The sequence below is a fragment of the Pinus tabuliformis genome, chromosome 6, assembly GCF_031772625.1.
Source record: "Pinus tabuliformis cultivar Carrire ecotype Pingquan chromosome 6, CPIR1, whole genome shotgun sequence".
NCBI lineage: Eukaryota > Viridiplantae > Streptophyta > Pinopsida > Pinales > Pinaceae > Pinus > Pinus tabuliformis.
In genome coordinates, this window is record NC_142292.1 from 635,433,332 (window position 1) to 635,497,910 (window position 64,579).

The 64,579-nt window shown below is 36.7% G+C and overlaps 1 long non-coding RNA gene and 1 pseudogene across 5 annotated transcripts; one reads left to right on the forward strand and one right to left on the reverse strand.

The window, feature by feature from the left end:
- The first annotated feature begins 42,497 nt into the window (after positions 1 to 42,497).
- Positions 42,498 to 43,285, forward strand: LOC149260255 (glyoxylase I 4-like; annotated as a pseudogene).
- Positions 43,286 to 59,121: 15,836 nt separating this feature from the next.
- On the reverse strand, positions 59,122 to 60,589 carry LOC149260256 (uncharacterized). Of its 5 annotated transcripts, none has more exons than XR_016258062.1 (4): positions 60,379 to 60,588; positions 59,950 to 60,012; positions 59,692 to 59,776; positions 59,122 to 59,309 (listed from the first exon to the last, which is right to left on the reverse strand). It is a non-coding gene; the product is annotated as an uncharacterized LOC149260256 (long non-coding RNA). The 5 variants fall into 5 exon arrangements; XR_016258061.1 differs by having other exon boundaries at positions 59,122 to 59,573; positions 60,379 to 60,587; XR_016258063.1 differs by having other exon boundaries at positions 59,122 to 59,573; positions 60,187 to 60,586.
- Between the last annotated feature and the right edge of the window lie 3,990 nt (positions 60,590 to 64,579).

Sequence of the window (64,579 nt, forward strand, 5' to 3'; positions counted from 1 at the left end):
AGGTTTGAATACTAGGCTGGATAGGTTGCTAGGTTGAACCAGAAACTAAAGGTTGTCCAGATTGAGATGACAACTGCACATTTGGTTGCAAGATTTGTTCAGATTGAGATGGATCCCACACCATGTTCATTCTGGGGTATGGACCCATATAAGGTTGAGCATATTGAGGACCATAACCGGGTTGAGAGTCGGGTTGATAATTCAAAGGTACATTTCCAGCTCCTTGGACAAATGATTGACCTGAAGGTGGTTGGAAACCTTGGGTTGGGTACTGACCTTGAGGTTGATAACCTTGAGGCACGTACTGAAACTGAGGTTGACCTTGAGGTACATATTGATACTGGGGTTGACCTTGAGGTACGTACTGAGTCTGGGGTTGACCTTGAGGAATGTACTATCCCGAAGGTATGTATTGTCCTTGAGGTTGCCCCCCAGGTGGTAACTGGGTACCTTGAGGTTGCCCCCTAGGTGATAATTGAGTACTTTGAGGTTGCCCCCAGGCGATAACTAACTACCTTGAGGTTGCGGATTTGGAATGGTACCTGACATCATAAGAATATCTTCTGCACTCAATGGTTTAGTTCCGTTATTACGAGTTGATAACCCATGTTCAACAGGTTGAGGAGATGCTCCTGAAAAATTACCAGCGAATGGCTGATACCCAGAAGGAACAGAAAGACGCCACAAAAATGTTTCCGGTGATTGGGAAAACATGGATGACTATCTCGACATATTCAAAGGAGGATAATAACCTCTAGGTGTTGGATGAAAAGGAACTCGAGGTGGTGAAAAACTGAGACCCGGATTTTCTAAAATGTTGGTCAATGGAAGGTACCAAGCGTCCCTCCTAGGTGGACTGTAAAAGATCGATTCACTCTTCCTAAGTTCTATAGTTGGTTGATTTTCAGGGATAGTTATACCTTCTTCCGGATTAACAAGTTCTTCAATAGCAATAAGTCCAGAAGGAAGATTTTGGGTAATGATCCTTCTAACCCTAGGTGAACTAGGACCAATAGAAGTTGGAGAAGCAAATCCTGACGATGGAGTAGCAACAGGTTCAGTTTCAGGCTCAGAAATTTCAGGTTCTTCAGCTAATTCACTAGTAGAAGAAAAACTACCAGTAACTTCAGAAAATGAAATTGGTTCAGAAATATACTCTGTTGCTTGAACTTGATAATCAGGATGAACAACTAAAGAAGATTCTCTTTCTTTCGGTGACCCAACTCTACTGTCACTAGGAGTTACAAGAGCTCGTAGCCCTTCAAGCTGGCTTGGTGAATACTCGGGAGGTTGCCCCCGAAGTCTACGGGATTGTCTCGGTAATTCAACCACGATTAAATATTTTAATTACTTCACATGCAAACAAAGAAAAATCTCAATAAAACCACCTAAAGTCTCTAAAGAACCAAACAATTTGAATCACACGCCTAAAAAATCTAGGAGTTCAAACCACACACAAACAGTAACTTTCCGTACCGAAAACACTAGTTGGTGATGAAATCCAACGTCGCAAAATTCAATACAGAAATAGCGGTTGGAACAATTACCCCGACAACCTGCTTAATGAAACAGACTGGCACAAGTTTCTTCACTAAACCGTCTCGAGTGAAGAGAATCCCCCAGAGAGTCCAAGTGAGTCTAGTCGACGTCTGCTCCAGGTACAGTGGGGTCTTCCCTCCACCCTCACCTTAGGAAAGAATCCTATAGATTATGGTCACTATGGTTACCAACAGAAACAAATATACCTGGGGGAACAGTCTGTGATCCGATACACACGCAAGGGCAGAGTAGCAAAGCTCAATCCCCTTGAAGGCTCCTTGACATAATCCAAGGTTTACCAACAAGTGACCCCAGGTTCCTCGACAATGGTCAATCTGAGGTTTGTCGTTTTTAATACGTGTATATATTCTATCGTTCCCAATGAGGAAGGATTGATTACCCCACTGGTTCAGATATGATCTCGTGCTTGACTCCTTTAAGAGGAGCTTCCCAGAGCATAGATGCAACAATTGGAATTTATCTCCTACCGCAAGATATAGCTACTTGTTTGTTTTAACTATCTTGGAGAGTTAATTACTCCCTACTCCAAGATACTAGCCTAAGCTATGTTGGTGATAAAGAGCCCTAGAAATAAAAAGATTGCTAGATAAGTTTTACTTTAAGCGTTATTTTTATGGTTGTTTCTTAAGTCAAAAGGTATGGAGATGAAATTTTATGGTGTGAAGACTCGACTCCAAAACACTAAAAATGCACCTAAGATGATAAACAATCATTTTTCTTCAATGAATTTCTAGTTAAAGAAAGAGTTGAGAATGCACTTGCTTGAAAACAAATCTTTCTTCAACATAAATGAAAAGAAAAGACTTTTTGTCTTTTCCAACAAACTCAAAATGAGACTACTAATTATGCTCATGAAAAATATCCCTTTCTTTTCAACACTCAAAAACTACAAAAAACAATTTCTTTTCAAAAGAGATTTTAAAATTTCTAGAAAACACTCAAAACTATAAAAATCTAATCTTGAGATCTACAAGTTCTAAAAACCTAATTGAAGTAAAAGCTTACAAAATTTCTCTTCGAGGATGTTTTACTTAGTTATTTAGCAAACTAAGGACTAATTCGTTCAGAATAACAAATTAATCAAAAAACACCCATCTTATGTTTTCTTTTTAAAAAAATGAAATTCAAAACTTTCAAACAAGTTCTTTCAAAGCTTTGCAAAGAGAAAACGAGATCTATTTCTCACCAAAGGCAGATTTCAAAAATCGGTCAGACTCATTAAGAATACCACAAAGACTAGGGTAATCTGAGGTATCGTAGGCTTCTAACCTCTGAGTTACTACAAAGACCAAACGAAAATCAAACCAGGCACGCAAAGCTTCTAGAAAATCACCTAAAACCAAAATGCCAATGGAATTCACCTACAAGAAGTTTCTGACAAGACACATGCAGATCTGGGTAGAGGCTAAAAAACATAAACAAATCCTAAGTTAATCTGGATGAAAAGATTTTAGGTTTTTCAAAAAATTGACAGGGTCTGCAGGCCTCCGGTATAACCAGGTGCGGTACCGCTCTGTGTAGTAAAGCAACAGTGCGGGGATGTCCGCACTGTGTTACAAACAGAACGTGCGGTCCTCTTTCAAAAGCGTGAAAAACAAAAAACAATTCAGAATCTAAATAACTACCCAATCCCACACACATCAAGAAAAAACCAGAAACAGAGAAAAAGTTTCTCAAGTCAAAGTAAAAGTAAAGGCAAAAAACCAAAATTCAAGTCCCCAGTGGAGTCGCCATTTTGTCGGCCGAATAAATCGTTCTTGTGGACAAGACCGATCTCCCTAGTATCAACTGATATCTAGCGACAAGCAGAACAAGCAAATCTATCTTTCTCTAAATATTGTGATTTATAAATAAAAACCAAGAGGTGTTTTAGACCCTACCTTAAGTCCAACGCTAGTTTGTGGCAGCCACGCTTCGACCGCCCGAACAAGTTTCCTTTTAAGAACCTGCAAACACAAACAAGCACACATCAAATAACACCTGCATAGCCAATATAATAAATCATATTCATCATGGTGATCAAGGAATCCATGAAATAAACCATAAGGGACAACTTATTGAGAAAAATAAACTTGATTGTATTAACTTTAAACAAAGAAGAACTTTACAACCTTGGTGCCTTGATGTTGTACAAGCTCCTCCCAAGGTCCAAGCAAGAATCTCCTCTACTTTAACAAGCTTCACACTCTTCCCAATGAGATCAAAAGGTATGTAATCTCTCCTCTCAAGCTCAATTAGGAAGTCTAAATTCCAACAACATTTACCCTAAAAAATATTCAGCTTTCAACCTCTTTAGTAACCAATCCAATGCCTCATTTTATAGTGCAGAGGAAGGAAGTTACCAGGTCCACCTATGAAGGGATAGAGTCCTCCTTCAAAGGGATAAGCTCCTCACATCAAGGGGTTAGCTCCTTTAGTTATGGGGTGCATGAACATCAAAGGAGCGAACTCGCCACGTCAAGATTCCCTCTAGAAGCTTCTAGAAATAACCCAAAGTGAGTTTTTAAGAATGTACTTGTTCCTTTTTTAATTTTATAGGGGTCCGCACCCTTTACACAGAAACAGAGCGGGCAGGTCCGCAGGGGACATGACCAGGGGGTGCAAAACTGCAGGTAATGCTAAGAGAAAGTGCGGAACCAGAGTTTTATAGATTTTCAAGGACTTTCTCTCATTTTCAAGGCTTGACATGAAGAGTTGAGGTTTAAGACTTGCATAGGAGGAAAGTATGAGTGGTTATAGACTCACACTGACTGCAGAATGTCATCGTGACAATATTTTGTGTAACACATCTCATAGGATGACTGTGGTTCATAGAAATGTGAAGTTCAATGAAGAGAAGGCCATGAGATGTTCCCTTGAGAGAGAGCTTCAATTACATGTAGATGAGGAGATTTTAGCTCCAAAGGAAGAACCTCAGGATGATGTGGAGCAACTACATGCAGAGGAGCAGAGAGTGGAAGCACCCACTCATGAAGAGACTTTCATAGATGGAAGAAAGTGCACTAGAGAGGATGCAATATTGATACATGATGTTAGAGAGAATGTGGGAGCACCCACATCACAGGGTAGGCAAAGGAGGTCACCAGATTGGTACACTGGATACATGGCTCTAATGAGTGAGAGGGTAAATATTGAGCCATCCTCATTCAAGGAAGAAATGTAGCAACCAATAGGGGTTGATTCCATGTTAGAGGAGCATGAATCCATTATCAGAAACAATGTTTGGGAAGTGGTCCCAAGACTAGCAGACAAGTCAGTAGTGAGTTCTAGATGGCTTTACAAGGTAAAGCAATAAACATATGGGAGTGTGGAGAAACACAATGCTAGATTTGTGGCTAGAGGGTTGTCTCAAGTTGAGGGAATTGATTACGAGGATACCTTTGCTCGAGTAGCAAGGTACTCTTCAATCAGATCTATTCTAGCACGTAGATGGGATGGAAGATACATTAGATGGATGTGAAGACAACATTCCTCAACATAGTGATTGAGGAAGATGTGTACATTGAGCAACCAGAAGGATTTGAGACCTTCAACATAGAGTCACATGTGTGCAGACTCAAGCGAGGATTGTATGGATTGAAACAAGCACCCCGTGCTTGGTACACCATGATTGACAACTATTTGACCAGGTTGGGCTTCACCAAAAGTGAAGTAGATGCAAACGTTTACCATATTGTGGTTGAAGTTAAATTGTTGATTATAGTATTATATGTCGATGATTTAATTCTAACAGGTGATGAGAAGTTGGTAAAATATTGCAAAGAGGATCTTGCAAAAGAATTCAAGATGAAGGACCTAGGGCTCATGCATTATTTCCTTGGTATGGAATTATGGCAAGGAGATGAGGAACTGTTTGTCTCTCAGGGAAAGTATGCCAAGGATATATTGAAGATGTTCCACATGGAGAGCAACAAACTCATGGAGACTCCTCTAGCAGGGAATTAGAGGAAGGAAGATGTTACTTCAGGTGAAGTAGTGGAGACTACTCTTTACAGGTAGCTTTTGGGTTCACCTAGGTATTTGGTGAACACATGACCAAACATATGTTTTGCTATTAACAAATTTAGTCAAGCAATGGTTAAGCCAACCAAACTCTATTGGAAGGTAGCTAAACATGTGTTGAGATACCTCAGAGGTACCACTCAATTTAGACAGACATAGGGAGTGAAGCTACAAGGATTCACAGATGTAGATTGGGTAGAAATTCCATCTGATACGAAGAGAACATCAGGGGGAATCTTAAGTAGTGGGTCAACGGTGGTTTCTTGGTACAACAGGAAGTAGAGATCAATTGCACTCAGTTCGGCAGAAGAAAAGTACATGGATTCTAGTCAAGCAACTTGTGAGGCTATTTGAATGAGGAAGATCCTTGTTGGGTTATTTGATTAGCTGATGGATCCTACAGTGATTTAATGTGACAATAAGAGTTGTATCAAACTTTCTGAGAATCCAGTTTTTCATGATCATTCCAAGCATATCGACATCCGATATCACCATATACAAGATTGTGTGTAGAGGAGAATCGTGTTGTAGGATTACATTCCTACAAAGGAATATGATGCATATATTTTGATAAGACATTATCAAGATGAAAATTTGAGTTTCATAGAGGCAGGATTTGATCCAGGTCTGGGTGTGACAAAGGACCCTTCCAAGACCTTTTACTTTCGTAATGTGTTAAATTTAATTTTTAAAAGAACATAAATGAATACATCTGCATGCTATAAAGAAGAGGAACATGACAATCATTAGTACATGAAAACATAAGCTGTTGATAATGGAGTTCGTCCAGGAGGGACTACGTCTCTGAGCCCCGGTGTTAAGATGGTGTAGGCCGTTGCATTAAGTGTTGTCAATAGTGATGATGTACATAAGAGGTGATGTTGCTATCATACAAGGAAAATTCCCTCACGTAGGAGTGGCACCAGGAGATGTTCCGCTACAGGAACTCTCAGTCAAAAAGGACTCCTATCAGTATGACATAAACTCATGCATGATGAGCATCCTGCCAACATGGCATAAAAGGGATCTCAATGCAACATACATGACGACAAAGGGATCTCGAATAAAACATGATGAATCATGACAACAAGTACATCACATAGATGATTCCGCATCACATCAAACAGGAATCATGAAAACAAGTAAGAAACAAGATCCCACATCAAACATCAAACAGGGATTTGTACAACACAATACATAGCAAAACAAGTACATGAACACATTGTATATGCCTCACATCCAGGGACCATCTGAAGCAAAGGATGTCAAGCTGCTGAAGCTATTCGGACCATCGATCTCACGACATCGAATCGCATAGAAATGGCTTCTCACACATGAATGCTAACACCTGCACTCCACTTAGAAAAGTGGCCGAAAAATAGAATGAGCAAATGGAAAATCTGAATGCACCATTAGATTTTTGGCATCGAATAGTGCAAAATTGACTGTCAAATTTCCGAATTATGAGAAAGTGGAAATCTGGGGCTCAAGGAGTCTTTTAGATTCCCCCTAGATTCCTCAGAGATTCCCTCCTCCTTGTCCACTGCAAATCGACTGCTCAGATCAGGAAACTGACTGCGCCATCGGGTTCGTGTCACTGAGAGGTGTAAGATTGACATAAGATTTGTCCAATTTGGACATTGCAAAAATTTCACACTCCTAGAAATTTTGCTTAGTCATGGTTCCACCTGCGTTAAAAATTAATTAAAAAAATATTGCCTTGAATTCCGTGCCCACTCTTGGTTCCCCCATGCTACCTGGGCACACTATGCAAATGAGGTTTATATAAACTCTCGGGCAGATTAAGCAAGAAGTTGGTTTGGCACATTGGTTAGTAAGGAAATTTGTTGAGGAGGGGTCGAGTGGTCAAACCCTGCCCCTCCCATTTTAATACCTTATTGTTTTAAACATAACAAACCCACATGTTTGGGGGGGTTGGGTCCACATTGGGTGGCCTACACCATAACTCCCGCAACAAAGTTGGCACGTTTTTTACCGTTTTGGTGGCACATTTAATATTGAATTAAGTGGGGTCATGCGTTGTTTGGGATGGAACATGGTACGTTATATGAGGCCTGACATGGGGCCGCCGCATGGTGGCGGGCTAGCCCACGTGGCTGGCGCGGGCTCGGTACCTGCCGACCTCCTTATTTATCATGGCATATGGTGTGGTTTTGGGGGGGTGTGGGCCGGGTTCACCGGAGGTGGCCCGTGCCCACCGCATATATATATGTATATTGTTATGTTTAATGGGGTTTGGAGGAGGGTCCGACGGGGTCATGGCCACCAACCCATTTAAAACATTAATATATTTTTTTTGGTTGTGGTTTGGGGGCCGACGGGGGTCATGGTCTGTCGGCCAAATTTGAATATAGTTTTGGTATTTTGGTTGGGGGGGTGGCGGGGGTAGTGGCCCGCCACCTCATAATAATTTTATTTTTAATAATAGGACATTTTTTAAAAATTTGTCTAACATAAGGGTTATTAGACAAATTAGAGAGGCAACAATTTCACCCATTTTCGGGAGCTAGGTTTCATGCCTTGGGGTCAGTCAAATTGTAGGATACTTAAACCTGGCCCATAACCCAACTTTGACCAAAACTTTGACTGGCTCGTTCTCCCTCATACGAGCTCAGATTGATGAACTATTGGAACCGCTGCAATTAGGACGATGAGATCTACGCTCTGGTCCTGGTTCAAAAGCATTCTGATCACTTTGATTTTCGAGCTTCCATAAGCCCTCTTTGTCCTGTGTCTGTCTCTATGTCACCTGGATCAATCCTCCCCACTGAGGAGCTTTTGGTCCTCCAAAGTGTTAGCGCTTGAAATTTCACCTCAGGCTGAGAAAGGTAAACTTCAAGGCAACATCAAACCACTTAGCCTCGTAGCTAGCCCTACGGGGCAGGAGAGGGCTCTCTCCGGTCTATCTCGGCAAAGATCTTCAACGGGCAGAGATAACCAATAAAGAACACTGATTTTAGGCTAGTAAACTGATAAAAAGGTTTGATTTGGGATTTTTAGGGTTTTGGTGGAAAATTGGGGAAAGGCAATTTTGGGTGCGGGGATTGGACACAGTTTTTGCAGGGGGTTCTTTGGGGCAAGGTAGGAGACTGTACTGATGCCTTTGAATTAAGTGAATGGATAGGAATGACTGGTGAGGAGCTAAAGAGAGCAAGAAACCTTCAAGAGTTCTCTTTAGACAGATGAAAACATAAATATTAAGCAAACTTAAAAGCAGAGCATGGCAATCATGAATTCTACTTTAACACTTCATTTGCCTAATTTGCAGAAGGAAAAATGAGAAGATGATTCACATAAAAAACTTACAAGTACAAAGAGAAACACACCATCAATACATGTAACCACAGGAATCCCAAAAAGGACTGCAAAACCCTGGTATTTCTTCATTTGCCAAAACTGCAGAGATACAATGAATAATACAATAGTAGCTTCTCCCTCAAGAGTCCAACCTCTCCAACCTCTGAAAACGACTAAGAAAATACATAATCTAGGCAAGCTAACACCTTTCCTTGCCTCTAGGGGTCGAGCTCATCCTTCTAGGAGCTGTTTCAACCAATTCTAAACTGAGCACTAAAATCTAGGCAGTCAAAACAACTTGCCTCTATAAGCTAGGAAACCAATTCATTCATTAAATGTTTGCTATTTCATGAATGAATCTTCTAGAATAGGTAAATAAGTGTCATGTCAACGTGAAAATACATTAATTACATCAAAGAGGGTGAAAAATCCCATCACAAGTCAAAACTGGTCAAAGCTGGGCGAATTCCTGAGCTGTAGATGAAAAATTGGCAAACTTTCCCAACAGGTCGCGCCCTGATCCTGAACAGGTCGCGCGCCTTTGGAGCTGCTTTTGAGGCACTTCCAGGTGTCCAAATGAGGCAAAAGTGGGCTTGTTGGAAAGTTCTGGATGTCTACTTTCCAACCCAAGTGTAATTTCTGAATTTGGTGGCCATTTTCCCCTCCAAAATTGCAATCTCCCACGACTGCTTCCTGTGTGTCAAAAAGGTGGCAGAAAGTCATTTTTTGCTTGTTTTTTGACCTTCTGGAGGCTCAAAATTTGATGAAATCTCTTGGTAATTGCTGAGAAGGTGTATCTTTCCATGACAAATCCAAAAATGCTGAGTTTTCCCGAAATTGAGTTTCCCATCGAACAGGTCGCGCGTGGCGCGCGACGTGTTGGGGAGAAAAACCTGTTTTTTGCCCAAAAATTCACAAGTGACCAAAAATGCTCAAATTTTTTTGAAATTTGTGCTGGAGTTAAGTCATTTAGCATCATGCTCCTTCAAGGAAGCCTCAGCCAAGATGTGGAGGGGATCGGTCCTTTTCCTTCGTTTTAGTGCTTTGGCCAGCAACCTCTCCAAATGAGCATTGACCTGGAGAAGCATAGCCTCTCAAGAGATAAAATCCTCCCATGGGATACCTGCTGTTTTGACTGTTTAAATGCTGCTCCAAGGGGACAAAAACACAAGGGAGATGTTAGGGAGGGGGACTTTTGAAGGGATTTATGGAAAATACATATGAAAGGGGAATTTAGGGAAGCAATTATGAAACATATACCATCACATAATCATATTTTGTAGGGGTTTCATAGGAGGTAGGGTTTAGGGACTTTGATATTTTTGGTAAGGAGATTAGGTGAAAATGACAAGGGAGATGGTTGGGATGTGGGGAAAAAATGGGAGTGAAAGGGATGACCTTGAGAGCAGCAAAACAAAACCCTAGCTTTACTTGCACTTTGACATTTTTAAACAAAATACACATGAACTTCTCCTTTCAAATTGATGGCATTAAAACACATTTTCATGCTCATGCAAGCTTTAGCAAGCAATAAACCTTGATGATTAGAGGCCTACCTGCAACCTTGAAGAGATTTGGGGTCAATTTGTAGTTCACAGGCAATTTTTTGTGGATGATTTCCCAACAGGTCGCACGCACCCAACACGTCGCGCCAGTGTTATTTCCCAACTGCTAGGACCCCCCTGACACGTCGCGCCTGCCCAACACGTCGCGCGCTTTTTCAGGAGGCGTTTGGAGGCCTTCCCGGTGTCGGAATTGGGTGCAGGATAGCCCCTTGGAAAGGTCTTTGAATATAATTTCCAACCCAACTGGAATTTTTCAATTTGGAGTTCATTTGGCCTATCAAGAATCAAATCTCCCAAGACTAGTCAAAAAGTGCCAAATGAGGCTGCCTCAAGGAAGAGTGCTGTTGCAGTCAACTTTTGAATACCTTCCTCAACCCCAAATTGAGCTCATGATAGCTCATTGGAAAGCTCTTTGTATCGAGTTATCATGTTACCCATCAAGAAAATCATTTGGCCAACCAAGCTAGGAGAAAACTTGATTTTCCCAAGTTCACTTCAGAGGTGTCTTTGATTCTCCTGAGGCAACGGTATTCTTGATATTTCTCACAAACCATGACACCTGTGAAAAAAGTGAAGGAGTTTTTTCTTCTTTGGAATGTTGTGGACAAAAACCTCTCTCCGTTTCCCAAAATTCATCTTTTATTTCTCTAAAACATCTTTTGAGTGAAACTTATCCCGATGTGTGAAACAAGGAATTTTGTCAAAATGAAGCGAAATGAAGGGGATAAGGGGCTTCTAAATTCTTGGGGAAATTTTTGGAAGTAGGGAGGGATGTTAGGAAGCAAGGGAAAGTGGAATCGTGGAGATCGAGTGAAGGGAAGGGGTCCAAAAGGGCAAAACACAGGTCAAACCTAGAAAATTGCCAAGTTGTGGCAAGAAACTAGGGTTTGTGCAAAAATGAGGATTTTGGGGGATCTCAGTGATGGGAAGCATTTGATAAGGTAATTTAAGGATAGGGGAAGGTGTATGAACATCAGGATACAAGTTTTGCTAATTATTTGACCGTCCAAGAGAAATTGCCTTCAAAACCCTAGGAGAGGGAAATGACCTTACCTAGGCGCAACTGAAGCATGAACAAGATGTAAAATGACTCATTAGACATTGACATGATAGTGACAACCCTATGAATGATGATAGACTCATTTGAATAGTGACATAGATTGACGTTTGGGCAATTTTGAAAGGAGTGAAAGCAAACCCTAGACCTAATGCCTAGTGACCAAATTTGCTTGAAAACTCTTTGAAATGACAAAATTTGACCTTGACACTCTGAGACCACTTTGTAAGAGCATATTTGATCATTGGAGGAAGGCTGGAAAGACTGACACTAACATTGGCTCCAATGGGGATGGTAGCTCCTTGGAGGTGCCAAGAACCACAGACCTCTGGGAGAGCAGACCAGTGCTTTCAACCATTGGGCGATGGAGTCATTATTTTGAACGGATAACACAAAACCTTTGACACATTTATTGAATGAAACTTGACTAAAAACTGACTGAAACTTAACTGAAACTTGACAATAATCACTTTCACTGCTGACTGTAACAAATCTGACATTGGATCTTGGAAAACATGAAGACTTGACATTGCCACCTCCTGCTGAAAGAACAAGGTATCCTTTGCTTCAATTTCTGATCTGCCTTCCTCATGTGCTTCGGTGAAAGTATGCTCATGGGCTTCAAAAAACTCTGAAAAAATGGATGGGCAGATCTCTTCTTGGAAAAGCATTTCAGCACATGAAACATATGAAGAGGATTCTGAAAGGAAATCCTGAATGTTTTGTTCTTCTATGGTGTGAATGTGCTGTAGGTCATCTTCATATGATATCACAACCAAATTATCAAGTTCCTTATTACATTCTTCAATATTATCAAGCACAGTATTATCATTTACATCGTCTGCCACAAATTCACTCAAAGAAACTTTTTCACTTGCTTGAGCAAAGATCTCACCTTGCTGTTCATGAGCTGACTGAATGACCTCCTCATGAAGACTCGGTTCTAATGACAGACTGGCAGCACGACTGAGAACATTTGAATCCATACCGCTGTCTATGATCTCAACAACAAAATTCTCCTTTTCAGGATTCAACACAAGGTATTCTTGGTCATCATGATCTGAATGTTGATCTGAAATAGCTGACTTGACTGCATCACATTCTGAAATTGAATCTTGACTACCCTGCACGCTGTCTTCTTCTGTGGGCAGATCTGAAATAGAACCCTCTCTTTCATCATTTTCAGCCATATGGCCATCTTCAACCTGCTGATCTTGATTCTGCTGCAAAATTTCCTGATCATCTTGATGGGTATCCACTAGGTTCTCTTCATGTTGCTGAAATGGATTCTCATACAGAGCCTCCATGATCTCAGCATCCATGAAATTATCATCTTCATAAAACTTCTCAAGGCTTTCAATAAAACTATATGCATGCTGGAAACAATCTTGAACTAGCTTTAATGATGGATAAGAGTCCTTATATCGTTCAATGAACATAGCATGAAAATCCTTTAAACAGTAAATACAAGCAGGTGGCAAACTTTCATACCATGATTGAGCTGTACCTTCCAGAGTGGCCAAGAATATCTTCATCAAGCAATCTTCAGGAAAATCCACCTTCAACTTGCGAATATGCATATGAAATCTAACTAGATGTAAAGCAGCATCCTTCTTACCATCATCATTAAATATAGGCAGATTCCTTGACCAATCTACCTTCGGAATTTTATTTGGAAAACCAAGGATGTGATCTCGGCTCAGGGGAGCGTATCTTCTTTCAATCTGATCCATCTTGAAAAGCTCAAAGCTACTGATCTCTCTGCAGTGAAGTCACCATGAAGCACAGGTTGCTGGATTCTTCAATGAAAAGAGTCGCCAGGTGAATGATTTCAGCCTTGTCAGCGTCTGATCGTTGTCCACCATCAACAATCAGATCTGAACTGGATACATGTACTGGGGCAATTAACAAGTTGGATGTCACGTTTACAAGCTAGACCGGAGATTGACTGAAGCAGCGTTTATCTACTTCCGCTAATGCAAAGAAAAAGCGTTTCGAAGGCTACTTGGCATAACTTCAGGCTCCGTCTGTAGCTTATAAAACAAATGACATCAACAAGTAAACCATTTGTTCTTCCCCAGTATGGTCGCCAATATGTTAGCACTTGAAATTTCACCTCAGGCTGAGAAAGGTAAACTTCAAGGAACAATCAAACCACTTAGCCTCGTAGCTAGCCCTACGGGGCAGGAGAGGGCTCTCTCCGGTCTATCTCGGCAAAGATCTTCAACGGGCAGAGATAACCAATAAAGAACACTGATTTTAGGCTAGTAAACTGATAAAAAGGTTTGATTTGGGATTTTTAGGGTTTTGGTGGAAAATTGGGGAAAGGCAATTTTGGGTGCGGGGATTGGACACAGTTTCTGCAGGGGGTTCTTTGGGGCAAGGTAGGAGACTGTACTGATGCCTTTGAATTAAGTGAATGGATAGGAATTACCGGTGAGGAGCTAAAGAGAGCAAGAAACCTTCAAGAGTTCTCTCTAGACAGATGAAAACATAAATATTAAGCAAACTTAAAAGCAGAGCATGGCAATCATGAATTCTACTTTAACACTTCATTTGCCTAATTTGCAGAAGGAAAAATTAGAAGATGATTCACATAACAAACTTACAAGTACAAAGAGAAACACACCATCAATACATGTAACCACAGGAATCCCAAAAAGGACTGCAAAACCCTGGTCTTTCTTCCTTTGCCAAAACTGCAAAGATACAATGAATAATACAATAGTAGCTTCTCCCTCAAGAGTCCAACCTCTCCAACCTCTGAAAATGACTAAGAAAATACATAATATAGGCAAGATAACACCTTTCCTTGCCTCTAGGGGTCGAGCTCATCCTTCTAGGTGCTATTTCAACCAATCCTAAACTGAGCACTAAAATCTAGGCAGTCAAAACAACTTGCCTCTATAAGCTAGGAAACCAATTTATTCATTAAATGTTTGCTATTTCATGAATGAATCTTCTAGAATAGGTAAATAAGTGTCATGTAAACATGAAAATACATTAATTACATCAAAGAGGGTGAAAAATCCCATCACAAGTCAAAATTGGTCAAAGTTGGGCGAATTCCTGAGCTGTAGATGAAAAATTGGCAAACTTTCCTAACAGGTCGCGCCCTGATCCTGAACAGGTCGCGCACATTTGGAGCTGCTTTTGAGGCACTTCCAGGTGTCCAAATGAGGCAAAAGTGGGCTTGTTGGAAAGGTCTAGATGTCTACTTTCCAACCCAAGTGGAATTTCTGAATTTGGTGGCTATTTGCCCCTCCAAAATTGCAATCTCCCACGACTACTTTCTGTGTGTCAAAAAGGTGGCAAAAAGTCATTTTTTGCTTGTTTTTTGACCTTCTGGAGGCTCAAAATTTGATGAAATCTCTTGGTAATTGTTGAGCAGGTGTACCTTTGCATGAAAAATACAAAAATGCTGAGTTTTCCCGAAATGGAGTTTCCCATCGAACAGGTCACGTGCGGCGCGCGATGTGTTGGGGAGGAAAACCTGTTTTTTGCCCAAAAATTCACAAGTGACCAAAAATGCTCAATTTTTTTTGAAATTTGTGCTGGAGTTAAGTAATTTAGCATCATGCTCCTTCAAGGAAGCCTCAGCCAAGATGTGGAGGGGATCGGGCCTTTTCCTTCGTTTTAGTGCTTTGGCCAGCAACCTCTCCAAATGAGCATTGACCTGGAGAAGCATAGCCTCTCGAGAGATAAAATCCTCCCATGGGATACCCTGCTGTTTTGACTGTTTAAATGCTGCTCCAAGGGGAAAAAAACACAAGGGAGATGTTAGGGAGGGGGACTTTTGAAGGGATTTAGGGAAAATACATATGAAAGGGGAATTTAGGGAAGCAATTATGAAACATATACCATCACATAATCATATTTTGTAGGGGTTTCATAGGAGGTATGGTTTAGGGACTTTGATATTTTTGGTAAGGAGATTAGGTGAAAATGACAAGGGAGATGGTTGGGATGTGGGGAAAAAATGGGAGTGAAAGGGATGACCTTGAGAGCAGCAAAACAAAACCCTAGCTTTACTTGCACTTTGACATTTTTAAACAAAATACACATGAACTTCTCCTTTCAAATTGATGGCATTAAAACACATTTTCATGCTCATGCAAGATTTAGCAAGCAATAAACCTTGATGATTAGAGGCCTACCTGCAACCTTGAAGAGATTTGGGGTCAATTTGCAGTTCACAGGAAATTTTTTGTGGATGATTTCCCAACAGGTCGCACGCACCCAACACGTCGCGCCAGTGTTATTTCCCAACTGCTAGGACCCCCCTGACACGTCGCGCCTGCCCAACACGTCGCGCGCTTTTTCAGGAGGCTTTTGGAGGCCTTCCCGGTGTCGGAATGAGGTGCAGGATAGCTCATTGGAAAGGTATTTGAATCTACTTTCCAACTCAACTATAATTTTTCAATTTGGAGTTCATTTGACCTGTCAAAAATCAAATCTCCCAAGACTGGTCAAAAAGTTCCAAATGAGGCTGCCTCAAGGAAGAGTGCTGTTGCAGTCAACTTTTGAATGCCTTCCTCAACCCCAAATTGAGCTCATGATAGCTCATTGGAAATAAATTTGTATCTAGTTATCATTTTACCCATCAAACAAATCATTTGGCCAACCAAGCTAGGAGAAAACTTGATTTTCCCAAGGTCACTTCAGAGGTGTCTTTGGTTCTCTTGAGGCAACAATATTCTTGATATTTCTCTCAAACCATGACACCTGTGCAAAACTTGAAGGAGGTTTTTCATATTTGTTATGTTGTGGACAAAAACCTCTCTCCGTTTCCCAAAATTCATCTTTTATTTCTCTAAAACATCTTTTGAGTGAAACTTATCCCGATGTGTGAAACAAGGAATTTTGTCGAAATGAAGCGAAATGAAGGGGATAAGGGGATTCTAAATTCTTGGGGAAATTTTTGGAAGTAGGGAGGGATGTTAGGAAGTAAGGTAAAGTGGAATAGTGGAGATCGAGTGAAGGGAAGGGGTCCAAAAGGGCAAAACACGGGTCAAACCTAGAAAATTGACAAGTTGTGGCAAGAAACTAGGGTTTGTGAAAAATGAGGATTTTGGGGGATATCAGTGATGGGAAGCATTTGATAAGGTACTTTAAGGATAGGGGAAGGTGTATGAACATCAGGATACAAGTTTCGCTAATGATTTGACTGTCCAAGAGAAATTTCCTTCAAAACCCTAGGAGAGGGAAATGACCTTACCTAGGCGCAACTGAAGCATGAACAAGATGTAAAATGACTCATTAGACATTGACATGATAGTGACAACCCTATGAATGATGATAGACTCAGCTGAATAGTGACATAGATTGGCGTTTGGGCAATTTTGAAAGGAGTGAAAGCAAACCCTAGACCTAATGCCTAGTGACCAAATTTTGCTTGAAAACTCTTTGAAATGACAAAATTTGACCTTGACACTCTGAGACCACTTTGTAAGAGCATATTTGATCACTGGAGGAAGGCTGGAAAGACTGACACTAACACAAAGCATGAAAAATAATCTGCAACTTCTCTGTACCTTGTCTGCACCACAAGCACCCTGAAAGGTCTCGCTTCCATCTCCTTCACCTTTGTTCTTCAGAGCCTTAAGCAATGAGCTGACACCTGCCACCTTTGAAACCTGTAGTACATTGTTTTGCAAATTCCATGCTTGACTTTCATGACCAAATAATGACCCAAGCGTCCCACACTTGCCACGAGTTCATAATACATACTCGGTGATCAAGTTTACATCAAGATGGACACAATACCCTGGCTACGAAAACAAGGCCAACAAATCATTGTTGCTTCAACAAGTGATGGAAAACACATCATCACTGCAACACATGATTTACAAGAATAAGGCCAAACACTATTGTTTCTTTACCTGCTGTTGAGAGGGGCTTTCACACCTCATCCTTTTGTGTGCTACCATTCTTTTCCAACACTTAGAAAATGTATGGTTATGTAATCCACAAAAGGTACATGTTTTTGGTTCATTGTTAAAAACATGAGTATAATCGAAATGAACATTCAAATATTGAGAGTGGTTATACCTTTCCTTGCTATTTTTGCTGTCATTACGGTGATAAGAGCTTGCCTTAGCCCTCTCCCTACAATGGGAACTACCATGGGATGATGGGGATGTGTTCCCATCATTCTCTTTCCTCGATGATTTCGATGATGTCTCGAAAGAATCTAACACCTTCGAGCATTCTCCTTTGGTGTATCTCAAGCCTGCAAATCAATGTTTATGCACAACCTCCAAAGGTTGAGTTATGCCTTGGTTATTAACACCAAGTTCTTTTTCCTCCTCGTGCCCCATCCTTGTAAGGAGCCTCATGTTTGTCCCCATAATTGGGATCTCCACATCTCCAACAGAAATCATACTATGTGAAGACAAAACTGAAAGGAAATCAACATCTTTTACCTCCTTTGTCGATTTGGAAAGAACTGATGAGGGCTCCTCATCATTTGTTGTTGGTGGTTCGCTAGCTATCTCGGTGCACTCCCCAACTTCCTTTCTGACATACCCAAGTCCTGCCTCATGGGGTAATTCTTCTACTTTGAAGGTGTTGATAATGCCTTGGCCATTAATGCCCAAGCATTTTCCTTCATACCCCATTTCTTCAACAGTTTGGAGCCAATTCCTATGGTATGATTTTCAAAAACAGCGAAATCTGTTGAAAATGCAACAAGATGATGGAGCTTAGTGGAAAGGAGTCACCTTCACTAAGTGGGCTCGCAGGCTATTTTTGGTGCAAAGTCTATTTTTAGACTATGTCTATTTTTTAGACATATGGATCATGGTCTATGAGTTGCAGGATGTTATTTGTGGATGATTGATCATGTTGGTAAAAATAGATGGACTTCTATTTTTAGACATATGGGCGGAGTCTATTTTTAGACTACTAGGCTAAAAATAGAACAATCGAGTATTATTAGCTCTTAATAATATTTGGACTATAAACATTATCTTATCCTCTTGGAGCACTTCAGTTCGAGCTACAGATGTGGCACATGCAACCGTCAGAAGGAAATACGCTTTTCTTATGAGTCAGTTGAGCTATTGCATGATGGACTTCAGTTAGAACTCAAGTGATTGAGTTTGGTGGAGTTGATTGAGGAGTTGATGGAGTTGTGTTCAGTTTGACTTAGTTGAACTAGTTGTATTTAGTTTAACTGAAAATACACTAGTGATGAGTGATGTGAATTAATTGTTAATTAATTCACTAATTATTAACTCATAAAGCAACTAAAGAATACATCAGTTAACTCAGTGCATGGACAGTTCAGTGGAGACAGGTGTTAGAGGTTGAGATTGCTATCAGTTGTGACTATAGTTGTGCATGAGATTTGCACAATCAATGGATTGAGTATTGCCAATGAGTATTGCGTGGTTCAGCCAAGGGAAATACAAGTTCGGATCAGCCATTCTCATGTAGGATTGCACAGTGGAGGCAGGCAAGCAACTGAGGAGATTTGAACCTATGATTGATTCAGATCTGAGCTAGTTTGTGTGTAACAGGTGGAGATAGTACTGAGTACTTGTGAGGAGTATTGTACTATGTATTGTTACATGTTCTCAATCAATATAATATATAGATAGTTGGGGGTTTTCAGCTGTATGATTTCCCCGTGATATACTGTGTTGATATGTGTGATTGATGCTTCAATGTGCGCATGCGATTGTTTCTGAATACTGCAAAATTGATGATCAATGTAGAGGAGGTTATGTATTATGCATGCATTCTGCAATAGTGTATAATCAGGATAATCTCTGTGAATAAGTGTTATATTATTCAAAATTTCTACAAAATCATCATTAGGACACATACTCGAATTCAGAGAATTACTTTTGACCTCAAATGGGTCACGCTGCAACTTTTCCAAGGCCTTGTCCTTTGCTTGCAACTCTCATAGCAAACTTTGTTTCTCCTCTTTCTCTTCATGTATAAACATCTTCAATTCAACATTCTCTGTTTGAAGATTTTGGTTGTTCTGCTTCAGTTCTTCTAGGGCCTCTTCCGTGGCTCGCAACTGAAGCTGCAATCACTCCTTTTCCTCTGTCTCTTTTTGTAGAGTTTCATACATTATTTCCACCCTTTTGGAAATTTTGAGCATGGTCCTGTACATCGCTTTTTCATCCTTTGTTGTTGCACATTCCATTGTTCATGCTTGCAATTCACATCCATGAAAAGACCGCTCTAATACCACTTGATCCAGGTCCGGGTGTGACAAAGGACCCTTCTGAGACCTTTTACTTTTGTGATGTGTTAAATTGAATTTTTAAAAGAACATAAATGAATACATCTGCATGATGTAAAGAAGAGGAACATGACAATCATCAGCACATGAAAACATAAGCTGTTGATAACGAAGTTCGTCTAGGAGGGACTACGTCTCCAGGCCCCAGTGTCAAGATGGTGTAGGCTGCTGCATTAAGTGCTGCCAATAGTGATGATGTACATAAGATGTGATGTCGCTATCATACAAGGAAAATTCCCTCACATAAGAGTGGCGCCAGGAGATGTTCTGCTACAGGAACTCTCGGTCAAAAAGGACTCCTATCAGTGTGGCATAAACTCATGCATGATGAGCATCCCACCAACATGGCATAAAAGGGATCTCAATGCAACATACATGATGACAACATGAGTATCCCATCAACATGATGACAAAGGGATCTCCAAATAAAACATGACGAATCATGACAAAAAGTACATCACACAGATGATTCCGCGTCACATCAAGCAGGAATCATGAAAACAAGTAAGAAACAAAATCCCACATCAAACATCAAACAAGGATCTGTACAACACAATACATAGCAAAAGAAGTACATGAACATACTGTATATACCTCACATCCAGGGACCATCTGAAGCAAAGGATGTCAAGCTGTTGAAGCTGTTCAGACCATCGATCTCACGACATCGAATCGCATGGAAATGGCTGCTCACACATGAATGCTGACACCTGCACTCCACTTAGAAAAGTGGCCAAAAAATAAAATGAGCAAATGGAAAATCTGAACGTACCATCAAATTTGTGGCGTCAAATAGTGCAAAATTGACTGTCAAATTTCTGAATTCTGAGAAAGTGGAAATTTGGGGCTCAAGGAATCTTTTAGATTCCCCCTAGATTCCTCAAAGATTCCCTCCTCCGGGTCCTCTGCAAATTGGCTGCTCAGATCAGGAAACTGACTGCGCCTTTTGATTCGTGTCGCTGAGAGGTGTAAGATCGACATAAGATTTGTCCAATTTGGACACTGCAAAAATTTCACCCTCCTGGAAATTTTGCTTAGTCATGGTTCCACCTGCATTAAAAATTAATTAAAAAAAATATTGACTCGAATTTCGTGCCCTCTCCTGGTTCCCCCATGCTTCATGGGCACATTGTGCAAATGAGGTGTATATAAACTCTCGAGCGGATTAACCAAGAAGTTGGTTTGGCACATTGGTTAATAAGGAAATTTGTTGAGGAGGGGTCGGGTGGTCAAACCCCGCCCCTCCCATTTTAATACCTTATTGTTTTAAACAAAACAAACTCACATGTTTGGGGGGGTAAGGTTCGCATTGGGTGGCTCGCCCCATAACTCCCGCAACAAAGTTGGCGCGTTGTTTATCGTTTTGGTAGCGCATTTAATATTGAATTAAGTGGGGCCGTACGTTGTTTGGGATGGAACATGGTACGTTATATGAGGCCTGACATGGGGCCGCCGCATGGTGGCGGCCAGCCCACGTGGCTGGCGCGGACTCGGTACCCTCCGGCCTCCTTATTTATCATGACATACGGTGTGGTTTTGGGGGGTGTGGGTCGGGTCCACCGGAGGTGGCCCGTGCCCACCCCATATATATGTATATTGTTATGTTTAATGGTGTTTGGAGGAGGGTCCGATGGGGTCATGGCCGCCAGCCCATTTAAAACATTAATATTTTTTTTTTGGTTATGGTTTTGGGGTCGATGGGGGTCATGGCCCGTCGGCCAAATTTGAATATAGTTTTGGTATTTTGTTTGGGGGGGGGGGGGGCGGGAGTGGTGGCCTGCCACCTCATAATTATTATTTTTTAATTTTATTTTTAATAATAGGACATTTTTTTTAAATTTGTCTAACATAAGGGTTATTAGACAAATTAAAGAGGCAACAATTTCTCCCGTTTTCGGGAGCTAGGTTTCATGCCTCAGGGTCGGTCAAATTGTAGGATACTTAAACATGGCCCATAGCCCAACTTTGACCAAAACTTTGACTGGCTCGTTCTCCCTCATACAAGCTCGGATTGACAAACCGTTCACACTGCTGTGATCAGGAGAATGAGATCTACACTCTGGTCCTAGTTCAAAAACATTCTGATCACTTTGATTTTTGAGCTTCCATAAGCCCTCTTTGTCCTTTGTGTGTCTCTGGAGCCACCTGGATCAAGATCAGGGTTGCAAATAATCCATTTCTTGTTGAGAGGGAGTGTTGAAAATGAAATAAGAAAATTCTAATTTAATTTTGTCCTTAAATTAAATTAGGAATAAAATTGTAATTCCACATCACATGACAACTTCTATTAGTTAACTAAGTTAATTTGACATACTTGGCTTAGTTAATTCGAGTTGAGGGTCTAAATTGAGTCATGTGGAGTGTCTCCTACTTTATAGGATCCCTGATTGAGTTTATTTTGAGTTGTAATTAATTAATTCAGTTTAACTGAGTTAAAGTCAGTTAAACTAGTTCCAACTATTGGAGGAACTAGTGGGAGGTCTAGTAGTGTGGTGTTGCTTGCAACGATCAACTAGTTAACTGATGATTCACTCATAAATAACTCATGCATGTCAGATATGAGATTTACCTAGTTGATATTGGAGTTTAGGGAAAATGTACAGGTGATGCATGCAGTCAGAAGAAGGCCTATGAGGATTGTGCAATTCCAATTGAGGAATTTCCCTAATTAATAGGGGCTAATTCCCAAGGAAACAACGCAAGGAAATAAGGACTTGGAAAAGTATAAAATTGGTTAAGTATTTTCCTAGGCTTGTCTAAGAAGGTGTGAGACAAGTGGAGATAGTGCGAAGGTTGCTCGGGCTTGAGCAAAGCATTGTAATCTTCTCATATTTTCTTACTAATGCAATATATAGATAGTAGCGGATTTTAGCTGTGGCTTTCCCCAGGAATTCATTGTGTAATGTGTTGATTGAATTGTTTCTCTTGTATGCTTTGTGATTTCTCGATCGATTATTATTTCCACGAATTAGTAGAGTAGATTCAAGTCTATTGTTTTAGTAAATTACAATTAGCAGCTTGAGTCTACAAGGAATTTCTACATAGAACTTCACAACATCTTGGGCCTTGCTAACTTTTACCAACGATTCATGTTGGGCTTCTCTTATATTGCTTGGCCCTTAATTCAAGCGACCTAGGGTGGAGTAAAATATATTTTTTTGGTCTAAGCATAATAGAAGGAATTTAATGAATTGAAACACCGCATTTGCTCTGCACCTATTCCCACCCTACTAGACCTAGAACAACCATTTGAGATTGAGACAAATGCCTCCAACTATGCTATTGGTGCAATCCTCATTCAACAAGGAAATATGCACGCTTATCATAGTGAAACATTCTATGATATTGTCCTAAGGTACCCCACTTATGATAAGGAGATATATTCCATCGTGTAGGTCTACCGACAATGAAAACATTATATTCTAGGAAGGAGACAATCATCCACATCAATCACATACCTCTTCAATTTATGGAGACATGTAATGCCATGTGATAATAATAATAATAACAATGAATTATATTAATAATAAAGAATCATAATAATAAAGAAAATAAAATAATATTAATATATAAATAGAATAACGATTAACGAAGTAAAGATAAAATAACAACTAATGAAAAAAGAAATAAAATAACAAATAACAAAGAAAATATAATAATAAATAAATAAAATAAAAATCGCCATGGACACATGGATGGCGTACATGGAGATCCCTTTCCAATCCCCTTACGATTTTTAGAAAAAAATTGTTCTATTTAATGACAGAGAAGGGGGGAGAAAATGCATGCATTCATTTACTCATTCTTGAGGAAGGAAACGCTGGAGGGAGTAGATCATTGGTAGTAGTAAGTTGGTTGAGGGCTCAATGGTGACAACTGCAAGAAATATTAGTTGCAACTCGTTTAAGGATGGGTGGAGAGTCGTCCCCAACACTTTGTTGCGGGTAGTGGTCCTAGATCAACAAAATTCTAGCAACGTCAAAACATCGTAAACATCAGTAAGAAATATTTACTCCTTAGGTACAAGACACTGTTTAAATTTTTATTGGATATGTTAATAATTTGGTTGTTGTATTTTGTTGTATGCTTAACTGCCATCATAAATGGTCCACATACCTGCAACAATTCCATTTGAACATCAAATACAAGAAGGGTAGCACCAATCATGTTGCAGATGGCCTAGTTAGCCCTTGGTTGTGGCACTCACCACAATTCTCAACTCTTGTGGGCACAAGACCTCTTGATGGATACAACTATACAACAATGACTCAAAATTCACTACCACATGCTAGATGTTGATGGAAGGAAAGAAAGTTCCAAAATTCTACCTCCAGGATGCATTGTTGTGCTATCTAGGACACCTTTTTGTTCATTCAAGTGAGCGTGCCAAGCTGATCTGGGAGGCACATTATAGTCGAGTAGCAGGGAACTCTGGGGTGGAGAAGATAGTGGCAGTATTGCAAAATTATTTTATTAGCCAAAACTTTGACAGGATGTTGGAAAGTATATCAGGTCCTACACTGCTTGTGCCATGGATTGTACACCCCTTTTCCTAATAATAATAATAATAATATCTATTTTTAAGGTCACAGCCAAGCCAGATACCAAATTGGTGTATGAGACCCCTTGTTTGTGGGACAAGCGACCCACCTCCGCGCAACGATTTGACTGCTAAGTCTACGAAGGCATACATACTCTACCCCCCTCTGGTTTTGAACCTGTGACCTCTTAGGAGGAAACACATGCTCTTAACCATAAGGCCTACTCCTAATTGGCCTTGGTAATCTATCTTGGTGAATTTTATGTCTAGCATTCCTTCTACCAAGCATGGTAATGATTTTGTATTTGTGGTTGTTGATATAGTTTCTAAGAGGGTCATTCTGGCTACCTACAAGAAGAGTATCATAACAAAAACCAATACTAAGCTCTTCCTCAAATGGGTTTGGGTACATTTTGGGATCCCATAGACCATCATATGAGATCAGGACAGTAGGTTCCTAAGCACATTCAGGTCGACCCTTTTGTCATTGTTGGACACCAAGCTCACCAAATCAATTTCCTTCCAACCCCAGACTAATGGCCAGACAAAGGGTCGTTAATAAGATGATGATGCACATTTTGTGCATGTACAAGTCTAAGCATCCACAAACATGGGATGAGAATCTCTCCTATGTGCAACACAACTACAACAAAGCTCTCCATAACTCAACTGGCCATAACCCCTTTTCGGTGGGCCTGAGATTTCAACCATTGGGTCCCATTGATGTCACAATGCCCCTTGCAACTACACATGAATAATCTGCACATGTTCAATATGAAGCCAATAAAGCTACCATTTTTATTGAAACAATTCAACACATCTGCCAACAGGTCCATGATATCTTACAAAAAATCCAATGCTAAGTACAAACAAGGGCATGATCAACACTAGGTTCTGCACAAATTTCAAGTGGGAGACAAGGTTTCATTGCATTTGTAGAAGGAATGCCTTATAGGGTCCCATCAGAATATTTGACCACTCTGTTATGGACCTTACACCATCACCAATATTGTGGGTGAAAATGCTTTCGATCTAAGTATCTCTCCCTTCCTTGACCTACACCTAATGTTCAACATGGATTGCTTTCAACCATACTTTAGGTCATTGTTTAACACATAAAATATCATAGAGAAGCTAACAATAACATAGCTCAACCCAAATTGCATTAAATAGGCCACAATTGATCATATCGTGTACACATAAATTATGAGAACTTTCTAATAGAGGATCTAGCTATATCGGGTTGTCAAAATAGACCAACTCCTGCACTAAGGCAAGTGACTCACCAGGGACCAAGTTCAACAAATGACTCCCCATCTCATGGGGGCACCCAATGTAACTGAGACCATTTCTTCATAAGGGGGGAGGAATGATCCAAGTGGATATCGATGGCCACCTACCTATTCCACTAACTCACAACACAAATTTCCTATTTTGGCAGTTTTCTATTCTTGGCAATTTTTAGGTCCTAAACTTCTAGAGCTATGTTGAGGACCTAAATGACATTTTTGGGGGAAATAGATCATCAACAATCATAAAATATTGTCGACAGTAAAAAAATATACTTCTCAAATAGAACTTTCCAATGGGGCTATTATAGGCGCAATGTACTTCTTGAATAGAACTTTCCAACGGGCTACCGTGTGTGCAAAAAAAGATCCTATGGAAAAGTTACGACCTTGAGAAGTTGAATTTCCAACTTACTCCATCTGCTAGGGTTATGCTATTGGATATCTAGGGTTTCTCATTACTTCTTTATGACAAAAAGGACTTTAAGCCTCGTTGTAATAGAGTTCATGAAGCCATGTAGCCATCACATCTCTTCTCAGAGAAAAGCTACCACTGTTCGAGTTAGTTTTCTTTCATTATGTAGGTATACATTTTCAACATTTTTCGTTTATTAATTGAAGTTAGGTTTCATTGTATCTCTATTTTTTGGTTATAAATCTATATATCATTTCGTTACCTTCATAAATTCGGATCGCTCATCCTCATAAGTTTTCTCCAACATTCTTTCCCACCCCACCCAAACCATATATATGATGGTGAGGGTGGGGATTGAGGGAAAATTTAGAGACAACTTAATATTCCCCATTTCAACCCTAACACTCACCCTCATAAGGTTTATCCAATATCTCCATTGCCACCTTCTTATACAATGGTTAGAGAGGTAGAATGAGTTATTGGAGGAAAATGTTGTCTTGTCTAAAATTTGTGGAAAATGTTATATTGAAAATAACTATTTTAATTAGATATAGAACAATAAAAATGGATGAAGGGAGATATTAGAGAAAAAAGTTATATTGTGTAAGATTTGGAAAATTTTTGTATAAAAAATGACTATTGTAATTATATATAAATCAAATTAAAAAAAATAATAATTTTAAGTGACTTGGATTGTAATTAATAATGAATTTTCTGTCACTTGTTACATATGTCAACTGAGATAATTTCCAACTGGGTTTAGCTCAGGTGGTTGATAGAAATGATTATTATCCTCCCCACACAGGTTTAATTCCCACAAGTGATATGTTGAACTTTTTGTGAGTATATCATTGTAGTGACGTCAAGCCTCGTTGTTGACCGACCTTGTGTCCTGATGATTCTAGGGTTTACATTGGATATGATCCTTGAAATGTGGGGAAACACTCAATGATTTTATCTAATCATGTAAGTTTGGGAAAAAATGTCTTATTATAAGGAAAAGAGAAATTTAACTTATTTAATATGTATGTTAACTTTTTTTTTACTTTTTTGAAAAATCTATACTTCTAAGATATATTGAGAAGTGTTGTATGTGGTAGGGTTTACATTGGATATGATCCTTGAAATGAGAGGAAGCAGTGAGGGATTTTCCCTAATCATGTAACTTTGAGAAAAAAATGTCTTATTATAAGGAAAAAAGATATTTAACTTGTTTAATATGTATGTTAACTTTTTATTACTTTTTTGCAAAAATCTATACTTCTAAGGTATATTGAGAAATGTTGTATGTGGTAGTGTATAGCTATAACGATAAGATTGTGGACATTTTCTCTTTTGATTTTTGTTTCAAAGTTTCTGCAAAAAATCATGATGTACTTTCATTATAAGCTATGCTACAACTTTTACTTAATATAAATATCTCTTTTTTTTTTTAAATTAAATATCATAATTTAAAATAATACGTTGTATTACTTATATAATACATGTCTATTTAATTTAGATATTAATTTCCTTAAAAAATAACTAACAATATGGCATGAAATAGATCCATGAAAAGAGCCATTTCAGTAGTTTGTCGTTTACTAAGAAAATGAATATATCACAAAGTGGCTTAGTTTCTCTTAAATGCACATGTTAAGAATTAAACAAATACTAAATTGAATATTGAATTTATAAAGGTAAACCAAAAAATGATAGGACTCGCTAGCTACAATAATATTATTTATTTTTTTAATAAACAAAAAATAAACAAAAGTTAATAATATTATATGATAAGATTATTTATTTTTTTAATAAACAAAAGTTAATAATAATATATGACAAGCTAAAATATTTTTTTTCCCTTCCTTTTTAAACAAAATTTACATGGTAGCAATGTCATTACTTTTTTTGTACAATTGTATAAGAGCCATGCTCTTATCAACCTAGCAAACATGACACTTGGCATTAAAAAATATGTGCTATATATTGTTTTAAATATAAATATCTCTTATTTATTTATTTATTTTTAAATTAAATATTATAATTTAAAACAATACGGTGTATTACTTATATAATACATGTCTATTTAATTTAGATATTAATTTACGTTGCAATATGTGGTTTTAATCATTTAAGTGTAAACTATTATTTAAAGAAATAAAGTTGTTATTCAAAATATTTCACATTATTGAAGATCAAATTAACAATTCTTTTAAGAAACAAGGGAGCCACTGCCATGGCGGTAGTCCCTGCCGACCTCTACAGGGACAACACAAATGGATTGTTGTAATTGCACTCAATAGGAACTATATCGATAGATGCTAACCCGCCCCAAGCTTAGTAGGTTGACGAGCCCATGAGCAGGGCGAAGTAGGATTTCAGCGGAATGGAATAGCAAGACCAGATCTGGTTTCTTGCGGCAGTATTCGAAGTGAATGTGTTAAGATATGGGTATTCATTAAAAAACAGTGTTACATTAAAAATGTAAAATTTTAAAGAAGATATATGCTAAAAACAGTAAAACAGAAAATGTAGAAAGACATTATTATGGTTATCATTAATCAAATGTTTTTTTTATTTATTAAGTAAAATATCAAGATCACATATTCAAGGTATAGATAGAGTTGCTCCTGTTGTGTGTAACATACCCCGGTAACCTCGCGGGTAAAAGTAGGGAGTTAGAATTAATTTATACAATTACCACAAGTAATTAATCGATTCACAACTCCACAAATCATCACTAACCATTAGATATAACATTCACTAATACATCAAGTAAATTGCAGTGAAAAACAATAAGTTATATATCCATTTTCATAACCATTAACCATCCATGTGGCAGTGTTCTGACATAAGCTATCTCGTGAATCCCTGCATCCATTACTTGATATCCTTAACCATATTAAATAATCATGCACTAAGACATTATGCTTGTCACAAAAAATAAAGAACCATCATCATCAAGGACCTATCATCAACAACGGACACATAAGGCAATCACATCAATCACACCATTGAACACGGATATACCCTGGAAACCCCGTAGGGTGAAAACCAGCAAACGTTTAATCTTCTTATTAAATGCTCGTGAGGGTTTTCACCCCTCACTCAATGGTTTATAAGGGATTTCATCCCTTAACCATTGTCTTAAAATTCTTACAATAAATTATCATTAAGCTGTCACACAACTAGCTAAAAGCTAATACCATTTACATGTAATCTTTTATTTACATACCGCCACATGCAAAGTTCCTTGTGGCATAATTGTTCTAGCAATGGCAATACTACAGCTTGACTTCATCTGCATGGACGAATAATCCTTTTTCCTGTCATAATGTTAAACATCACTTTCCTTGGCACCATCTGCCATCGTTTCCTGTCAATGCAGTCATCAACAATCTTGACAACAAGATTAGTTACAATAATATTCAAACAATAAACAACATCTACTGTCAATGCAGTCATCAACAATCTTGGCAACAAGATTAGTTACATTATTAAAGAATCAATAAACAATGTCTGAAATAGATTCTTTAGCATCGTCTCATATGCATAAGCAAGCATGACTTACTATTAAACTAGCATATATACCCACAATGTTTACTAATGTATAACTCTTTTCAAGAGAGTTATAACTCATTAGCTCATGTAAAACCGAGAATAGAATCAAAACCAGATTCAGATTTTCCAAAATAAATCTTCGTAAATAGCAGCCATAATAATAATTCCTTCCGTGCATGCATTATCATAGATTTTCCCCACCAAGAAAATATATCAAATAATATTTTCTATCTGCATGCAACAACCAATTTTCTACTAAGAAAACATGTAATTTAAACATTCTCTAGCTGCACATAAACAAGAATATCTCACAAGGTCAACTTATCTTTCTATCCTTCGACATCCTCATCGCCATAGTGCAAGCAGAGGTCCTATACGGATTCATGAAGCTGTTTGACAGCTTTCATGTTCCCCAAACTTCATACCGATCTTCAATAATTGCTTTCAGAGAAATGCAGGAGCCTAGGCACGTTGGAGCCATAACACGAGGAAGTAGACACCAGCATTGATGACTATACATGTGCGGTTGGAACTATGGTCGGGCACCGCATCTACAGCAGTCTGCACAGTCGTATAATTGCCACAGCCATCCTGATCCACGATCACAACCTGGCAGCAATCTCCATCCAACATATGAAGGTTGGGTGGAATTTTATCCTCGCATATGATTTTATGTCTCTTCCTATGGTGTCTTCTGAATATTATCCTCGCAAATGGCACAGAACTAATTGTTGTGTCCAAGACCTGTAAAGCTTTACCGCCAATATAGCTGATTGAACTGGTAAGGCTTCTACCCTCATTGGATCGAGGCGCCAGCTGAATTGAGATCAAAACTATGGCAATGGCAGAAACACCAACCAGTAAATTTGTTTTGAAGCTATGATCCATAATACCCAAACAGATATTTTTGTCTATGGTATCATAACTCAATACAAAGACAGCATCCTCCAGTGTATATCCACCGAATACAAACAAAATAGCTTTTATTCATCAGGAGAGGTATCGGTTTCTCCATCCAAGAATCAGTTCCGAGTTCAAGAACCGTTCCGAATCCAAGAATCAATTCCCATTCCAAGCCACCATTGGCGCCACCTCTGCCGTTCTGTTCGGCTGACACTCGCTATAGATTTGATGTATCACTCACCATCATCTCCAAAAAAAACGGATCTTAGGATCCTAGGCAGGAGTCGCCATTAAAACCCATTAAGTTAACGCTTGGCTAACTAAACGAGTGGCACCGCTAAAGGCTCTCCCGTCCGTCTTATTAATATGGACCTCCTTACAGCCACACATTCTCTAATATTGATCTGAACCCATTTGCACGATCTCCTTACAGCGACACATTCTCTAAAATACGGTGTCGGAAAATAATATATATAAAAATAACGAAATTACATCAATTTAATGAAACTCTGCCCTTTGATTATAAACTCGCCAATATATTTCCTTAGTGTCACCAATATCCTTCATCAGCCTGTGGAAAATGCACCAACATCATCCGATTCAAAAAAGACAAATCCTACATGCGCTATCGCTGCCTCCACCACAGACAGCTCATAGCTCATCGCTTCGCGTATAAGCAGACACCCACCGAACGAACATGTCAAACAAAAGAATCCTCGTTGCGCATCCTAGTATTACTGGCAGGAATTTAAATGCATTTAGAATATCGAATTGATACTAAACATTTCTGTTGATTTTGATACATGAATATATATGAATATCCAGCAACCCTCATCAGAGGGAACTTCCCATATCGCAAACCACCATTGCAAATAATAAATCTCTATTCTGCTAATCCAGAAAATATAGAAATACGTAGCAACATCTCCACCGACATTACCATTTTCATTGACTTTAGCATGAAAGGGTTTCATGCCTCTGCTATTTACGCTATTACCACGACTTTTGGTTTACAAACAACCCGTAAATAGTTATTATGTTAGGGATGTTACATACTCCCCCCCTTAACAGGAACACCGTCCTCGGTGTTTACCTTTCATTGAGAACTTGAGATTTTACTCATTGTATACCATACAAAATGTGATCCATCCCTTTTGAAATCAACGATTCCATTCCAAGAAAAGACGACAAACAAAATAGTAATGATATAGTCATAAGAAATATCATTAGTTATAAACATCAATAATTGCAAAAATATGCAACTTCTAATTGCCACCACTTGGCCCTTATTCATTCATGATAACAATTCTCTGTGTCAACTTACTATTACTTACCATCTATTTAAAAAAAAAAACATGAATACTTTCATGTAAATAGTGGTTGGAAACTCTTCATTCCTCCACGGTAAGTAATTCCCGCAATATATGACTAAAAAATTCAATCACATTAGTCACTATATTTCGAGTCAAATGAGATACTTTTGACTAGCAATCATTTGTGCAATGTTAGATGCTTCTAAATCACAGTACTTTTACAAGTACTTAAAGAGCACTAATACTAATCATCAAATGATAAATCACTGTTCCATGTGCATACTGAACGAATTCTCACCAAAGACATCCGCAAAGTACTTCGAGAAATACCAAAAGAGCACATAACTCTTTAATCATCAAAACAGTCAATCACTGCATCAAGCAAAAACTGTCTTAGCTCCCACTAAGATGTTCACAACTTTAATAATACAATAAAGGAATTAAAATTTCCAATTACTCCTTATTGAACATTAAACTCATTTCCTGTTAAAAGTGCATAACACATTTCACACAACTATATGTAAAATTTATTTCTAACATAACATATAGCTGATTAGTTAATTCCTTTAGCCATGCAACCACAATGGACTAAAGAATTCCCAACCCATGGGAACTGGTTCCCATAACCAAACCGAGTCATTTTCACATCCAGACAGTTTCTTCGATAAGGACCTTACCAGATCTAACATAGAATTCCACTGGCCAACCAGCTCAAGAATTCTAGGGAGAGGAGATCTGGGCAGACAAGTACCATCAACCCTTCCGGGTAGGTAGCTGCCATCAACCCAACTCCGGGCAGACAAGTACCATCAACCCTTCCGGGCAGGTATTGCCATCAACCCAAGTACTTGCAGGTCCTACTCGACTGCAATTACACTGGTCTCGCCAGTAAACGCTATCTGATCCTAACCAGACGTAGCGTACACAGGAAATTCTTTCCTCTTATGCCATCTGATCCCAACCAGACATAGCATGAATATTTTCTCTTTTAATACTCTTTCTCAAAGTAATTTACACAATGAACCATATGAACATTATCATTAGCACAACAGACATGCATGTATACCATGCATTTACACTTAACCCCAACATGGGTCCACAACATCAAGATTGATGAGAAACATATCATCATACACGTTGTATGCATGCAAGTTTTCCAAATAACATAATTCCTGCATATCATATAACATCATTCTTTCTCATTTATAATTGCATTTCATATTGCAGCAATTTATGTGATGAGTTTTCTTGTTGCCATTAAGCTACCACTACTTAATTCCATCAGCAACGTTAGTTATAAATATGCATCAGTTACCACGTATTCCATTCCCAAGAATGTTCATGCATACAATATTGTCATGTATAAAAGCATATGAAAATACTCATTAATGTATAAATGTCAACAACAGTTGAGTCAATATTCTAAACATTTCCAATTTTGCCATAGTCTGTTGTTCCCATTCAAATCATCATTAATGGAGTATTACCTTACGTTTACTATGGCTAGCTTTAGTCATGCAATGTTAGTGTAATTAAACAAAATTTCTCTAACATATAAGAACATAACTCTTACGTCGCAATGACTAATCTTTGTGCATACCATTGCTTATCATATAAGTCTTTCTTTAATGTATGCAACCCATATTCCTTTCACTAAAATACTACCAGCATTTCATACAACAAACCACATACCTCTTTCTTAAAGGAAGTCATTTTAATCCTCATTTCTCTATCTTCCGATGTGAGGGTTTCTCCAGATTCCCTTTCAAGAAATTATTAAGGATATCTATCTTTAGGCATAAAAATCAAGATACAAAAACAAAGTTTACTTATCCTTTATGTATCAAAATCAAGCAATCGCCACAGCTCATCCAACAAGACAATCTCTCCAAGAGATTACTATTTTCAAAGAAGCTAGCATGACCACTTTCTCTAAGTACACACCGACTTACAATTTCAAAGTCACAATAGCTACTCATATGCAACATGTGTTCTCCTAACACAATTACCTTACTTCAATGCACATAGTTCTTTTCATGAAACAAGTAAGGATTTTGGTTCTTGTATGATCACTATTCTAATGTGTCTTTAAGGAAAGAACCTCTACTTTTATTTTCAAGAAAATTCTCATAAAATCCTGCATCTTCATACATGAAGCATGCATACTCTTAGGATGAGACTATATTTATGTATATATGTAATATACTCTTTCCTCAAGAAGTTACTTTGGCCATATTTAGCAAGGATTTTATAGACAAGGGACAAGCATTTCACATACAAGACTCACGGGAAGTCTTCCCAATAAGAACTACTTATTTGCTTTATTAAGAAAGCATACAAAATAATCAATCTCTAATTGCATGCATTAACACATTTCTTTACCAAGAAAATCTAGAAAAGAACCATTCTTTCATTGCATGCATTCAAATACTTCCTCTACTAAGAAATCATATAAACATTCATATGTATTCTTCAAGAAGGTGAGCAAGGTACTTATCTTATCCTTGGACCGACATGCATAACTAACAGATTAAACCACCCTTACCAGAAGCAGTTGCTCTACTTATGCAATTAGAAACATAATCTCCCAAGTGTCACACACGCACCAGAGTTACCACTTGATGCTAGATGCAACAACTATCATAACAGTACTATGTATCCATTCAGAATAATGACTTCAAGGAGACATTATGAAAATCATTAACATCAATACACTATAGTTATCATTTTCCAACTTCTTAAGCATGGTCAAGGGAATACTCACATGCACATTGAGCGCTATCTAGTCATTAGAGTTTTCTGCAAGATTCTGATACCCAAAGCTTGCGCTATCTGGTCACCACCAGACTTAGCAATTTCTTTTTCCTATCTCCGTCTGTCCTTACAGCACGGTCTTCTTCCTTCTCCTTGCTTCCATTTCCTTTGGAAGCATCTATAGCTGGGGAAGGTAGTTAGAGTTTACTGACAATTGTATTAACACAGGTAGTCTATTTATGAATAATTATCACATGCAATTATACCATGAATGGGTCCAAGAAATGTTACTCACTGAACATGCTTTTACAATTAACTTCACACTGGAATGCAACATGCATCAGAAATCCATCATTCCCATAGTAGAGATAAATTCAACCATCATTAAATCGAAGCTCGAATGATTTTTATCTCCCAACAAGTAATGATTAACATAAACACATATCATGCTAGTGAATTTCGATTAATTAAAGGGTAACATCATTAAATCTATGAAGACAGACATAAGCATATACTATTCATCATGCATTCTCATGGTGAATAAAATTAAGAACTCTTCTCATAACAATCCGGAACTATAGCACAAGGAGAGTAAGAATCTTCATACACACATTCGTAACATCAATCAACCTTCACTTGTTTACAAATTGTAATAATCTTAAGTCCCATTCAATTAGTGCATATAAGTTCTATGGGTTAGTCATACAACACTAACCAATCTCAACTACCAATCGTCTTCATGCATCCATGACAAGACTGAATCAAAGTTAGTTATGACAATCAAATCTCGCTGCTTGACTCATTGCATGGTTTCAATATCTAAAGGGGTTCTTCTAATGTCTTTTTAAAAAACAATTTTTCCATCCTATTCAAGGATGTTCCCCCGAATTTTATATTCATGCATTGGCTCATTAAGTTTCGTTCATTGTAATTTCAATCTAGTTCAATTTATGCATGGTTGTTATGACCATATGTGCAAATCAAAAGTTGGTAGTTGATTGTCACTTCCTCAATGAGTGTTCACTATTGTTCTTAAGTGTAATGAGTGTTCAAATTTGGTTTGTAAGTGCGACAAAAGTTTTCATTGTCTTTTCCTCATCAGGAATCCAATGTTATGAATGTAGTTATGCAACAACTTATTACCTACTTCTCAAAGAAGTTATAAACATGAATCACACTTGTCATGCCAAAAGTAGTGTACGACATAAATGAATATGCGAATGATTAAACTCGTACCTGAGTTAATGCCTACTGATGGCGTACCTTAATATCCTTTCCGCTTACCAATTCCCAAAGGCGCCAGTACTGCAACCTTTAGCTCTGATACCACTTGTAACATACCCCGGTAACCTCGCGGGTAAAAGTAGGGAGTTAGAATTAATTTATACAATTACCACATGTAATTAATCGATTCACAACTCCACAAATCATCACTAACCATTAGATATAACATTCACTAATACATCAAGTAAATTGCAGTGAAAAACAATAAGTTATATATCCATTTTCATAACCATTAACCATCCATGTGGCAGTGTTCTGACATAAGCTATCTCGTGAATCCCTGCATCCATTACTTGATATCCTTAACCATATTAAATAATCATGCACTAAGACATTATGCTTGTCACAAAAAATAAAGAACCATCATCATCAAGGACCTATCATCAACAACGGACACATAAGGCAATCACATCAATCACACCATTGAACACGGATATACCCTGGAAACCCCGTAGGGTGAAAACCAGCAAACGTTTAATCTTCTTATTAAACGCTCGTGAGGGTTTTCACCCCTCACTCAATGGTTTATAAGGGATTCCATCCCTTAACCATTGTCTTAAAATTCTTACAATAAATTATCATTAAGCTGTCACACAACTAGCTAAAAGCTAATACCATTTACATGTAATCTTTTATTTACATACCGCCACATGCAAAGTTCCTTGTGGCATAATTGTTCTAGCAATGGCAATACTGCAGCTTGACTTCATCTGCATGGACGAATAATCCTTTTTCCTGTCATAATGTTAAACATCACTTTCCTTGGCACCATCTGCCATCGTTTCCTGTCAATGCAGTCATCAACAATCTTGACAACAAGATTAGTTACAATAATATTCAAACAATAATCAACATCTACTGTCAATGCAGTCATCAACAATCTTGGCAACAAGATTAGTTACATTATTAAAGAATCAATAAACAATGTCTGAAATAGATTCTTTAGCATCGTCTCATATGCATAAGCAAGCATGACTTACTATTAAACTAGCATATATACCCACAATGTTTACTAATGTATAACTCTTTTCAAGAGAGTTCTAACTCATTAGCTCATGTAAAACCGAGAATAGAATCAAAACCAGATTCCTATTTTCCAAAATAAATCTTCGTAAATAGCAGCCATAATAATAATTCCTTCCGTGCATGCATTATCATAGATTTTCCCCACCAAGAAAATATATCAAATAATATTTTCTATCTGCATGCAACAACCAATTTTCTACTAAGAAAACATGTAATTTAAACATTCTCTAGCTGCACATAAACAAGAATATCTCACAAGGTCAACTTATCTTTCTATCCTTCGACATCCTCATCGCCATAGTGCAAGCAGAGATCCTATACGGATTCATGAAGCTGTTTGACAACTTTCATGTTCCCCAAACTTCATACCGATCTTCAATAATTGCTTTCAGAGAAATGCAAGAGCCTAGGCACGTTGGAGCCATAACACGAGGAAGTAGACACCAGCATTGATGACTATACATGTGCGGTTGGAACTATGGTCGGGCACCGCATCTACAGCAGTCTGCACAGTCGTATAATTGCCACAGCCATCCTGATCCACGATCACAACCTGGCAGCAATCTCCATCCAACATATGAAGGTTGGGCGGAATTTTATCCTCGCATATGATTTTATGTCTCTTCCTATGGTGTCTTCTGAATATTATCCTCGCAAATGGCACAGAACTAATTGTTGTGTCCAAGACCTGTAAAGCTTTACCGCCAATATAGCTGATTGAACTGGTAAGGCTTCTACCCTCATTGGATCGAGGCGCCAGCTGAATTGAGATCAAAACTATGGCAATGGCAGAAACACCAACCAGTAAATTTGTTTTGAAGCTATGATCCATAATACCCAAACAGATATTTTTGTCTATGGTATCATAACTCAATACAAAGACAGCATCCTCCAGCTTATATCCACCGAATACAAACAAAATAGCTTTTATTCATCAGGAGAGGTATCGGTTTCTCCATCCAAGAATCAGTTCCGAGTTCAAGAACCGTTCCGAATCCAAGAATCAGTTCCCATTCCAAGCCGCCATTGGCGCCACCTCCGCCGTTCTGTTTGGCTGACACTCGCTATAGATTTGATGTATCACTCACCATCATCTCCAAAAAAAACGGATCTTAGGATCCTAGGCAGGAGTCGCCATTAAAACCCATTAAGTTAACGCTTGGCTAACTAAACGAGTGGCACCGCTAAAGGCTCTCCCGTCCGTCTTATTAAAGTGGACCTCCTTACAGCCACACATTCTCTAATATTGATCTGAACCCATTTGCACAATCTCCTTACAGCGACACATTCTCTAAAATACGGTGTCGGAAAATAATATATATAAAAATAACGAAATTACATCAATTTAATGAAACTCTGTCCTTTGATTATAAACTCGCCAATATATTTGCTTAGTGTCGCCAATATCCTTCATCAGCCTGTGGAAAATGCACCAACATCATCCGATTCAAAAAAGACAAATCCTACATGCGCTATCGCTGCCTCCACCACATACAGCTCATAGCTCATCGCTTCGCGTATAAGCAGACACCCACCGAACGAACATGTCAAACAAAAGAATCCTCGTTGCACATCCTAGTATTACTGGCAGGAATTTAAATGCATTTAGAATATCGAATTGATACTAAACATTTCTGTTGATTTTGATACATGAATATATATGAATATCCAGCAACCCTCATCAGAGGGAACTTCCCATATCGCAAACCACCATTGCAAATAATAAATCTCTATTCTGCTAATCCAGAAAATATAGAAATACGCAGCAACATCTCCACCGACATTACCATTTTCATTGACTTTAGCATGAAAGGGTTTCATGCCTCTGCTATTTACGCTGTTACCACGACTTTCGGTTTACAAACAACTCGTAAATAGTTATTATGTTAGGGATGTTACATTGTGCATCCCTTAAATAGCCCCAATAAATAGCCCAGCGCAGAAAGACCAAATCCACTTTGAGGAGAGACCCCAAATCCACTTTGAGTATTGTCTCTCCACAAACATTTTATTTGTTTAAAAAATAAAACAATTAATATATGTAGAAATAAGTAATAATTGAAAAAACTAAAAAGGTAAATAAACATTTGAGGAGGCATGTTGATCTTGCATGCAAGCCACGTGCCTCTCCTCTCTCGAGCTCAAGTATCTCCGCCATCTGGACAACATGCTTTAAGCATGGCTCAACCGGGGATCCATTGGCAATTCTGGAAATTTTCATTAATGTTCTGTAATTTCTAGAATTTGAAATAAATATGAGAAACTTTTTATTACCTTGAAAACAATTATAAGAAATCTTTAGTAATGTTTTTTAATTTCTGGAATTTGTTATTTGAAACAAAAATAGAAACTTTTTATTATCTTGAAAGTAATTATAAAAAATCTTTATTAATGTTTTGTAATTTCTAGAATTTGAAACAAAAATGAAAAACTTTTTATCATCCTGAAAACAATTATAAATTAAAAAATAGAAAGCTTTTTATTTTCCGGAAAACAATTAAAAATTAAAAAATGGAAAGCTTTTTATTGTCCTGAAAACAATTATAGATTTACACACTTTTGATTATGGAATTAATTTAGTCTTTTCCTTTGCTTGCAATTCGGGTATGTGATTGAAAAACCTCCTAATTATAATTTGCATTTAATTAATGATTTGAAAGATGTTTTCTTTGTTACAGTTTACTATACACAATGTAGAAAACAGACTTTTCTACAGTATATATTTTTTGTCAGTTACAAATTTGATAAGAATTGGGTAGAATCCCAACTATGATCGAAATATAATCAATTTTTTGAGCACCCAATAGTTTTGTTCCATTTAAATAAACTTAAATTATAATAAAATATGAAATTGTAATTCAATAAAAACTCTACTTTTCCAGTTTTGCAGAATAGGCTCATTCTCTCGAATGCACCAAAACACCTTAAAGATCTTGAGAATACTAAATGAGAATACTAAATTAGGCATTTACCGTTATTTACCGTTGAGTTTTTGAGTAAGTTTTTCATGTTCAATATCCCCTGCAGTAAATAAAAATAAAAACAGTTAAAGAAAAAAAAACAATGCATTTAAAAGCAGAGGAAATTAAAGAAGCAGAGGAAATTAAAGCACAAAATGGATGCATTTCTCGTTGAGTTTTTTATTAAGGTTTTGGTAGTTTCACCTTGAACCCACGGTGCTAAATTTAAGCTTTAAATTAACAGGTTCTCCATGATCCTCTGCAGGTAGATCCCTTGCAGCTAGAGTAATAACACAAAATAACAAGTAGCAGCTAGCGTAATAACACAAAATAACAAGTAAATAACAAGTAAGGTACTTCTCCGGAGTTAGTTGCATCTGAAGTTTGCCCAAATACATAAAGATAGTCTGATACATATCTGAAGTTTGCCCAAATACATAAAGATAGTCTGATACATACCAGGTCTGTCAGGTCGCAAACTACAATGCTACTGCCTTCCACAATGCCATCTTGCAGACTCAAGCGACTCAATGGCATCTTGCAGACTCAAGGGACTCAAGCTTGTAGATAACAGAGCACGTTCAAGGACTGCAATTGTAATCTTGCAGACTCTTCTGGGCAGGCGGCGACTATCTTTTACCATACCATACCAGAGTTGCATGCTAATAGCCATATGGAAGGGGCTTTGCATGCTAATAGCCATGTGGAAGGAGCGTTGATATACATGTGGAAAGGACCTCGAATGGGCTAATAGCTTGGAAGTATATTGGCTCTCTCTCTGAACTTTGGATAAAATTGTCTTGCCGCAGTATTCACATTTTTCCCTATCATTTATTAAATTTAATTAATTATTTTATAAATTGTCATAGGCCTTTTCTCATTTCCATAGTTCTAAAAATATTTTTTTAATAAAATAGTCATACTTTTTAATTATTTAAAATTAAGAAAAAACTATAAATTTAAAAAGCAACATTGTAGGTTGTTATATATCCTTTTTTTATATAGTTAAACATTAAGGGTATGATTGTTTTTTAAGATGTAAAATATATTAAAAATATATCAAGGTTAAAGAGGGAAAAATAAAAGTATAATATTTTAATTAATTAAAATTAAAAAATTCTTTAAGAAAAAAATAAAATAAAATATATATTATTTAATTTTAGAAAACGTACAGTAGAAGAGTCAATTTGATGATCTTTATAAAATAAAAAGTAAAATTAATATTATACTTTTACTATTTACTATTTAAAATGTAAAAAATAACATTAACTATATATTTTCCAGATTTAAAATTGGAAAAAAATAATTAATTATTCTCTAAACATGAAAGTTTTCCATACCTATCTATAACTCAAATTTGCCCCTATGATTTTTTTCTACCATGCAAAAGGGTGCAAAATAAAATAAACTTTTTACATCAAAATTCATTGAACAAGTGATATGGATAAAATAACCACAGCGTACTTTGGATAATATGAGATTGCCTCAATATTTTTGCATCGGGCAACGTGAAGGCTGCAATAAGACCTCAATAGTTTGCCAAACCAAAAACTTTGGGTAAAATTTTGTTGAATAAAATTGGGAGCATCAAACTTAGGTTAAAATGTGAAAACACGAAAAAAAAAACCGGTCAAAGTATCAAGTAATAGTAGGTCAACGATCGATCGATCGCTATTAGTCCCAGGCAGGGACTAATAAGAGTAAAATTTTCAAACTACCAGAAACATGAAGCCTATATAGACTTTTTGAAGTTTCCTTAAAAAATAACTAACAATATGGCATGAAATAAATTCATGAAGAGAACCATTTCAGTTTGCCATTTACTAAGAAAATGAATATATCACAAAGTGGCTTAGTTTCTATTAAATGAAAATATTAAAAATTAAACAAATACTAAATTGAATATTGAACTTGCGAGCTACAATAATATTATTAATAATATCATATGATAAGATTATTTATTTTTTAATAAACAAAAGTTAATAATAATATATGATAAGCTAAAATAATTCTTTTCCAAAATTTACATGGCAGCAATGTCATTACTTTTTTTGTACAGTTGTATAAGAGCCATGCTCTTACCAACCTAGCAAACATGGCACTTGGGCATTTAAAAAATATGTGCTATATTTTCACATTCGTCATAACCCAGGCTTTAGACACGTTGTGCGTATAGATTCTCAAACGTTGGTGCATGCCCTTCACACAATTCTAAGAGACAATAAAAAATCATGCAACACAGTTGGGTGATACCATATCTTTGTGAAGCCATGTCGACCCGTGCTCTGTCATTTCCATCTCTGCTCACTGTGTCGAACATATCCATGAACATCACATTGCACATTTTTGAGTGAGGACCATCACTGTACCCTCAATTCCAGGAAGAAACATCCGAACATATCCATGAACATCACATTGCACATTTTTGAGTGAGGACCATCACTGTACCCTCAATTCCAGGAAGAAACATCATTTTTAAGACGCCATGTGCCAACACTTATCTGGATATTCAACCATGGGGATTTGACTACGATATATAAATATAATCATTTACTCTCACAAGTAGATGTGTTTGATCCCTATTCATCCACGTATTCAGTTCTTGATTATTTGTGTATCGTCCTCTCAACTATAATCTCACAAACATTTTGCCATTTTTTTTTTGAGGAATTTAGCGTTAAGTTTTGATAGAGATGGTGAAATACATGGGAGGAGCCCTACCACTAACTTCCCTGAATCATATTTCACTCTTTCAAACTTGTTGAGGATTCTGTTAATTTCCCTGAATCATATTTCACTCTTTTCAAATTTGTTGAGGATTCTGTTAATTTCTATTAGAATGTGTTAGGATTTGTTCTTATTAAGAGGCCCTAGTCTTTTGATTTTGATGGAGCATGGCAACTATATTTTATTTCACATTTTAACTTAGTGTGTTTGTTATGTACTTACAAAGAGAAAAGAGTCTTATAATTTTGATGATTGTGTATGTTTTTTAATTATGGAGTTGGCATACATTTGCTACAGATTAAGAATCCATAGGATTTATACAAGAAATCTGAGATTAATCTATGGGATAATCATGTATATTTCTAGATATAGATATTCTGAGGAGAAATTTTTTTGTTAATCATGGTTTTAGCAATTTTCTTGATAATAATCATTGAGATTGTTTAATTAATATACTTAATTATGGATTACATATGTGTTTAATTAATATACTTAATTATGGATTACATATGTGGAATGTGAGAACATGCAATTGGTGGAGATGAAGCTGCAAGACATGAAAATAAAGTATGTAAAACACAGAGTAGAGGAATGGGGTTTGTACGTGGATTAGTTGTTCATTCATGACCTTAATGGATTCATGTTCGAGATGTGCAATTGTGAGAATCTTCTCATGGTTCCATTAACATCCACTTCTCATGCTTGCAGGTTCCCATCGACGATTAATTCAAAGTTGCAAATTATGGATATGAGCCCACCAAAGTAGCAGCAACAAAAATCAATGTAGCCATCATTTGTACCTCGAGAAATGCTCATGTTCACTATTGGCAATCCAAGACATGAGGCTGGATTTTCCATTGTGAAATGATTGAGCAAATTTATGTTTATGTTTGATAACAAATTTAGAGAGGCATGATGATTCATTGATCGGTTTCCAGGATCTGTCACTGTAACTTTCAAATGTGGACACAATTCTATTGACTTAGCACTATTGTTTGGGTTGGTTCTATCACATAATAAATTGATTTAATTTAATATATTATCTAGTACTAGAATGACCTTGCGCCTTGGGGTTTGGAGCCCTACTTGGCGACACTGAGACGTCATCCCTCTCAAAAACACAAAACCTATAGTTCGACATTGCAAGCTGAGAAAAAATTATGTAAAATTTTTGGTATGACACAAACTAATAGAAATGCATCGATCCTATATATCAATGCTTTGTAGTGACATAATAAGTAAAATTCAATAATAACATGTGAAAATGGCATTTTACAAAATTTCATATTAAATATTTTATTTATTTATTTATTTATTTTTATATTACAAACACTTAGTTATACACTTAAGAGTTTAACTTTTTTTAATAAACAAAAGTTAGTAATAACATGTGATAAATTATAACAATCTTAATTTTTTTTAAACAAAAGTCAATGATGACATGTGAAAATTACATGTTAGAAAATTTCATATTTCAAATATATATTTATATTTCAAGCACAAAGTTATATTCTTAAAAATTTATGTCCATCAATAACCTTTTTCAATAAGAAATGTGATAAATAGATTTTTTAAATTTATTTTAATTTAAAAAATATTTAATCTTATTTTTAAAAAATATTAAAAAATCATAATATGAAATTAAACTAATATAACATATCAAAAATTACTTTGAAGTATTAATTAAAAATATACTTTTTACGTTAATGATGTTAAATAAAAATGTTATCCATTATTTGTTTTACTTGAAATGATGAGTACCATTGAGTCCATAAGTCTGATTTAAAATCTAAGTATAGCAAATAAATAATAACAATTATGATAATACAAATGAAGAAAGTATCTAAAATGATATTAAATATTTGTTTTACTTAAAATTTATGAGCATCATTCACAACGATTTAAAATCACAACATAGCTTGTAAAATAAATAATCACAATTATAATAATATAAATGAAGAGAGTATAGATAAATCAATTTCATTGAAAATTCATCTTTCACTAACATAATATTTTTTTAATATAGTTTTTATAAAGCGATTAAAAAATAAATAAATTAATGGGGATTTTTTTTAGATTTTCTTTTATTGATAGAGAATATTGATAATGTTTTTTCCATACTTTTCCTTTTATCTTAAACCCAAGACACCACAATTTCTTTCAACATCCCTTTTGAACAAGCAAGCTAATAGCTTCAAAAGCTCCTAGTATTCCTATCATATCTTACCATTTTCTAATAACCAAGGCTTTAAACTCCTCTTCCTCAAGCCAAAATGGAATTTGAAAGGATTGGTTGGCTTGTCAACTTGCGTTTCTGTCCAAATCAAAATAGGAGAATTGTTAAACCCCCTTCCATATTCCTCCCAGGACATGGATCTATCTAAATCATTAATTAAGGATTCACTGATGACTGCTCGAAGAGTGTACATAGGCTGGGGTTCCCCTGATCTTCTTGGGTCATAAGCCAAAAACACATGCCACAAAATGGTTTTACATTATTATATAAACCATATAAGCTTTCAATTATGCATACAATAATCAAAAGATACCATTCCTTTGTATCCATGTTTCCTGATGGGTCAAATCCATCCTCAAATTATGGAGCACATGTCACCATACAAGGTCATCTAATTAGGCGGAAAAAGGGCTCATCTATCACTGGAAAGTGGAGATGGTCAAATCGATGGTGATAGAGGGCTAAAAGGTTAGGTCAAGGGTAAGTCTATGGCTATTTGTAGATCATCATGAACACATTTTTGAGCTGGGACAAAGGTGCCATTTTAGTCCTTTTTTTTGCTAGAGTACTTGGACCGAACTGGGTATGCTACCATGAGCTCATATCCATAAATATTTCCAAGTATCTTCTAGCATGGGTATTTTATAGGATAATCCATGCTCGTAAGACCCTAAGGAGGGCCCTTACGACGGTTAGATCCCAACTAATACGATGTTCCAATGAGACCCTAAGGAGGATCCTCACAATAGACCATACTCAGACATGTCCTCCTAGTTTAGCTCCATTTTTCTCTGCATGTTAGATTCTTTTATTCTTTCATTTTTACCGCATCTCTTTCGTCATAGAGCCACCCTCTGTACAGTGAAAATAAAACAAGGGTCAAAGACACTAAAATATGTGATGGATATAGTGAAGGAAAAATGTTTAAGAGCACTTGTCTATGCGGCTGCAGAAGCATGTCATTAGGTCACATATAGAGAGGGGTAAATCCAAGTGGGAAAATGGTAAATCACATGGTGAAATGGAAATGGTTGAGAAAGAAAGTGCACCAAGACACTTCCTAGGACTTCAAGAACAACAAGGACAGTCTAATCCAACAACCCTGATTAGAAAACATGTCAAAAATGGAGTGAGGAGGTCATCAACTGTCTTAGTTGGCATAAAAAGCGAGGAATGATGATGATGATGAGCCCCCTGTTGTGCGCCTAACAACATATATGCATAAATGAAATCATAAAGCATGAAATATATAAAATAAAACCACCCATGGCATGATTGTGGCTGTAGACTAAAACATATATGCGTAAAAGATTTTTTACCAACCTAATTCCCTCTCAAATTCTAACAATAAGGGTTTCTTTAAAAGGATGAATACACAAATAAGTTATGCTCGTATTTTTCTTGCTTCTAATATGTCATAAAAGATGAATTAGATTTAATAAGTTGATTTCTAGATAAGATATGAAAGAGGAAGATATAACTTTCTAGTTCAAGTGTGGTAAGAGATGATGAGGTCCTGACATAACCACCATGGAAATCCTAGAGAGTCCATGGAGTGCCTGATCATCTAGAGTATTAAATTGACATAACAATAATTTGGAATAACCATCATGGAGACTCCGAAGAGTCCATAAAGTGTCTCATTATTCACAAAAAGTTTCCGCATTGTGTTCCAAAAATCTAGAGGATTTGAAAATAGATATTCTTCAATTCATGAAAAGAAAAGAAGGCTTAGCATTTTTCATAAAACATACCTTCTTGAAGTAGCCTCTCCTTCACCCTTCCTCTGGTAGAATCCTCATTCATCAATACTCCTTTCTTGTTCCAAGCTTCCTGCTAAGAGATTAGAACTATGGGTGGCTCTTACTGCACCACAAAAGAGGAACCTATTTTAACTTTATTTCACACATGTATATGACCTAATGTAGGATAACAAGGACGTAGGTTACTAAAAGGGGTAGTCTAAATTCCCTTTGTTTGCTTCTACTCCTAGTATCTTCTCTAAATTCTAAGGCAAAGAATCTCTATTCTTTGAGTACCTCCTTGAAAATGGTGCAAAAAAATGTTGAAGAATGTAACTAGGTTCGGTCTTCATAAATGTAATTGAGTCACAATGAATTGTACTTATCAAAAGAATGAATAAAATATTTTTATTTTTATTATTATGACTTATTAAAGCACATGTTTCATGCTTGGTTCATCTTGATTTAGGTCAATGTCCCCATTGAGGACTTCTAGAATTTATTCCGAGTGATTGGAGTTGTTGTCAATTAGAAGAGACCCTTCTTGGGCTTTCGAATCATGTAAAAAGAATTATTTTTTAGTCAAAAAAGAATTTAGTCTCCTCCAAACCAAGGCAACGTCAAGAAGATCAAGTCAACCTCAAGAAGGGTAATTCGACCTCACTAGAAGGCTATATATACAAGGCAGTTCAAATTCATTTGGAGCAATTCACTCTCTCTCACATAGTTCGATATCCAAAAGCTGGAAGCTGGGAAGTGCGAAGTTGGAAAAGCACTGGAAAGAGGCTGGAAAGGAGTGCGAGATTCTGGAGGAAGATAGAAGACACCAAGATTGAAATTTTGGGTCATCTTCTCTCACTTTTGAGGAGTATCCAGGGAGATCAAGGTTTTCTTTGTCTAGTCGAAGCTGCTGCTACTGGTACTAGGTCGAAGATGCTATTGCAAGTTGATGTTGCTAGGTTGAAGTTTCTTTTGAAGAGTTATCATATGCAAGAAGGATTGAGGGCTGAATTGGTGTGGAGGAAGTCTTTGTCTAGGTCAAGAGTCTTGGATTATCTTGAGAAACTATTGAAGGAAGAATTGTTGACTGGGTTTTCCCTAGATAGGGGTTTTTCCCTAGTTTCCTGCCTACATATGTGGTCCTTGTGGTATTGTTTTTGTAATTACTTGATAAACTCAAAGATAAAATAAGAACATAAAGATAAAAGAATCACAAGTAATTATCTATATACAAAAATCTTTCTACCTTTTTGATTTTCTAACATGGTATCAGAGCTAAGGTGAAGGAAGAAAAAGGAATTTTTGAGTATCTACTGAAAGGAGTCTAAAGGATTGATATAGGTATCATATAAGGAGATCTTATAAGATAATAAGCTCACTATCTTCAAGAACAATGTCTAACAAAATAAAGGGTGAGAACAAATTGGAAGGAGAATTAAACTACAAGTCATGGAAGAAGAGAATTAACCTCATCCTTGAAAAGAACAAGGTCTTGGATTTGGTCAAAGGAAAGGTGAAGAAACCTATCGAAGAATCTAGTGATACAAACAAAGCAAAGCATAGAGAATCAGAAATATTGGTTATGCCACTGGTGGTAGAAAGCATAAAGGAAAATATTGTCCCATACATTTACAATATAGACCATGCTCAAGAAATGTATGAAGCTTTATCAAAATTGTTCACTATCAAGAACATCGATCAAGTAGAAAGTTTGAAGAATGAATTAAGGACTACAAAAATGACGAAGGATGACACTGTCGCTTCCTTATTTGTAAGGATATCTAGAATTAGAGATGAAATTCAAGCCATAGATGAAATTGTACCAAAAAAAGAACTAGTAATCACTGCATTATTGGGATTGCCACCTACTTGGAGTTGTTTTTCTTCAACTCTCAACAGTTGGAAAGAAGTTGCCACCTTCGAGAAATTATGAAATGCATGCACCCAAGAAGAAATGAGAATCTCATTAGTATCCAATAATGAAGAAGAAAAGGTTTCAAATGCATACTCCACTTCTCACAAAAAAGGAAACTCCAAGAAGTCAATAGGGCCAAGAAGGAATGTCAATATGTCCAAGATAGAATGTTACCGATGCCACAAAATGAGTCACTATAGAAGTGACTATCCTGACAATCTGAGGAACAAGAAAAGAAATAGAGACCAAGCCAATGTTGCTGAAGAAGGATCTCCAAAGAAGAATAAGCCTGAAGAACTGGATATAAGGGACTTACACTACTAAGTCCTTTGATCTAAGCTTTAGTTATTTTATTTTTGATTTTTAGTATTTGTAGGTTTAACATATTTTGGAAAAACATTTTTATTTTGTTCTTAAGGTTATAGGTATCCCTAAAGCTTGGAAGGAGACCTCACAAACCTCCAAAGGTAAGTATCTTATTACCTTTTTCATTTTTAGTTTTCCTTATCTAATTTTTGCTTGCATTAAATACTAATCACATTTCTATTCATATTTTCCTTGTTTAGGAGAAACTTGTTGAATACTCAAAGAAGAAGGCCTCGCAAGGCAAAGCATTGGAATTACAAGGCTTGTTAAGAAACAAGAGGTATGTTTTGAACTACAAGTTTTTGCTCTCTTCATATTCATTCTTGATAAACTATTACTAACATCATTATGTCTAGCCTTCTTGAATCTTAAAGATTCTTCATTGGGTGATTCATCATTAGATAAATATACCCTCCTTATATATTTGATTACTCTTGTGGAACCCTAGAAAGGTACTTTGTAAAAAACCTACTAACCTAGAAGGAAGATTACTATATAAAAATTTTGTTGAAGAAGACGTCATCAACAAGCTCTCTTTGAAGGAAGGAAGAACAAGTTCTCGTTGGAAGTTCTCTAGTGCACTTCATCATTTTGAAGAAGAAGGAAACATCAAGGAATATTGGGATCATCATCCACTCTTTGATGCTGATCGAAAACACTATTGTTGAAGGGATCCTAGAAGTCATCATTCTAGGGCATCTTTGAAGTCTCTTTGAAGGTCTTGAAAGCATCAAGATAGTTGGAGACATCGTCGAAAGGGAGGACTCTTGGTGGACAAGTAAGTGTCATATTGTCTTCTAAATCTCAATCTATAGATCATATGACATATTTTGCAAGGAAAGAAACAATCTCGTCAAAGCAACAAACTTCCTTGCATGGAAGAAGAGGATTGACTTAACACACACAGAATGAAGTTATGGAATATGTCCTTGGTGAAGTGGTTGTACTAGACAAGGAGAAGACTCAAGAGTTCGAAAAATACAAGAAGGGAGAAGTAAGAGCACAAAGGATCATTGTTGAATACATTAAGGATCATCTTGTTCCCTTTGTTGCTGATTTGAAGACATCCAAGGCTATATATGATAAGTTGGTAAAGTTGTACTCTATTAGTTCATCAGGTCAAAAGATATCCTTGAGAAATCAACTATATAGAATAAGGAAGTCAAAGGATGAAGACATGGAAACTTATCTTAAGAAGATATCACAAATAAGAGATCAGTTGCAAGGGTTTGGGAAACTGTTTTCGACTCTGAAATGACTATTTTTGTATTAAATGCTTTGCCACCTGATTGGAGTAGTTTTGCAACTATTATCTACTCTAAGAAGGATATTGCACATTTTGATGAGTTATGGGCTCAATGTATCCTATAAGAATCTAGGATCAAGGCAAAGGATGACACTGAACCAAATGAAAAGTCTCAAGCCTTTATTGCAAGCTCCAAAAAGATGAAGACATGGAAGTTTGGAAAATCCAAAAGAAAGACAGATATGTCCAATCAATGCTTTGGATGCAATGAGTATGGACACTTTAAGAGGGATTGTACAAACAAGATGAATAACAAAAGAAGGGAAAGAAGTGAAGCTCACATAATTGAAGAAAAGGGAGAACCCGAGAAGAAGCCGAAAGGAGAAGATCCCAAGGATCTTTACTATTGAAGGAAGCTCCATCCATACCAGGTTCTTTATGCAATTTATCTTTCTTTTATTAAGTAGAAAGTAGAGTAGCATGCATTGTTGCATTCTCTAGAAGAGTCTTGATTTTTGTAAAAGCATGACATCATAGAAAGAAGCATATGATAGTAGAAGAATTAGAGTCTACTTGATTAAGTTGCTTTGGTAGGAATCATCTAGCTTTCAAGAATGAGAAGATTGGGACCATATTGCATATTATTGTTCATCTAAGCATTTTCTAACATAATGTTAGAGGTAGTCATTTTGCAAAGAGGGATCATCAAGATCCTATAAGAACCATCATTTTGGAAGTTTCTTGGAAAAGAGAATTATGACATGACTAGTATATATTCCATTTAGTATGGAAACAATATTCTTTGAGGATGAAGGAACGCAGATGGTTAAGTTGCAATATCAAAGGCATAATAAAAAGTATTTCTCTTCTTGGGAAAAGAAACCTATCTCTAACAGGTATAAGAAACAATCTCATTCAAAGAAAGTATGCTTAGATGGTTATATGAAAAGCAAAGGTATGCATATTTTAAGGAACTCTTCTCTAAGGTAGGATTCATATCTATAAGAATATTACAAGAAAGAGTTGGAGGGTAAGTCTTTCATATGGTTACATGATGCTTGTAAGAAGAAATTTGACATGCTTTGGAATGAATAGAGATCAAGACTCTCACACAAGATTGCATGGCATAAATACAACAATATTGATCAACATCAAGTATAGTCTCCCGAAGAAAGTAATGGAGTTAACAATGACAATTCCAAGGAAAATATTGTAGCTTGGTAATCAAGTTCGATCCATGGGCATTGTGATTAAAATGAATGCATGGAGAAATATTCTTTTATAATATGGAGAAGGACCATGCGAAAGGATGTTGATCTCAAAGGATTCAAGTAAGCAAATACTTTGATGAAAGGGGCCATCATGATAAGGTAAGTCTAATATTAATATTTTGATATTGGTCATCTGGTTAACATATTGTTTTGCTACCTGGAAAGATACTTCAGAATACATAATGACAGTTGAGGCAAGTTTAATTGTTGGTATTGTACTCGATTCAAAGAACATATGGATTGAGTAAATGGTTTTGACAATACTTGAAGGGTTATATAGTCAAGGTGTTCACATCATCACCTTGGGATTGAAAGGTAGAAGTATAAGAGGCTAACCTAATGTTCATGAAGATCACTTTCATGTTTAGAGGGAGATATGATAAGGTTCAATATAATGCCTTTATTGATGAAGATAACTAAAGGGGAGTGATACAAAAGGTTGATGGCCTGAACCCTGTCACAAGATTGAAGGAAGAAGATGGCTCCATAATATCCAGGAAGAAAGAAGCTCAATTTGATGAGATACAAAAAGAAGGATCCATGTAGCTACTATCTCCATGAATAACTAGTAGCAGATACACTTATGAAGACAAGATAGAAAGCTTGTGATTATGACTTCCCAATTGAAAGGAAGTGAAAGAATCTCTTCTATTATTTAGAGGGAGTAGGAAGTCTCCTTTAATAATTGAAAAAGGAGCAAGGATCAATTCCATGATCAAGTGGGAATGAGGTTATCCTCCCTAGTTGAGAGGGAGTGATGATGGACATTGTATTCTCTTCTATCATGTTTCATACATTAGGCCAAGACTAAAAACCGTACTTCTATTTGAACACCATGGTAGGGAGAATGGAGGATTGGATAAGAATCTATGATCTCCTTAAGGATAGAGAATTCAAGATAGGAAGAATTCTTGTTGACCGACACTCTTCGAGGATTTGACAAGTATCCACGATAAGAGTGGTCTAAGAGGACCAATTTTCTTTTAGGATTGGGAATCCACGATAAGAATAGTACTAAAAGGACATATCTAGTGAAGGCTTGTCAAGTTAAGGCCTTACTATGTTGACAATGGTGGTCATGATGTTGAAACTTAAAGATGGCTTACCAATCTGACTCTTCTTATGACAAATCTTTAGTTTGAGAATATCCTTGTACCAGTTGTACAATTATGAATACCTCCCTAGTTAAGAGGGAGTGCTGGAAAATGTAGCTAGTTTCGGCCTTCATAATTGTCATTGTACTCATGTCAATGTGTATATCTTATGTTACAAGAAAAAGAAGAAAGAAAAATATTATTTTTGAGCATGGGTTTCATGCTTCATATTATTGGTCATCTAGGTCAAGCATGTTCTTCATGCTTCTAGGGTTTGTCAAGTCAAAAAAATAATTTTCTTGAGTCAATAGAGTCTTATCATTTGTATAAGACCCTATTGGGCAGGCTGTAACATGTAAACGATATTGATTTTGAGTCTAGAAAGTCCTATATGAGCCTCCAAGCACAAGTTGACCCTCCTAACAACAAGCTAATTGACCTCATGGAAATCCTATATATACAAGAAAATTCAACATCATTTAGCACCAATTCAATCTGCAATAAGAAATAATCTAGAGCGAAGATCCAGGAAACGAGGATGAGTCAAGGTTTGTTTTTGGGCCTTATTCTCCCACACGTGCGAAGGTTATGGTTTTTGCAAGCTGAGAATTGTAGGTCCGAGTTGCAGGAGGTCGAAAATTTCAGATCCAAGTTGCAGGAGAGCCAAAACACTGCCTTGACCTAGATTTGACTTTCGTTGACTTTAGAGACATTGTCTTGCTTGAGGAAGGAGTTATTGGAAGACTGTCATGTGCCAAAAAAGAAGTATTTCTATTATTCCAAGGGACTGAAGCTGCAGACTTGATGCTGAGGGCTAAAGATGAAGTTGGAAGCTGGTTGAAGAAGGATTGGCCCTTGTTGACTTCGTAGATCATTATCCTCATTGGAAGGGATACTTAGAGGGCTAACTTGGTGCTTGGAGAGGACTTGGTATACTGTTTTGGGTCTTGGTTTTCTCATTTGAAGCAAATTCTATAAGAAGAGAAGAGATTCTTTCTGGGTTTTCCCCTTGGAGGGGCTTTGCCTTGGCTTGGAGCCTAATACTTGTGTCCATTGTCTTTATTGTTTTTTCTCTTGATAATTGTTTGATGAAAAGATCTAATAAAGAAACACAAGAAGATAATTAAATTTCATAAGCAATTATTAAGATGAAGGAGAAATTGTTTTAATAGCTATCGTATTGCATTCTCCAACATATGCAATGGTCTCCCCCTTCTTCAATTGGCTTTTACTTCATTCTCCAAATATTCTGCTTGAAAGGCTAAAAACAATCCATTGTAATGTGATCATAAAAATGACATCATACACAATGAAACATATTTGTACACAGTCTAAGATTTGAATATATTAAGAGCTTCCCACCACATCATCTATGATTTGCTAGAGGTTCATCACTCGTATCTAACTCTACCAACAATTTCTCTATTGACCATAAAACAATACATTTAAAAGAAATATCTACACCCAATGTCTTTCTCAAAACAGCATTGATCTCTTTTAAAGTTCTCTTTGGCCATAACTGCATGGGTAAATATAATTTCACCCATATAGGAACCCTTGTCGTCACTTCTGTGTTGGAATCAAAACATGCAATCCAGGATTGTAATGAAAAATAAGATGTTCCTAAAGACCAATGACCTTTCAAAGTCTTGAGTAGCTTCGATCAATTGAAATTTAAACCCTAACCACCAACAAGATAGTAGATGAAAATTAAGACCATAACCAAGCTAAGGATACTGGAACCATTGAATCCAATTGTTTAGGTTATGCTCAAAGATGTATCAACCCTAGAATTTATCAATAAAAGCTTACTAAAATTTTCCTAAAACTGTTATAATCAATCATCTTATCTTAAAACCATTTTAACACTTGAATTCTTTTTCTTGACCACCCTATGCTTCCATTCCTCTTTGGTTCCAGCTCCAGTAGACTAAATCTTAGTCTTACCTAAACTTTTCCCACTCAAAGAAACAATATCTAGATCCTTGCCTACGAAATTGGCAACAACAAAAAGATTGCTCTCTTCCCTCCCCATATTTTATTTGAAACATCTTCCACTTCTTGAAGTGTAGTATTAATTTTAGAGAGTGGGAACAAACTTTGGTTTATGGGTGCTCCTTTTAGAGGAAAAACACACAACCCTTTGACAATCCCATTAATAGATCCATCCAATCCATGCTATCCAGCTAAGCTAAGGCACAAAAGTGTTTGAACCTGTATATTAACACTTTCCTCCACCTCTGTCCACTTGGAAACTTTGGACTATAGTTTTTCTAAATAAGATTTGGACCCTAATAGCCCTTGAATGTCTTCTCCTAGAGATAATCCTAGTCCTTCTCCCCTTGGCACTAGCCTAGTGAAAATATAGATACCTCAAATGGATTTTGGAGAATACTCCACCAATTCTTCATTGTTTTCCAATCAGAAAGTCCTTAGTTCATCCCCCACCTTTGGTTCATTTTCTTTATGCTATGTGATAATTAGTTTCATTGAATAGGTTTGTATTATTACTTTACATGGCAATAAGTTTATAAGGCCTTGATTATGAAAATATGCTCTCAATAAAGAGCTCCATGATGAACTTTGAAACAAGAACTTATCAAGGTAATTAGTATATTAATATGGAAACACAATGGAAACAAAATAGAAGAAGTAAGCATTGTGTATTAGTTTTGTAGACCAGCCTTAGAGGCATTTCATTTGAAATAACTTTACATAGATTATTGGCCTGTTATATTCAAGGGATTGCAACCATTTTTCTAAATATTCTTTACAAAGGATGGATTTTATAGGAATTTACATGTCTACACTTATTAGCAATATTGAATTTGATAAATAAATGCCTCATTGTCAAAATCATATCCACTTACAAATTTTTTCAACTAGGAATAAGAAAATAATCGTCCATAAAGTGTAAAATATGTATATATTCAACGTGAAAGGTGCATACTGTTGAAATTTAAGTGCAATCTAGAATTTCTGATCATGATAATTACTTGTGACAGATATACATGTTCACTTTTAGCATTCTCTTCATTCAATTATGTCATCAAGCAATTATACATTTAGTTATGTAAGAAAGTAAAGATCACAATGCACAAAAAGACAATAGACACCAAAAGTTAGGGGCAAAACCCACAAGGGGAAAACCCAACAATCCTTTCCTTATAGAATCTTTGTCAAAGAGAGAAATCCAAGTCATAGACAAACTAACCAGTAGCCCAGTTTCCAAGTGCCAAGTCAGCCCTTCTCATGTTTGTCCACAACACTGTTCTTAGGATGCCACATGCTACTGAAAGTGTCTCAGGTAACTCGTGTAACTGTAGAAGAATATAGCCTTCAGGAACCCATATAACAACAGGAGAATATAGTGCCATATGAAGTTCAGATGCCACAGATATAGTACCACAGAAGATCCAGATACCACAAAAATATAATGCCACAAAATGTTCAGATGCCACAGAAATATAGTTCCACATCAAGCTCAGATACCACAAAAGTATGGTGCCACATAAAACTTGCTTGATCATAGAAAGGTGTGCCTCAAGAAAATCGCTTGTATGCATCAAAAAAATCTCGCACTTGTACCTCAAAAAACTCGCTCTTACGCCTCAGAAAAGATACTGCAAAGTTTGTTCTTGATGGAGAAAAACTAGCTCTACTTATAGTTGCTTGTTCAAGTGAAGGGACACGTCTTTGGGGCAGGTCGACTTGATCCTCAGAGGGCCGACTTGGTCAACTTGGAGACAAAAACATAAATTCAAATTTTCTTTTCTTTTCAATGTCCAAATGGGACATGACAAAAACAATTTTTCTTAAATAAATTATTTTTTACTTTTTACAAAATCATAATGATAAATTATGAAGACTGAACCTAGTTACAATTTCAACACATTCCTTCTTGTGGAGCAACTTATCCAAGCAGAAAATCTAATGAGGATTTGGAGTTCCAATTTATTTTTATTTTTAGTTTTTGCATTATTGATATTTATAATTGCTTTGCATATATGTTGAATCATTCATTTAAGTGAGAGGGCAAGCGCTCCAATGAGGTTTTCTAAGAAGTACAAGTGATATTGGATTTTGATAAATAAAAAACATTACAACATTGCTCGACTTGAATGTTAGTTCATAAATTAGATATAGTCTCCTTTTTGCCATCGCTAAGCAATTTTTATGATTTATATTTCCCATGGTCCAAAGGATAAATAATTATTTTTTGGGTTTGTGATCTAATTTAAAGGTGGTAGCCACCTAGTTTTCAGATAAAAACAAAATCAAAAGGATGTAAGCGTAAGAAACCCAAATAAGACTGGGACAATAAGACATCCCTAGCATGCAACTTAGGGGAAGTTGAGACTGAACAACACTCATTGATTGCAGATGCTACAACATAATAAAAAAGGGTTGGGGTTGGAGGGAGAAAGTTGGTCAAATTACTCTCAAGCAAGCACCTCGAAGACATTACTAGAAAGACCATAGAGATGTTGCAGGCAAGAGATGAACTGTTATGCAATTGCCAAGCTAGAGGACCCTAAGAGGCGTCACCTAGATGAATGGATCCTTAATATGTTCAAGATTCACCCTTAATGGCATACTACCTCCTTCTCCTAATTTAACAACTCCATATATTTACATGTTTTGCTAGTCCATTTTAACCTCAGTTGAATGGGGATTCATTCCCATCCTTCCAACCTACCCACTCCCCACAAAAAGAAGCTTGTGGACCCTACATTTTCTCATTCTAGGGACTCCTAGACCCTTACAAAACGTCCCCAGATTGTTGGGGGCTTCATTGGGGACTCAAGCACTTGTTGGCTATCCCCAACATGTTCCAGATATGATTTTGGAGACATTATGAATAGAGTTCAAGAATGTTGTGGGCATATTTTAGGGATAATATAGGCATATAAATTTAGTTTTGGCAATCATGGACATTGATGATTCGACAATATGACCATTTTTCCAATGTATTTCTCTGTATCGCACAAAATCTAAATCTATTGTACAAGTTGCAACTCAAAACATAGGTTTTGTGTGCTAGGTTTCAATTTGGGTTCTACCAATTTAAATATTGTATTTTTAGTGATAAATTTCAAGCAGGAAAACCTCCATGTCAAGAAAACTTGAAATATAACATTTCAAAGGGTCAACCCTTGTGGTTATTGCTCTTGTTCTCATTTTTTCGGATCATCTTAGCCTTTACATATTGTACATGGATTTCCAAGAATCATTAAGGTCCAAAGGTTCCACCATTGCAACCTTAAGCATTGTGAAAACAATCAAATAATAGAGACTCGGATTGGGTACTAAATGATTGAATAAATTCTTATTTAATCAACTTCTTAATCTAAAATATGAATATAATCTCTTTATAGAACCAAAGTATTTTATAGTGATTTTCAATAAATAGTAAAAGTTTACAAAACCTATTGAAGAGGGAATGCTTTTTATGTTTTAACATAATCATCATTAAGAAGAAATATCAGAAAGACAAACTGCTATAGAAACAATGCTGTCTCATAAACATTTGATGGACCTTACTTGAAATTGAAAATAATTTCAATTAAATTGCCTAAAGCTAAATTGCATTTTTTTTCAAAGGGGGGGGGGGGGGGGGCTAGTCCCCTAAAGAAGTTGTTATATTAAGCTCATTGTTCAATATTTACATATATACATCAGTCACATCAATCACATAACACCGGTATACCACTGCACGATGATAGCTGCGCAGTGCCACAATGGTGAGAATCGATCACCGGGGTGCGAGAAAGCCGACAACCCCCACTGCGTGAACTGAGAATCGATCATTTTTTTATCATGTCGAGCGGCCAATAATGAAGTTTCATCAAGTCTTCTTAAATTGCTCAGAATTGGCAAGTGTAAGGGGGCCTGTTCTACTTACAAGTTTGGAGAAACTACAAATGTTAATAGTGAATTATGATCTCTCTATATATAAAGTCAGTAGCTCAGGTGGTTGGGAGAAATGTTGTTCTTTAAAGACCAAAACATGTATATTTCTCATATAGAATACAAAGATATTTCTTCAAGAACATATATATTTATTTTTTCCAAGAATTTTTTTTGTATTTCATTATATTTCAAATAAAATACATATTGTAAATGTGTGAAGCATTCACATAGTCCTTATGAGACCGGATCATATGTCACAATAAGATCATAAACATATAAAAAATTTCCGAGTCATGATTTATCCTGCTTTACATTAAAAAAAAGCTTAGAAGAATGACATTTCCTTCTTCAAGAATATATATATAATTGTCATCCCTGACCTGCCGTCTCTATAAATTTTGAGGATGCGCTCTAACCATCCTAGAAACACATCCCCATCCCCATCTTGAAAACCATTGTAGCATAGATTTTATTTTATTTCTAGACACAATAGACACAACTTAAAAATGTAACCTTCCACACCCATAGGCTGTTTGGACTTCTGGGCGTTTAATGAAAGTCATTTCTCTCTCTCTATATGCAAAGCATCCAAATTAAATTAGGAGTTCAGCTACTACAACAAAATTTTGATGCGGGGTCAAAGTGGCTCACTGATAAGCCTTCGAAGCTATTCCAATTCAAGACAAAATAATTACAATCAAAGAAATATAACCCCAATATAACACTAGAGAATGTGTTTCACCTCCATCATAATCCCTCAACCTTGTAAACCGGTTACAAATCCCTATCCATGTCCTTATGGTTGGGAAGCCATATAAATGTATAAGCAGAGATCATGTTATGAAGCAGAATGCAAGCTACTTTTCGGATTACAAGCTAGTTCGATGAACTAGTTTTTCAGAATTGTAATGCAACTGGAGAGCTTCAAAGGTGTACTGCACGCCCCTTTGGATTAGAATAACCATCCTCTCACTGCATGATTTAGACTTTCGCTTTGAGTTCCTTTCCTGTATTAAACGGTTGAATCATTGCAAACTGCTCATTCAATGGATGTACTTGATGCAATGAATGATCCAATTGAAATTATTTTTATTAAGATTTTCCAAGAGAGGACATGAGCATTTGGTATAACAGCAATATGGCCAAAGGCGCTGGATGCAAATTGCAAGATCCATTTGGTTGGCTCTGCATAGGTAGGGACGGTAGTTGAAAACAGGCCGAATCATGTTAGTATTGCGTTCTGTCCCCTACCATATTCTACTCACACCAGGCTGTGCCCAACAAAAAATAAATTCCACCTTCAGCAACAGAAAAAGATAGCATAGAACGCACATAAGAAAGATTCTTCTGGAATTTACTTCACCTGACTTCACACTTTCTCTTGCTTACCGTGTTCAATTGGACAACCATATAAAAGCATCCATCGCAATACCACACTAAAACAAAAGTGGTATTTTGTTTATTCATTTTACACCTGCCACGTGGATTCAAAGATGCAATTATATTTCTCAACTCTGAAGCAAAACTCCGCAGTAGCATTTAATTTCTTGACTTTCTGATGTACAATTTTTCAGCAGACTTTCGTAGTCGTTAAAAATAGACTTTTGAGACAATAGGTAATGGACCAATGACAAGACAATTTATTACCTTTATTTTCCCGAAGCTGAAAATCATCGGGAATCATCATCGCCCCTTTGCATACCATCATTTCTTACAAAAGAGGGTCAAAACAAAGAATGGGATGTCTAAATCGATCAGTGAGAGAGATAAATAAAATATACTCTCTTGTACTGTGCTTCCATGCAACTAGATAGTACTCATCATTATATGCAGAAGTTCCTTCTATAAATTAAATCATTCAGCTAATGGTTTCAATTTATTTACCATATTCAACTTGATGTTAGATTTTATCCTCTTCCGCAGATTCTAAGCATTCATGGTGACAATAAATTCATTGTACCCTTAAGCTGCTTCAGAATATAGATACAATGGCAACACAACTTTCCTTGCTGCAGAGCTATTCATTTGCAACTTTCAACAACTCTTGCCATGAAGTAATCTTTTCCCTAGGTTTACCTCTCACAGATCCCAATTCCTTTTCTTTTGCGTCTATCTTCAGCCAGTCCTTGAATGACACAAACTGAACATCTTTTGTTTGTAATGCTTCAAGAAGACCCAATCTTCCAGGATGTGAAGAGTGACATGTATCTAACAAGCCGGTTCTCATATCCTCTGAAATGCTTTCAACCTGTAAAACAATAATTGTTAATAAACTGTAGGAATCATGAGGTACCAATCTATGGGAATTTTTACTGCAGTAATATTATAAAATATTATATTTCATCACTGCATAGATTCTTTGTTAATAACTCAGTTTGTATCTTATAAGAAGAAGTTAGAGATGCAAGATTCATTTATCAGAAAATATTTAGTTCGTTTAATTTCAAATGGAGATGGTTGTCAGTTAGATAAAAGATGCAAAGCACCTGCGCCTAGGCATTTTAAGTTATAAAAAATGCTGTCTTAAGTATTTAAACTTTAAAACCAATGGTTATATATGTAGAATTTACTTATCAAATCATATATATTTAGCTCGTTTAATTTCGGTTGGCTGGAAAATGAAGACATGTTGGTTTGATATGAGCAAGAAACCACAACGTGCTTGACCATTATCTTGTGAGTTAATATAAGACTGTCTAATTTTATTAATGTCCATGAATAACCAAAAAAATAGGTCAATGGGACTCAAAACTTAAAAGTACAACCATATTGCAGGAGTGCCAAGGCTACTCCTTAAAACTAAAAGAACAAAAATACCAACTAGTATCGGAAGTAAATAGCCAACACAGAATAAAGCTATAAACTACTCATCATTGGGTATAAATATAGGAGTAGAGGAGGAAGAAAATGCATTACTGTCACTTCAACCATGGTCGAAGAAGAAGCGTCTGCTTCCTACATTAACTACTATGCAGATGCCTGTGCACTGCCTTACAATACCAATGGGGAGGTGTCTTGAAATGAACAAAGTTCATTTGCTGAATCTGAAGTAAATATCTTGGTTCATAAACTAAATTTCCAAAATAAATAGTATAACATAAAATCGGAATAAAATGTTTATTGAATATGTAATATGAGAGATTGATTAATACAATGACATGTGAATACTTAATTACATTGACTAGTCACAATAGTTTATAAGTCATGTCCCTGGGCTACGTCATGTCCTTTAGTTAGGGTGTGTCATTTATTTATCATTTTTATCATTATTATTATTTTTTGACGTTTACTTACATATTTATGTTCATTACATTGCCTATCGCCTCAAAGATGTTTTGTCCTCAAAGCATTTAATGGACAATCTTATGTCTTTGTTTCGACTTGTAATGCTTTTTCATGATTCCCATATCTTCAGGTTTTGTTGGTTGATGGCAAGAGATGATATCAGTTACACAATGTTGAGCAGAACTGTCTTATTATGAAAGGGTCAGACCACCCTAATTCAATTTTCTGCAGAACTACACGGTACCAACTTCTATGATTTGGAAAATGATAAGATTGCACACCTAGGTTTCTCTTCAGCATTTAGGAACATTACTTACTTTTTCATAATGAATTTGTCTTTGTCTTTTCACTTAGCTTTATGCGTGCTTGGAAATGCTCAAGAATGTGGTGAAACTCCATCTGCATGTTGAGACATGTATTCAGAGCTAAGGAATCAACAATCATCCATACACCGTTAAAAAGCACTGCACGAGCAGTGACTCCTATTTCCCACATAACATAAATAAACCTCTTGCCAAGCCCCTAGGAGGACTCCACCTTCCAACCTCAAAGATCCCAATTATCAACTTACCATTTGTAGAGGGCTTGCTGATGGGGCATCTATTGTAAAAAATGGATGATGACCATCATCTTAAGTGGTCAACGAGAAGTTTGATAGCATCACTAAACGAAAAATCTATATCAAATTCCCCAAGATGTGGAAGTGGTTTCATTGTAGTAAAGAGGGATCCCTTTGATGGTCAAAGAAAGAATATGTCAACCGAGAAGGCTTCAATTGGGCGAGACCAGCCATCTAAACAAATGTCGCAAACATCACAATTTTGTCACGAAAAAAATGGCAAATCATAATTTTTTTCATTTGGCCAATTTTTCAGTGGGAAAAAATCACCAATTTTTTCATGAAAAAATATTTCTAGTCAATTCAAAAGGTCCCACTTTGAAAGAATTTAATCCTCCCATTAATAATTGGGTCCTTTGAATCCTAATTTATTATCCCCTCGGTGAAATTCTATTTCTCCTCTCTCCTTGATTAAACCCGCCCTTCTTTTCGACTCTTCCTTTTCTAGCCGTTGCTCCTATCTTTTTAGTTAACCTGGTTTGGCTCTCTTTACACTTATTCAAAAGGCTTCATTTGTCCCCGATAATGAGTTGAGTGAAGCATCCACTCAGAATGTCGAATGTTTCACATGCATTCCATAGTTTTTCCCGAGGCAACATATGATACGAATTCAAATTGTGAAAACCTACTCTTAAATCATGATTTTCTCGATAAAATTGTGAAAAAATTGCAAGTCGGTGCAAAAAAATCACCAATCATGGACAAAGGGCGATTTAAGTGATTCTTTTTTACTTTCATGTGTCATTTTACAAACAATGAGGAGTGTATGGAGAGCAGAGGAGGAGGAGAACAAGTTTGCTTGAGCATAGGAGAAGGAGAACACCATTTCTCTATGCAATCAATGTGATTTTTAGGAGTGGGGATTGATTTCTCTCAATCGTAGGTGCACTTACAAGAATGGACATCAATTTCCACCCCCTTTTTTTCCTTTTTAGACTTTTCTTGGGGTTTCCTTTACCCATTTGTTCTTTATCATTTTGCTAGGTGTGTTTTTTGCCACTATCAATTTATTGACAAAAGGCAGTTTTCCAACCAGTGCCCAACTTCCCACCATTGCTGGTGTATTTGCAAATATTGTTGGAGAAACAGGGAGGCTACAAGATTACTGTAATTTCTCCTTTCTTGATAATTACTTCTGAATTTGTTGGCATTATTTTCTTATGTTCTTCTTCTTTCATCAAGCAATTACCAAACATAGAAACATGAAGATCAGAAGAACATAGAGAACACAAGATATAGGCTCCAAGCTAGGGCAAAACCCCTCCAAGGGGAAAACCTAGAAAATTATCTTCTTATAGAATCAGATCAAATGAGATATCAAAGACTTTTCAACCCTCTAGAAGCCAAGTCAAACCCTCCTATTCTGCAAATCCATCAACAGTAAGCGAACAACAACATATGCAACATCATGTCTTCAACAAGAGATACATCAAGGTAGAACTTTCACAAATCAGACTTCAAGAAAGCTCCTCCTTCAATTTTAGATTTCGGCCCTACTTCTTCTTGTGATATTTTAGAACTTGTGCAAATTGTGTGTCCAAATAAGCTCCAACTCACTCTCTATTTACACTGTCTAGAGGAGTGCGAATAGACATGTCCTTTGGGGCAAAGCCTACATGACAGGAAGGGCCGACTTGACTTCTAGAGGGAATTTTTACTCAAAATACATATTTAAAAAAATTCTTTTTCCTTTTCCTTTACAATAGGTCCAAATAGGACTTTGACTCTCTGACTCATCAAATCCTAGAAGCAAGAAGAACATGCTTAACTATTAAAATAATAATTTCTTGAGCATGAAACCCATGCTTGAAAATCAATTATTCTTTTTCTTCTTTTTGCTTTTCCATAAAATTCATTTTGATACAATTATGAAGACCGAACTTAGTTACATTCTCCAACACTCTCTCTTAACTAATGTTAAATTTGGCAACTAAGGCCAAACTCCACATGGGTCATCTTATTATGACAACGGATATTTTTCTTGGATTCCTCTCTCCGAGAGGTGTAGGATTGATCTAAAGATCATCCGATTCTGACATGTACAAATGAAGTTATGAATTTATTTTGATTATGGACAAATTGTCAAGGTCGGCTAGCAAACTCATGTAGGCTCAGAAGCCCAACAATCACGTCTATTCATCCTCAACATTAGACTATAAATACATGATGCCTCATCCTCATTTTGGGTACACTTCACTTCACACACCCCTCTCTCCTCACATGATTGGGTATAGATTTCTGGGCAGCTCTCCACACGTGCGAAGAAGGACTGTACTTTTCTATTCCAACCTTTGAATAGCATTGACCGAATTTGCAGGAGGCTGTTTTGACTGTGTTGACCTGTTTTTGATGCGATTTTGGGTGGAGGAATTT